The sequence below is a fragment of the Moschus berezovskii genome, chromosome 7 (genome assembly GCF_049115385.1).
Source record: "Moschus berezovskii isolate FMDL1 chromosome 7, NW_MosBer_1.0, whole genome shotgun sequence".
NCBI lineage: Eukaryota > Metazoa > Chordata > Mammalia > Artiodactyla > Moschidae > Moschus > Moschus berezovskii.
The window spans coordinates 39,037,127-39,109,215 of record NC_142466.1 but is presented as its reverse complement, the minus strand read 5'-3'; positions in this window follow the sequence as shown (position 1 = coordinate 39,109,215).

The following is a 72,089-nucleotide window of genomic DNA, read 5'->3' as shown; positions in this document are numbered from 1 at the left end:
TTGAGTGTACTCCAGGAGTTGGTGATGGACAGGGAGGCCTGGCGTGCTGTGATTCATGGGGTCGCGGAGAGTCGGACACGATTAAGTGACTGAACTGAACTGAACTGAACTACATATATTCAGTGCTAAGAGACCCAGAATAGTTATGTATCTATCTTTCCACATATATAATATACATGTATATACATATGCATATATAATAAGTGATATAACCAAATTTCTAATCAAAATATATGTAATACAGTATCATTTATCTTAAAAGGGTACCAAATGTCTGAGGTATAATAATTTTTAAGAGATAATGCTTGGATAAATACCACTATGTTTAGAGATATATTGTACACATAGGGAATTATAGCCATTAGTTTGTATTAACTTTTAATGGAGTTGAAACTCCAATACTTTGGCCACCTCATGCGAAGAGCTGACTCATTGGAAAAGACTCTGATTCTGGGAGGGATTGGGGGCAAGAGGAGAAGGGAACGACAGAGTATGAGATGGCTGGATGGCATCACCGACTCGATGGACATGAGTTTGAGTGAACTCTGGGAGTTGGTGATGGACAGGGAGGCCTGGCATGCTGTGATTCATGGGGTCGCAAAGAGTCGGTCACAACTGAGGGACTGAACTGAACTGAACTAAATCTATTTTAAAAAAAACTGAATCACTATGCTCAATGAGGGTATTAAGTATATATATTTTTGAATTGCTTTCAATGAGTTACATTTACATTTGAATATATTAAGTATTCTTGATTGACTCTTTTTCTCATTATAAAATGACCCTCTTTATGTCTGTTAGTACTTCTCATTTTAAATTCCAGTTTATCTAAAATTTATAAATCTAAACCAACAGTCTTTACTCTTTCTTCCAATCTTTTACTTTCAATGCGCTGGCATCTTTATACTTAAAATTCATTTCTTCTAAAGAACTTGCAGTTTCATCTTGCTTTTTAATCCTGTTAGGTTATCTCTTCTTTTAATTGGAGATTTTATTTTACTTATATATAACATACTTCTTGATAAGTTTGGTTTTGTATTTGCCACTATATTACTTGCTTTCCATTTTTCTCTCCTTTCTTCTGTTTTCTTTCTTTTCTGTCTTCTTTAAAATATTGTATTGTTATGCCATTCTATCTCCTCTGTGGACATATTTCAGTTATATTGCATTTTGTTATTTTTATTAATTTCTTTAGGGAACAATACTGTTTATGGGGTTCTCAATGCAAGAATATTGAAGTGGTTTGCCATTCCCTTCTCTGAAAGGTAATGAACCAACTCATTGGAAGAGACCCTGATGGTGGGAAAGATTGAAGTCAGAAGGAGAAGGGGAAGACAGAGGATGAGATAGTTGGATGGCATCACTGACTCTATGGACATGAGTTTGAGTAAGCTCCAGGAGTTGGTGATGGACAGGGAGGCCTGGCGTGCTACAGTCCATGGGGTTGCAAAGAATTGGACATGACTGAGCAACTGAACTGAACTGGACTTAGGGAACAAAATAGGCAGTCAATTTATCACTCTTTAACTTGAATTAATATTTACTGCTTTAGTTATAAGAATCCTACAATAATCATTTCAAATAGGTTACTTTCTTGATATCAAATATTTTACATACGTACTTGTTATCAATCCTCACAAATTCCCTTAAACTCTCATTTGTAGTGCAAGTCTGGCATATATTGTTCAGTAGCACTTCACAGATTGTGTCTTTCTTTTTTTTGCAGCCTGAATCTCGCAAGTCTATTGGTGCCATTTTCCCAGCAGCAATTGCTCAATTCATGTCTCTGTCATATTTTGAAAATTCTCACAATATTTCAAACTATTTTATTGCCATATTGTTATAGTGATCTGTGATCTTTGGTCTTTAATGTTACTACTGAGAGCGGCTGAAGGCTTGGGTTGCCATTAACAACTTTTAGCTATAAAATATTTCTCTTTTTTTTTTTTACCTTGTCTTTTCTCTTTTTTTAATTTTTATTTTTTATTCTTTTTTTTTTTTTTTAGTTTATTGTATTGGTTTTGCCATACATTGACATGAATCTGCCCCAGGTGTACATGTGTTCTCCATCTTTTTTTTTTTTTTTACTCAAAGAAGAAAATATTTATTTAGAATGTATTACATCTACATTATATAATTATGAATTTATGACACATATATATTTATTTATAGCTATTTATAGATTGGACAACTGAATCCACATTAAGTGAATGTCAACTGTGTGCTAAGACACAAACACACACATATATACACAAACCTAGGACCAATACAAGCAATGCATCAGCCTTCTTTAGAGAGAGAAGAAAATCAGTATTAAAGTGACTATAGATTATGCATGCATACATACAAAGACATCCAAGAGCTAAGTTTCCCTCTGAATTTTGAAGGTGAGGTTCTTAACAATAAAAGATAAAGGAACATTTCACCACATGGAGGTATGTCACACTCACAGAGCAGGAGTTAGCAAGTGTTAACCAAAGAAGATTGAATATAGAAGGTTGACTTGACTTTGTAAGAGTCACTATAGTATAAAACAGCATGAAGTGACAGTTGCAATATACATAGTATAAAAGAAAATCGAGTAATAGGGATGTGTGTGTATCAGAACACATATAGAACTCTCAAAAAATCAGTATGAAAAAGACATCCTAGATTTTAAAATGCAAAAAAGACTTGGATAGATATTTTACAAAATGAAATGTCAAAATAGTCAATAAATATATGAAAAATACACCACCTTAATTATCAAAGAAATATAAAATTAAACAAAAATAAACTACCACATACACACTGAGTGGGCTACAATGAAAGCTCAATAATGCCAAAAGGCTGTCAAGGATATGAAACAATGGAGCATTCCTATCTTACTGGCAGGGATCTAAATTGGGACAACTTTGGAAAACATTTAGTAGTATCTATGACCCTGCAATGCCACTCCTGGATAGCCACTCAATAGAAATGAGGGCTGGATCCATCAAAGACTGAATGTTAATGGAAGTTTTATTCATAACAGCCAAAAATTTAATATGACCCAAATGTCCATCGATAGTACAATGAGTAAAACTGAGGAATGGTCATACGCTGAAATAGTACAGAGCAACAAAAAAGATTCTTTACCACTGAGCCATCAGGGTAGCCCACGTTTTTGCCTAATTTTAAGGGTCCAAGAAACAGAAACATAACACATGCAATCTTTAGTGTCTAACTTCTAATCTTCAATATTTCATCTGTGAGATTCATCTATATGGTAACATGTATCAGTAGCTCGTTCTTTTTTGTGTTCTCCATCTTGAATCCCCCTTCCAATTCCCTCCCCATCCCATCCTTCTGGTTCATCCCAGTGCACCAGCCCTGAGCATCCTGTATCATGCATCGAACCTGGACTGGCGATTCGTTTCACATATGATAATATACATGTTTCAATGCCATTCTCCCAAATCATCCCACCCTCACCCTCTCCCACAGAGTACAAAAGACTGTTCTATACATCTGTGTCTCTTTTGCTGTCTCATATTTCTAAATGAAGGTACGTAGATTATTTTTAAACATAATGCTAATACACACATAATAGACTACAGTGTAATGTAAATATAACTTTTATATTCACTTAGAACCCAAAGGCTTTGTGTGACTCTCTGTATTGAAATATTCACTTTATTTTAATGTGGTCTGGAACCAGACCTTCAATATCTCCAAGGTTTTCATGTACCAGAGACAAATTTATCTCCTGTTTACATCTGAAAATGTATACTTCAACTTTCAGTTCAGTTCAGTCGCTCAGTCATGTCCAACTCTTTGCAACCCCATGAATCACAGCATGCCAGGCCTCCCTGTCCATCACCAACTCCCAGAGTTCACTCAAACTCATGTCCATCGAGTTGGTGATGCCATCCAGCCACCTCACTCTCTGTCGTCCCCTTCTCCTCCTGCCCCCAATCCTTCCCAGCATCAGAGTCTTTTCCAGTAAGTCAACTCTTCGCATGAGGTGGCCAAAGTATTGGAGTTTCAGCTTTAGCATCAGTCCCTCCAATGAACACCCAGGATTGATCTCCTTTAGAATACTATTGAGTAATTTTACTAAAAAAATTAACTTTACAGAAATAATGTGGATATAATAGAAGCAGTTTCCATGAACTGCACCCAGTTTCCCTTTAATGTAAAAGAGTGACATTTGTATGATACACTTGTAATCATTAAAAAAAAACAGTATTGATCATTAAGTAAAGTCAGTGTCTTATTCACATTTTCTTAACATGCACTTAATGTCCTTTCTTGGTTCCAGGATCTCATCCAAAATGGCATATTAAAATTAATCATCATGTATCCTTATGAAACTCCTGGATGGAACAGTTGTCCAGATATTTCTTGTTTTCAATGAACTTGGAAGTCTCAGAATATTGGTCAAGTATTTTGTAGAAAGTCTCTCAATTACAACTGAAGACATTTTTTACACTGCTTTTCATACTTCTTTATACACTGCTGACGTATAGTGCCATTTTCATCACATCATATAAAGAATACACACTAGCAAGGTAAGTGATGACGGCTGATGTTGACCTTAATCACCTGCCCAAGTTAGTGTTTGTCAGGTTTCTCTGCTTTAAAGTTGTTCTTTATCAGCATTTTTCATACTGTACTATCTGAAAGGAGTTCTCTATCTGAAGCCCATACCTAGTGGGAAGTTAGACTTTACCTCCATGGTAGTGAATTATCTGCATAAAGTATTTGGAATCTTCATGCATAGAACATAGGTCTCTTACTCCTGCCCCATTTATTACTTCAGTCATCTAATTGTATCAATATGGACTCATGGTTACTTATTTTATACTTTGGTTAGTGCTGATACTATTTTATTTTTTTGTGGTTCAAAATGTTCCAGCTTTTTGCCATTGAGAGCTCTTTCAGCTGGTTTCCTGTAATCCTATTTATTTAGACCCTCCACCCCTATCATTGTGTGTGTTTTGGGAGTTGTTTTGTTTTGTTCTTTTAGCACTCTTTTACTTTCTGGAGCTGCATGATGATTTAGGAACATCTGGTAGAGTTCCTGCTCAGCACTAGAATCAGCCATTTCTCGAGGAGCTCAGTTTCATTTTATTGGAGGATGATATTTGAAACCAAGATCTAGATGCTAATTATGCTTGTCATTTCTGGAGTATAGTTTCTAGGGAATCTCAGCTGATTGAGCAAAGAAATATATGAGTATATGGTAACCCATAAATATACACATATCTATAAATACTTCCCTATCAAATCATCTCTGTCCATATTAAGCTAGAGGTACTTCATACTAATATCTCCAACTCTAACTCTCTACTGTATGGATCAGCCTAAAGTGTCTACAAATAAATGCTGGAGAGGGTGTGTAGAAACGGGAACCATCCTACACTGTTGGTGGGAATGTAAATTGATTCAGTAATTATGAAAAGCAGCATGGAAAAACTAAAAACAGTTTATGTTTGATCCAGAAATCCCAATCCTTGTCATACAGCCAGAGAAAACTCTTAATTTGAAAGGATACATGCACCCCAGTTTTCGTAGCAAGACTATTTAAAATAGACAAGACATGGAAGCAATATAAATGGTCATCAACAGATGAATGTATAAAGACCTGGCACATATATGCAATGGAATACTTCTGAGTCATATAAAAGAAAGAAAGAATGCCATTTATAGCAACATGGATAAACCTAGAGATTGTCATACCAGGTGAGGTAAGTAAATAAAGACAAATACCATATGATATCATTTATGTTTGCAATGGAAAATTTGATACAAAGAGTCAGACACAACTGAGTGACTGAACTGAACTGAACTTCTTTACAAAACAGAAATAGACACAGAGACATAGAAAAACTTTTGATTACTAAAGGGGAAAAGGGAAGTAGAGGGATAAATTAGGAGTTTGGGATTAGAAGATATAAACTACTATATATAAAATAAAAAGGCACTACTAAATAGCACAGGATTATCTTCAATGTCTTATAATAACCTATAATGGAAAATAATATGAAAAGAAATATATATATATATGTATGTATGTATGTGTGTGTTGCCATTGTTTAGTCGCTAAGTCATATCTGACTCTTTTAATACCCCATGGACTATAGACCTCCAGGTCCTCTGTCCATGGAATTTCCCAGGCAAGAATACTGGAGTGACTTTGCATTTCCTTCCCCAGGGAATCTTCCCAACCCAGGGATTGCACCCGTGTCTCTTGCATTGGCAGGTGAATTTTTTATCACTGATCCATGAGGGAAGACCTCATATGTATATACAACTATGATTTTTTTTTGGTCAAAAAATCACCTGACAAAATTCAACATTCATTTATGATAAAAACTCAGTACAAAGTGAATGTAGAGGCAACATAACCACAACCTAAAAAAAGCCAATTATAACAGGCTCACAGCTAACATCATTCTTCATGTTGAAAAACAGAAGCTTTTCATCTAAGATCAGTAACAAAACAAAGATGCTCACTACTGTCACTTTTGTTCCACGCAGTATTGAAAATTTTAGTCAGAGCAATTAGGCAAGGAAAAGAAATAAAATGCATTTAACTTCCCAAGGAAAAAGAATAACTGTTACTATTTGCAGATGTTATACAAACAAAACCCTAAAGACTCCACAAAATATTACTGTAACTAATAAACTCAATAAAGGTATGGGATACAAATGCAGGAGATGTGGTTTCAATTGGGTCAGAAAGATCCCCTGGAGGAGGGCACAGCAACCCCTCCAATATCCTTTTCTGGAGAATCCCATGGACAGAGGAACCTGGAGCCTACAGTCCATAGGGTTGCAAAGAGTTTGACATGACTGAACCGATTTAGCATGCATCAGCTGCAGAATCAGTGTGTAAAAATAATACACTATTAATGAACTCTTAGAGAAATTAAAAAAAAAAATAAAACTGGAAATACATTTAACCAGAGATGTTATTTAAGAACTGAGCACTGAAAGCTAGCAGATTTTATCTTCCTCACTGATTTTTAACTAATTGCATTATAATGTGCCTTTTAGTTTATTTGTGTGTGTGTGTGTTCATGATTAATTTAGCTTTTCAGTCTGTAGAATTTACTTGTCATAAAGTTTGGGGGAAAAATTGATCATTTATTTGAACACTTTTATGTATCTGCCCAACTTTCAGTTCTCTCCTTTTTTCCATCTTTTTTTGTGTTCTATTTTGGGTAACCTATTCCACTGCCCTCAAGTCACTGATACTTTCTTATTTAATATTCAATTGTCATTAATCACAATTAGGGTATTTTTTTAAACTCAAGAATTATAATTGTAATCTCTAAATGTTTGAATCATTATCCATAATTGGCTTTCCCTTGTGGCTCAACTGGTAAAGAATCTGCTTGCAATGTGGGAGACCTGAGTTCGATCCCTGGTTGGGAAGATTCCCTGGAGAAGGGAAAGGTTACCCACTCAAGTATTCTGGCCTGGAGAATTTCATGGACTGTATAGTCCATGAGGTCGCAAAGAATTGGACACGACCGAGCAACATTCACTTTCACTTTGAAATCTTTATCCATAATTACCATGTTGCTATTTAGCATGTCCAGTCTTTTCTCTAACTTTTCAACATGCAAAATAGTTTTAATAACTGCTTTAGTGTCAATGGCTGGAGAAGGAAATGGCAACCCACTCCAGTATTCTTGCATGGAGAATCCCATGGACAGAGGAGCCTGGTGGGCTACAGTCCATGAGGTAGCAAAGAGTTGGACATGACTGAGCGACTTCAATTTCACTTTAGTGTCAGTAGCCACTGATTCTCGTATGTTCAGTTCTGGATCATTTTCAAATTATGGATTTTGTGTTTTTTTAATGAGTTTTCCTACTTTTATGATGCCTGATAATTTTGTTTGTTTTAGCTGTCAGATATTGTGAGTTTTACTTTGCTGGACTCTGATTATTATTGCATTTGTTTAAATATTTTGGAACTTTGTTCTGGGACTAAGTTGAATAAATTGAAAAAGTGCTGATACTTCAGAGTCTTCCTTAAAAGCATTTTTAGGCTGGACCAATGCTGTGTTTGTCTAGGGCTATTTTTTCCTCTACTGTTTAACTAAACTCTTCTGAATACTTTACCCAATGTTAACAAATTGTGAGGAGGATTTCTACTCTGGCTAGTGGTAAGTCACTGCTTTTGGTAAATTCCAGAAGTTTTGAATTTCCCTCTAATTATCAGTTTGTTTTCCTCCTGTCCTTGAGTAGTTGCCTTGTATGTATGAGCTGATCAAGTATTCAACTGAATACTAAAAAGGGAATCTTCAAAACTATCCAGAGCTCTCTCTGGAACAGTTATCTCCTTTAGCCTTCATAAAAGGCCATTTAACAACTCATGCAGACTGCTGATCTTACCTGTTTGTCCTTCCTGTGCAACAGTTGGAAAACTTTCTGTAGGAAAGATGTGAAAAGTGTTGGATTCATGTCATTTTCTTTTTTAACCTATCCGATGATTATAGTTCTTTGCTGTCTGATATACAACTGGAGACCATTAATGCATATATTATGTCCATTAAAAAAAGTTTTTTCAGGCTGAAAGGCATTCTTACTGTTTAGGTTTTAGGCTCCATTACTCCATCTTGGTTTGATATTCCCCTTATTTCATTATTCCTTTTCCTATCATCTTGGATTAACCTGATCTCTATTTAGAAAGTGCAATTATAGGATAAATTATCTAATTCTCTCTTATATTGACCAAATATGATCTTTGTAATTTTGTAAACTAAGGCAACCCTGCTGTGTCACACATCCAAAGATGGCTGTGTCTGAATATTTCATATGGCTTTCATCTTCAGTGTTAAAAGATGCTGAAGATTTGTTTTGTCATGCTAAAAACTGTTGTTTTGGGGTAGATTATTTAAAAATACTGTACATAAATGTATATGTGTGTGCATATGTGTGTGTACATGTATTCATGTCAAAATATTTGGACATCTGTATTAGTTGTATGTTGTTCTTTGGGAAGATCTTCTTATAATTGGATCAAATATAAATTATTTCAAGAGGTCCAGCAGGAGTCAGCAAACTTATCTTTTCTAAGTTACGTGTGGTAACTATTTTAGGCTTTGAGAATTGTATGATCCTTGCAACTATTCAACTCACCTATTATAGTGAGAAAACAACCACAAATAATACAAGGAATGGTTATGGCTAAGGTCCAGTAAACTTTATAAAAGCAACAGCTGGATCACATTTGCTCTCTGTGTCATAGTTTGATGTTACCTAATCTATAGAATGTCTTGAATATTTATGGTAGACAGAATACCTTTTGTGCCCCCTTTAGATAGTAAATATTTTGGAAGTTTAAATTCATATAGGGACATTATTTCTTAAAATGTACTTCAAAATAATTTCAGGTTCTTTAATGAAAGCAGGAGAAAAGGGTCATATTCAAGCCATATTAATTCCATATCTGAGGCTTTTGGACAATTGCAAGGAAATCATTTCCTTTAAAGTACAAGGGCCACTTGACAATTTTAAATTAGTTTTTTTGTGCAATTTTGTTCACTCAGCCAGTTCCTGAGTGATGCTACTACTAAAAACTTTCCTATCTGCTTGCTTCTTTATTTGTTCTCTTTCAACTGTGTTTCCCTGGCATGTAGAGATCAAGTTTAGGAGATTTCTGACAAGTAATTCCTAACAAGTTGAGTAAACACACTTACAAAATGTATTGAAACAAACATTTTAGAATATCTCGAATATTTTTAATAACTTTTAAGTCTTGCTGGAGCCTGAATGAAAACCTGACATGTATCAATTAGATAGGATATCAGAATTAGCTTTTTAAAAGAACTTACTGAAAATTATATAGTATTTATATGTGTGAATATTCTTATTGGTCAATTTCCTTAGTTCCCCAAGCAGCAGCTATTCCTTTTGACACCATTTTTATTTTTTGGATATGGCCAGTGTGGTACTGTTTGTGGGTAGGAGAATCAGTGATAATAAGAAAAATATTGTAAGGTTTGTTACAGCATTCTTTAGAGACATTTAGACTGACATTTTTTTCCTGAATCCATTTCCAAAGCCTGTGATGCCATTACAGGTGTACATCCTTGTTGCATCCTGCTGGACCTCATTACCATGGGAAAAAAGAAGGAAAGAAATGATTCAAAAATAGCTAAGAAAAGCTGCAAATAGTGATAAATTATTATTGATTTATATGGCAAAAATAATACAAGGAAGTCTAATAGATAATAGATAATTCTTTTTAAAATTAATTCATTTTTTATTGAAGGATACCTGCTTTACAAAATTTTGTTATTTTCTGTCCAATATCAACATGAATCAGTCATAGGTACACCCACCTCCTCTCCCTCCTGAACCTCGCCTATTTCCCTCCCTATCCCATCCTTCTAGATTGTTACAGAGCCTCTAGTTGAGTTCCCTCAGTCATACAGAAAATTCCCATTGGCTATCTATTTTACATAAGGTATTGTAAGTTTCCATGTTATTCTCTCCGTACATCTCACCCTCTCTCTCTTTCTCTCCTCCCATGTCCATAAGTCTGTTCTCAATGTATGTACCTCCAAACCTGAAAATAAACTCATCAGGACCATCTTTCCAGATTCCATATATGTGTATTAGTAGATGATCTTTATATTTTTCTTTCTGACTTACTTCACTCTGTATAAAATGGTCTAGGTTCATCCACCTCATTAGAACTGACTCAAATGCACTCTTTTTAAGGTTGAGTAATATTTAACTTATATGCAGAGTACATCATGAGGAACGCTGGGCTGGAAGAAGCACAAGCTGGAATCAAGATTGCCAGGAGAAATATCAATAACCTCATATACGCAGATGACACTACCCTTATGGCAGAAAGTGAAGAGGAACTCAAAAGCCTCTTGATGAAAGTGAAAGAGGAGAGTGAAAAGGTTGGCTTGAAGCTCAACATTCAGAAAACAAAGATCATGGCATCTGGTCCCATCACTTCATGGGAAATAGATGGAAAAACAGTGGAAACAGTGTCAGACTTTATTTTTTTGGGCTCCAAAATCACTGCAGATGCTGATTGCAGCCATGAAATTAAAAGACGCTTGCTCCTTGGAAGGAAAGTTATGACCAACCTTGATAGTATATTAAAAAGCAGAGACATTACTTTGCCAACCAAGGTCCGTCTAGTAAAGGCTATGGTTTATCCCGTGGTCATGTATGGATGTGAGAGTTGGACTGTGAAGAAAGCTGATCACTGAAGAATTGATGCTTTTGAACTGTGGTGTTGGAGAAGACTCTTGAGAGTCCCTTGGACTGCAAGGAGATCCAAGCAGTCCATTCTAAAGTAGATCAGTCCTCGGTGCTCATTGGAAGGACTGATGCGAAAGCTGAAACTGCAATACTTTGGCCACCTCATGCGACGAGTTGACTCACTGGAAAAGACTCTGATGCTGGGAAAGGTTGGGGGCAGGAGGAGAAGGGGACGACAGAGAATGAGATGGCTGGATGGCATCACCAACTCGATGGACATGAGTTTGAGTGAACTCCAGGAGTTGGTGATGGACAGGGAGGCCTGGCGTGCTGTGATTCATGGGGTCGTGGAGAATCGGACACGACTGAGTGACTGAACTGAACTGAATATTCCATTGTATATATGTACCACAGTTTCTTTATCCACTCATCTGTCGATGAACATCTAGGTTGCTTCCATGTTTTAGCTATTGTAAATAGTCCTGCAATGAACATTGGGGTACATGCGTCTTTTTCAATTTTGGTTCCCTCAGAGTATATGCCTAGTAGTGGCATTGCTGGGTCATATCATGGTTTTATTCCTAGTTTTTTAAGGAATCTCCATACCGTCTTCCATAGTGGCTGTATCAATTTGCATTCCCACTACCAATGCAAGAGGATTCCCTTTTCTCCACACCCTCCCCAGCATTTATTATTGTTAGACTTTTTGATGATGGCCATTCTGACTAGTATAAGGTGATGCCTCATTGTAGTTTTGATTTGCATTTCCCTAATAATGAGTGAAGTTGAGCATCTTTTCATGTGTTTGTTTAGCCATATGTATGTCTTCTTTGAAGAAATGTCTGTTTAGGTCTTTCCCCACATTTGATTGGGTGGCTTGTGGTATTGAGTTTTTCTGGTATTGGGTTGTATGAGCTGCTTGAATATTTTGGAAATTGATTCTTTGTCAGTTGTTTCCTTTGCTTTTATTTTTTCCAATTCTGAGGGCTGTCTTTTCACCTTGTTTTTAGTTTCCTTTGCTGTGCAAAAGTTTTAAGTTTAACTATGTCCCACTTGTTTATTTTTGTCTTTATTTCCACTACTTTAGGAGGTGCATCATAGAGGATCTGGCTTTAATATAGGTCGAGTGTTTTGCCTATGTTTTCCTCTGAGAGTTTCATAACTTGTGGTCTTATAATTAGATCTTTAATCCATTTTGAGTTTATATTTGTGTAGGGTGTTAGGAAGTGTTCTAATTTCATCCTTTTACATGTAGCTGTCCAGATTTCCAAGCACCATTTATTGAAGAGGCTGTCTTTGCCCCATTGTATATCCTTGCCTCCTTTGTGAAAAATAGGGTACCCATAGGTGTGTGGGTTTATCTCTGGGTTCTCTATCTTGTTCCATTGGTCTATATTTCTGTTTTTGTGCCAGTATCATACTATATTGATGACTGTAGCTTTGTAGTATAAGCCTGAAGTCTGGGAGCTTGATTCCCCCAACTCCATTCTTCATTCTCAAGACCGCTTTGGCTATCTGGGGTCTTTTGTGTTTCCATATGAATTGTGAAATTTTTTTCTTCTAGTTTTGTGAAAAATGCCATTTGTAATTTGAATGGGATCACACTGAATCTGTAGATTGCATTTGGTAGTATAGTCATTTTCACAAGATTGATTCTTCCTATTCAGGAACATGGAATATCTCTCCATCTGTTTATGTCATCTTTGATTTCATTCATCAATGTCTTATAATTTTCTGTATACAGTTCTTTTGTCTCCTTGGGTAAGTTTATTCCTAGATATGTTATTCTTGTTGCAATGGTGAATAGAATTGATTCCTTAATTTCTCTTTCAACTACACAGGTATGTAAGTGATTCCTGTATATTGACATTGTATCCTGCTACTTTGCTAAATTCAATGATTAGCTCTAGTAATGGAGAAGGAAATGGCAATCCACTCCAGTATTCTTGCCTAGAGAATTCTGTGGACAGAGGAGGCTGGTGGGCTACTGTCCATGGGGTCATACAGAGTCAGACATGACTGAAGCGACTTAGCATGCATGAATGTATTGGAGAAGGAAATGGCAACCCACTCTAGTATTCTTGCCTGGAGAATCCCAGGGATGGAGGAGCCTGGTGGGCTGCCATCTATGGGATTGCACAGAGTCAGACACGACTGAAGCAACTTAGCAGCAGAGGCAGCAGCTCTAGTGATTTCCTGATAGTTTCTTTTGGGTTTTACATGTATAGTATGTCATCTGCAAACAGTGAGTGTTTTACTTCTTTTCTGATCTGGATTCCTTTCATTTCTTTTTCTTCTCTAATTTCCATAGCTAGGACTTGCAAAACTATGCTGGATAACAGTGATGAGAATGGACACCTTTATCTTCTTCTTGATCTTAGAGGGAATGCTTTCAGTTTTTCACCATTGATGGCCTTTACTATGTTGAGGTAGGTTCCTTCTGTGCCCATTTTTTGAAGTGGTTTATCATAAATGGGTGCTGAATGTTGTCAAAGACTTTTTCTGCATCTGTTGAAATGATCATATGGTTTTTATCTTTCAATTTTTTTTAATTTAGTGTATCACATTGATTGATTTGCATTTATTGAAGAATCCTTGCATCCCTGAAATAAACTCAAGTTTATCATGTTGTATGAGCTTTTTAATGAATTGAACTCTGTTTGCTAAAAATTTGTTGACAATTTTTGCATCTATGTTCATAAGTGATAATGGCCTGTAATTTTCTTTTTTTGTGTTGTCTTTTCCTGGTTTTATATCAGGTTATTGTGGCCTCATATAATGAGTTTGGAAGTGTTACTTCTTCTGAAATTTTTTGGAAGGGTTTCAGAAAAATAGGCTTTAGTTCTTTTCTAAATGTTTGATGGAATTCCCATGTGAATCCTTCTGGCCCTGGGTTTTTGTTTTATGGAAAATTTTTGACCACAGCTTTGATTTTAGTGATTGTAACTGGCTTTTTCATAATTTTTATTTCTTCCTTGTTCAGTCATGGGAGGTTGGAATTTTTCTTTTTTCTTTTTTTGTTTGCAATGTAGAATTTAATACATAGAAATCACATTATACCTGAGACTTGGAGGAATAGTCCAAACAGACATGTAGTAGTATTATGCTGTGTATTGATATTGAACAGAAAAGCTCTGACTAGAATCACTTAGAGAACGTGGACTCAACCTTGAATTTTGCTTTTCTAGACAAATTGTGCTTTTTTAGGAAAAAAGCAAGAAAAAGTGCTATACAAATACAGTGCAGAGCATAGTAAAAGCCCTCTTAGCCAACAATGGTAAGTGATTGGTAGATTGAAAAAGTAAATTAAAGCAAAGAGATTTTTAAAATATTGTTGCATACCTCAATGTTAAAATAACTTGAACTGCGAATGTACAGTTGACCCTCACACAGGGTTTGAACTGTGCAGGTCCACTTATATGCTAGTGTTTTCAACAGTAAGTTCTACTGTACTATTTGATCCTTGGTTGATTGAATTCATGGATTTGATGTGGACAGTGGATACCCAGGAGCTGCATAAACAGAGGATGGAATTGTAGCATGTATATTATCATAAGTGACCAGTCCAGGTTCGACGCATAAATTTTCCTCTGTTCAAAAAAAAAAAAAAAGAAAAATTTGAGCATAATTTATAATTGGTCCTCTGTTTATGCAGCTCCTGGAATTTTTCTAAGAATCTGTTCATTTTCTCTAGGTTGTCCATTTTACTAGCATATACTTGCTCATAATATTGTCTTATGATCCTTTGTACTTCTGTGCTTTTTGTTGTAAGCTCTAATTTTTCATTTCTAATTTTGCTGATTTGTTTTATCTCCCTTTTTTTCCTGGTGGGTCTGGCTAGTGGTTTGTCAATTTTGTTTATCTTCTCAAAGAACCGGCTTTAATTTTATTAATTTTTGTTATCGTTTCTTTCATTTGTTTTTCATTTATATCCACTCTGGTCTTTATGATTACTTTCCTTCTGCTGACTTTGGGGTTTTTTTGTTTTTCTTTTTCCAGTTGGTTTAGATGTAGAGTTAGGTTGGCTATTCGAGGCTTTTCCTATTTCTTGAGGTAGAATTGTATTTCTATAAACTTCTCTCTTAGAAATGCTTTTTCTGAATCCCATAAATTTTAGGTTATTGTGTTTTCATTGTCATTTGTTTCTAGGAATCTTTTGATTTCCCTTATTTCTTCAGTAAAGTTTGCACTATTTAGTAATGTATTGTTTACTCTCCATGTGTTTGTGTTTTTTGCAGTTTTTTTCCTGTAGTTGATATCTAGTCTCATAGCATTTTGATCAGAGAAGATACTTGATATGATTACAATTTTTTAAAATTTATTGAGGCTTGATTTGTGGCCCAAGATGTGGTCTATCCTGGAGAACATTCCCATGTGCACTTGAGAAAAAAGTGTATTCTTCTGCATTTGGATGGAAACTCCTGAAGATATCAATTAGGTTCATTTGGTCTAATGCTTTGTTTAAAGTTTATGCTTCCATTGGTTCTGTTTTGATGATCTGTTCATCGGTATAAGTGGAGTGTTAAAGTCCCCTACTATTATTGTGTTACTATCAATTTCTCCTTTTATGCCTGTTAGTATTTGCCTTATGTATTATTTTTACTATCATTATTCTGAATTCTCTTTCAAGTAGATTGCTTATTTCCTCTTCATTTATTTGGTCTTGTGAGTTTCTACATTGTTCTTTCATTTGTGCTGTATTTCTGTATTTTTTTTTTTAACATTCTCTGTTTGAGGTCTCCTATTCCCAAGCCTTAGGGTTGTATTCCTTCTTCATTTTGATTTTTGTCTTTGGAGGGAAAGTTTTGTTGAGTGGTTTGTGTTGACTTCTTGTTGGGGGTGTCTTGTGCATGTGAGATCAAGCGGATCAACCAGGTAATTATAGAAATAATGGGACACATGCACACACTTTCACACACACACAGTTATAACCAAAGTATTCTAAAGAAAAGAGTAAAGGAGATTGACTTGGTGAACAAGGGAAACCAAACGTGATAATAAACCAATTAAATTAGAGCTAGCTAATGCTCAATCTTGAAAATTGAGCCTGAGTAGAGTGCCAACTGGGGAATATTACAGAGAGTTCAACAATTTAACTTACATGGTGAAAAAAGGAAGAGTGGAAGAAAAAAGAGAAAAAAAAGAGGAGAAGGGAGAGAAAAGGAAAGAGTGGAAAAGAAAGTAAGAAAGAGAAAATAGAAAAGCAAAGATAAATAGACATATGTTAAAAATATTTATATATACTCAGGAATAGCTACAGCTGGTAAAGAACCAAAAGAAAAGCTGACAAATATATCAAAAATAAAATCAAAAGAATCACAAACACACACACAAGGCTGACAGATAAAAATCTTAAAAAGAATTTTTCTTTTTAAAAAGAAAAGAGGAAAACTCCCCAGCACCACAAAAAGCTAATGTAAGGGTAGAAATATCTCGGGGGAACAAACAGTGTGATTTATAAGGAAAAAAATTCTCAAGGCCATAGTTCTTAGTTCTGGAGACTGTCCCCATGGATGGGTTGGATTAGTGTTCTGTGATGTTTTCTTGTTTGGGGGAGCTTTTGCCTATGTTTTGGTTTATGAAGCTGAGTCTCCTCTCTCTGAAAGGCAGTGCTGTGTCCAGTAGTACATTTTGGGGCATCTATGGGTTCAGTATATCTTTGAGCAATCCTTCTGGCTTTGGCATTTTTAGACATGTCTGTTCTGCAGCCACGTCAAAGTGGCCCTCTCTGTATATCTTCACTGCCACCAGTCCCCTACTTGTCCCTGGAATCTTTGCCAGTGCTTCTGTTTCTGGGTCCCACCCTGCATTGCAGGAGGGAGGTTGCTAGGGAGAGGCTTGTGTGGATGTTTCCTCAACTCCCGGATCCTGCCCTCTGCATCACAGACTTGCGTGGGCTTCCCTCAGCCCCATGTTGCAGGCCTTTTGCATTTGTTTTGGTTCACCGTCCCACAGCCTATGTTGCAGGGCTTGTGCGTACTTGTTTCAGCTCTCCCTTCCGGCCCTCTGCATCTCGGGGCTTGTGTGTACTTGCCTCAGCTCCTGGGGCCCGCCCTCTGCATTTCGGGGCTTATGTGCACTTGTCTCCCCTCAGCAGGCCCACCCTCTATGTCACGGGGTTTGTGTGTTCTTCTTTTGGCTCCCTGGGTCTGCCCTCTGGGACACACGTTTTGTGTATGCTGGAGAGGTTTGTATGCTGTGCCTCTCTCAGCACGCTGGCCCATCCTCTATACCATGGGGCTTCTGAGGGCTTCTCTTGGTCCCCTGAGCCTACCATCTGGTTGGGGCCACAGTCTGTGAGCTGTGTATGGGCTGAGAAGTGCAGATTTCTCGGCCATCTAAGTCCCTGCTTTGCCTGGTTTTCCAAGATTCTGCAGTATCCACTTAGGCCCACCTGTGAGGAAGCTTCCCAGTGCACAGAAACTCTTTTTGCATCACAACTCACTCCCTCCCATGGGTCACAAGCTCACATCCAGATGTTCTCCGTTTTTTCCCTTTTTATGTCTCCATCCTCTCTCCTACCTCATTCCAGGAAGTTTAGCCTACTCCTCTGAGGCCTGGGGTCTTCTGTCACCTTGAGGTTCTTTGTAGGAGTTGTTTCATATCTTGATGAGTTTTTTATGTATTTGTGGGGAGGCTGGTGATCTCCCCACCTAACTCCTCCGCCATCTTCTTCCACTCCCAATAATTCTTGACTTTATTTAAAAATTGTTGATACTTGGATTCCTCATCAATTATGACATTGTCTGTCATAATTCTTACTGCCGTATGGTGTACTAGGCACTGGACTAGGCATGAAGAATACAAAGAAAATCATATTCCCTGCACTCTTGACAAGTGAACTAAGATTAAAGTATAGACTACTATGTGCCATGACAGAAGAATACCCAGAATGCTGTGGAATATTAGAAAATGGGTTAAGCAAATCAGATTGAAGGATCAGAAAACGTTTGAGGGGTTTCCTTGTCTGAATTTTGAAAGAAAATAATCTGCTCTGCAATCCAAGAGAAACTTGAGGCATGATAGAAAATATGTCATGTCAAAAGGCCCAAACATAATAGTGAACATTATCCATTAATAAAAGTTATTGAGAATGGTTGTAGCATAGGATGTAAGAGCAGTGCTGATGAGCCTTAGCACTGAGAAGTAAAAGAAAATCTTGAATGGTTTACATAGAGGTTTAAAACTATTCAGTAAAGATATGCAAAACCACAAATGAATTTAAATAAAGTGCTATGAATAATTTTGTTCTTCTAGAATATTTTCTTGGAATTTTTGAAAACTGAACTTGAACAGTGAGGCTCTTATTAGAAGGATATTTCAGCAGTACAAGCAAGATATAACAGGGGCTTGAACTAAAACAGTGTTACTGAGAATAATGAAATGGGAATAGATTTCAAGGACATCTAGGAGGAAAATTAAATAGAACATAGAACACAGAGTTTGTGTTTAAAGGTATTAACAACAGTAACATTAACATTTAGGCATTTTCTGTGTGCTGCATAAGTATTTAATCTTCATAAATGCTATAATAGTATAAAGCAAGTAATATGTTGTTATACTCAGTAAGTTATTATTTCAATTCTGGTATGGTTGACTGTAACATACATACTTTTAAACACTATGCAATTTTCACTTTTTAATTGAGATATAGTTGATGTACAATATTATAAAAGTTAGAGGAGTACAACATAGTGATTCACAATATTTAAAGGTTATACTCTATTTGTAGTTACTATAAAATATCAATTATATTCCCTGGGTTACGCAGTATATTCTTATAGCTTATTTACCATATACATAATAATTTGTATCTCTTAATCCCCTAACTCTATCTTATCCCTCCTCCTTTCCTTCTCTCACTGGAAGCCACAAGTTTGTTCTCTTTATCTTTGAATCTTATTTCTTTTTGTTATGCTTACTAGTTTGTTTTATTTAAAGATTCCATAGGTATATGGAACCATACAATATTCATCTTTCTCTGTCTAATCTATTTCAATAACATAGTGTCCTTCAAGCCCACCCATGTTGTTAGAAATGGCAAAATTTCATTCTTCTTTATGGCTGAGTAAAATTCCATTGAAAAAATATATAATATATACATAGTATATAAATACATGTATACAATAGTCCATCATGTCTATATATTTATAATCACAATATATACACATACCATGTGTGTGTGTGTGTGTGTGTTTATAAATGTACACACATGACATTTTTATCCATTCATCAGTTGATGGACCCTTAGATTATTGGCAATTCCAAGTAATGTTGTTATGAACATTGGGATGCATGTATCTTTGTGAACTAGTGTTTTTGTTTGATTTGGATATATACTGCTGCTGCTGCTGCTAAGTCACTTCAGTCGTGTCCGACTCTGTGTGACCCGATAGATGGCAGCCCATCAGGCTCCGCCATCCCTGGGATTCTCCAGGAAAGAACACTGGAGTGGGATGCCATTTCCTTCTCCAATGTGTGAAAGTGAAAATTGAAAGTGAAGTCACTCAGTTGTGTCTGACTAGTAGCGACCGCATGGACTGTAGCCCACCAGGCTCCTCCGTCCATGGGATTTTCCAGGCAAGAGTACTGGAGTGGCATGCCATTACCTTCTCCGTGGATATATACTAGGGACTGGAATTGCTGAATCATATGGAGATCAATCCTGGGTGTTCATTGGAAGGATTGATACTAAAGCTGAAACTCCAATACTTTGGCCACCTCATGCGCCGAGTGGACTCATTGGAAAAGACTCTGATGCTGGGAAGGATTGGGGGTGGGAGGAGAGGGGATGACAGAGAATGAGATGGCTGGATGGCATCACCGACTCGATGGACTGAGTTTGAGTGAACTCCAGGAATTGGTGATGGACAGGGAGGCCTGGCGTGCTGTGATTCATGGGGTCACAGACAGTCAGACACGACTGAGCGAATGAACTGAACTGAACTGAACTGATGGTAGTTATACTTTTAGATTTTTGGGAAACTGCCGTTCTGTTTTTCACACTGGCTGAACAAAGTTGCATTCCCAACAACAGTGTATGATGGTTCCCTTTGCTTCACAACCTTGACAACATGTTACATTTGTGGTCTTTTTGATGATAGCCATTCTGAGACATGTAATGTGATATCTTATTATGGTTTTAATTTGCATTTTTCTTATGATGAGCAATGTTGAGCATCTTTTCATGTGCCTGTTGGCTATATGTATATCTTCATTGGAAAAGTGTCTTCCCCCATCAGGTTATTAGTTTTTGATGTTGAGTTATATAAGCTTCTGCAAATTTTGGATGAAAGTGAAAGACACTCAGTCCTGTCCAACTCTTTGCGACCCCATGGATTATACAGTCCAGGAATATTCTCCAGGCACGAACACTGGAGTGGGTAGCTTATTCCCTTCTCCAGCCGATCTACCCAACACAGAAAGAGAACCAGGGTCTCCTATATTGCAAGTGGATTCTTTACCAACTGAGCCATTAGAGAAGCACAAGTAGTGAACTAAAATGACTGGAATGGGTGAATTTGACTTAGATGACCATTGTATCTACTACTCTGGGCAAGAATCCCTTAGAAGAAATGGAGTAGCCCTCATAGTCAACAAGAGAGTCTGACGTGGAGTACTTAGATGGAATCTCAAAAATGACAAAATGATCTCTGTTCATTTCCAAGGCAAACAATTCAATATTACAGTAATCCAAGCCTATGCCCCAACCAGTAATGCTATAGAAGCTGAAGTTGAACGGTTCTGTGAAGACCTACAAGATCTTATAGAACTAACACCCAAAAAAGATGTCCTTTTCATTATAGGGGACTGTAATGCAAAAGTAGGAAGCCAAGAGATACCTGGAATAACAGGCAAATTTGGCCTTGAGTACAAAATGAAGCAGGGCAAGGGATAACAAAGTTTTGCCAAGAGAATGCACAGGATATAGCAAACACCCTTTTCCAAAAACACAAGAGCAGATTCTACACATGGACCTCACCCAATGGTTGATACCAAAATCAGATTGATTATATTATTTGCAGCTAGAGATGGAGAAGTTCTATACAGTTAGCAAAAACAAAACCTGGAAGATGACTGTGGCTCAGATCATGAAATCCTTATTGCCAAATTCAGACTTAAATTGAAGAAAGTAGGGAACACCACTACACCATTCAGCTATGACCTAAATCAAAGCACTTATGATTATAGTGGAAGTGACAAATAGATTTAAAGGATTAGATCTCATAGACAGATTGCCTGAAAACCAATGGACGGAAGTTCATGACATTGTGCAGGAGGCAGCAATCAAGACTATCCCCAAGAAAAGAAATGCAAAAAGGCAAAATGATTATCTGATGAGGCCTTACAAATAGTAGAGAAAAGAAGAGAAGCTAAAGGCAAAGGAGAAAAGGAAAGATATCCATTTGAATTCAGCATCCCAAAGAAGATCAAGAAGAGATAAGAAAGCCTTCCTCAGTGACCACTGCAACCAATTGGAGGAAAACAATAGAATGGAAAAGACTAGAGATCTCCTCAAGAAAATTAGAGATACCAATGGAACATTTCATGCAATATGGGCACAATAAAGGACAGAAATGTTTTGGATCTAAGAGAAGAGGAGATACTTAGAAGAGTTGTCAAGAATACACAGGTGTATTATACAAAAAATATCCACATGATCCAGATAACCAGGGTGGTGTGATCACTCACCTACAGCCAAACATCCTAGAATGTGAAGTCAAGTGGTCCTTAGGAAGCATCACTGTGAACAAAGCTAGTGGAGGTGATGGAATCCCAATTGAGCTATTTCAAATCCGAAAAGATGATGCTGTGGAAGTGCTACACTCAGTATGCCAGCAAATTTGGGAAACTCAGCAGTGGCCACAGGACTGGAAAAAGTCAGTTTCATCCCAATCCCAAAGAAAGGAAATGCCAAAGAATGTTCAAACTACCATACAATTGCACTCATCTCACACAGTAGCAAAGTAATGCTCAAAATTCTTCAATCAAGTCTTCAACATTACCTGAACCATGAATACCAGATATTCAAGTTGGATTTAGAAAAGGCAGAGGAACCAGAGATCAAATTGACAACATGCATTGAATCATCAAAAAAGCAAGAAAGTTCCAGGAAAACATATACTTCTGCTTTATTGACTATCCCAAAGCCTTTGACTGTATTAATCACAACAAACTGTGGAAAATTCTTAAAGAGATGAGAATGCCAGACCACCTGACCTGCCTCCTGAGAAATTATATGCAGGTCAAGAAGCAACAGTTACAACTGGACATGAAACAACAGATTGGTGAGAAATTAGGAAAGGAGTACATCAAGGCTGTATATTGTCACCCTGCTTATTTAACTTGTATGCAGAGTACCTCATGTGAAATGTCAGGTTGGATGAAGCACAAGCTGGCATCAAGATTGCCAGGAGAAATATCAATAACCTCAGATACGCAGTTGACACCACCAGTATAGGCAGAAAGCAATGAAGAACTAAAGAGCCTCTTGAAGAAAATGAAAAAGGAGAGTGAAAAAATTTGGCTTAAATTTCAACATTCAGAAAACTAAGACCATGGCACCTGGTCCCATCACTTCACGGCAAATAGCTGGGTAAACAATGGAAACAGTGAAAGATTTTATTTTGGAGGGCTCCAAAACTAATGCAGATGGTGACTGCAGCCTTGAAATTAAAATGCACTTGCTCCTTGGAGGAAAAGTTATGACCAACCTAGATAGCATATCAAAAAGCAGACACATTACTTTGTCGACAAAGGTTCATCTAGTCAAAGGTATGCTTTTTCCAGTAGTCATGTATGGATGTGAGAGTTGGACTATAAAGAAAGCTGAGCACTGAAATATTGATGTTTTGAACTGTGGTGTTGGGGAAGACTCTTGAGAGTCCCTTGAACTGCGAGGAGATCTAACCAGTCAATCCTAAAGGAAATCAGTCCTGAATATTCACTGGAAGGAGTGATGCTAAAGCTGACACTCCAGTACTTTGGCCACCTGATGCAAAGAACTGACTCATTGGAAAAGACGCTGATGCTGGGAAAGATTGAAGATGGAAGGAGAAGGGGATGGCAGAGAATGAGATGGTTGGATGGCATCACCAACTCAATGGACATGAGTTTGAGTAACCTCTGGTAGTTGGTATGGACAGGGAAGCCTGGTGTGCTACAGTCCATGGGGGTCACAAGGAGTCGGACACAACTGAGTGACTGAATTGAACTGATATTTTGGATATTCCCCTTATTGGTTGTATCATTAGCAAATATTTCCCCATTTAGAAGGCTGCCCTTTTTTCTCTTGATGGTTTCCTTTGCTGTACAAAAACTTTCATTTCCTTTGCTTTAGGAGACAGATCCAAAAGAGAACTGCTACAATTTACATCAAATGGTGTTTTGTATAACCCACTCCAGTACTTTTGCCTGGAAAATCCCATGGACAGAGGAGCCTGGTAGGCTGCAGTCCATGGGGTTGCTAGGAGTCGGACATGATTGAGTGACTTCACTTTCACTTTTCACTTTCATGCATTGGAGAAAGAAATGGCAACCCACTCCAGTATTCTTGCCTGGAGAATCCCAGGGACAGGGGAGCCTGGTGGGCTGTTGTCTATGAGGTTGCACAGTGTCGGATACAACTGAAGCGAATTAGCAGTAGCAGCAGCGTTTTGTGTATATTTTCTTCTAGGAGTTTCATGGTTTCCAGGCTTACATTTATGCATTTAATCTACTTGGTGTTTATTTTTGTATAAGATCTGTGAAAATGTTCTACTTTCATTCTTTTACATGCAGCTTTTTAGCTTTACCAGCACCATGTATTGAAGAGACTAACATTTCTCCATTGTGTATTCTAGACTCCTTTTTCTTAGAGTAATTGACCAGATAAGTGTGTGTGTTTATTTTGGGTTCTCTGTTCAGTTGTATTGATTCCTGTAACTGTTTTTTTGCCAGTACCATGCTGTTTTGATTATTGTAGTTTTGTAGTTTAGTATAAAGACAGGGCACATGACTTCTTCAGCTGTTTTCTTCTTTCTCAGGGTGATTTTGAATACTGGTGATCTTTTGTGTTTCCATGCAAATTTTATAAAAATGTTATATTTCTTTGAAAAATGTCAGTTATTTTGATAGCGATTGCATCAAATATGTAGATTGTTGTGGATAATCTGGCCATTGTAACAATATAAATTGTTCTAGTTCATGAACACAATATATCTTTCTAGCTGCTTGTTTCATCTTAAATTTCTTTCCTTAATGCCTAATAGTTTTCTAAGTAGAGGTCTTTTACATCTTTAGGTAGGTTTATTTATAGGTAATTTATTCTTTTTGATGCAATGATAAATGGGACTGCTTTCTTAATTTTTCTTTCTGATACTTCATCATTAGTGTATGTAAATGCAACAAATTTCTATATATTAATTATGCATCCTGCAACTTTACCAAATTCATTGATGAACTCTAGGAGTTCTCTGGTGGCATCTTTAGGATTTTCTGTGTATAGTATCATGTCATTTGCAGACAACAACAGTCTTAATTCTTCCTTTCCAATTTGAGTTTGCTTTATTTATCTTTAATCTCTGATTACTGTGGCTAGGACTTTCAATACTGTGTTTAAGAAAAGTGGTGAGAATAGGTATCTTTGTCTTATTCCTGATCTAAGAATCAATATTTCAACTTTTCACTGTTGAGTATGATGTTAGCTGTGGTTTTGTAATGCACATCTCTGTCATTTTGAGGTATATTTTCTATATGCCCACTTTGTGGAGAGATGTTATAACAAATGTATGCTGAATTTGTCAAAAGATTTTTTATTCACCTACTGAAATGGTCATATGATTTTAATTCTCACTGTAGTTAAATGCAATGTATCAAACTGATAACTTGTAGTGTATCATATTGAAGTTCTATGCAGTTAGCGAAAACAAAACTGGGAGCTGACATGACTCAGATCATGAACTCCTTATTGCAAAAATCAGACTTAAATTGAAGAAAGTAGGGAAAACCACTAGACCATTCAGCTATGACCTAAATCAAAGCCCATATGATTATATAGTGGAAGTGACAAATAGATTTAAGGGATTAGATCTAACAGGGTTCCTGAAGAACTATGGACAGAAGTTCGTGACATTGTACAGGAGGCAGTGATCAAGACCACCCTCAAGAAAAAGAAACTTAAAAATGCAAAATGGTTGTTTGAGGAGGCCTTACAAATAGCTGAGTAAAGAAGAGAAGCTAAAGGCAAAGGAGAAAATGAAAGATATTCCCATTTGAATGCAGAGTTCCAAAGAATATAAAGGAGAGATAAGAAAGCCTTCCAGAGTAATCAGTGCACAAAAATAGAGGAAAACAATAGAATGGGAAAGACTGGAGATTTCTTCAAGAAAATTAGCGATACCAAGGGAACATTTCATGCAATATGGGCACAATAAAGGACAGAAATGTTATGGACCTAAGAGAAGTAGGAGATACTAAGAAGAGGTGTCAAGAATAAACAGACATATTATACAAAAATTATCCACACAATCCAGATAACCAGGATGGTGTGACCACTCACCAAGAGCCAAACATCGGGAATATGAAGTTAAGTGGTCCTTATGAAGCATCACTATGAACGATGCTAGTGGAGGTGATGGAATCCCAACTGAGCTATTTCAAATCGAAAAAGATGATGTTGTGAAAGTGCTGCACTCAATATGCCAACAAATTTGGGAAAACTCAGCAGTGGCCACAGGACTAGAAAAGATCACTTTTCATTTCAATCCCAAATAAAGGCAATGCCAAAGATTGCTCAAAATACCACACATTTGCATTCACCTCACACACTAGCAAAATAATGTGCAAAATTCTCCAAGCTAGGAGTCAACAGTAGATGAATAGTGAACTACCAGATGTTCAAGCTGGATTTTAAAAAGCCAGAGGAACTAGATATCAAATTTCCAACATCCACTGGATCATAGACAAAGCTAGAGGGTTCCAGGGAAACATCTACTTCTTCTTTATTGACTATGCCAAAGCCTTTGACTGTGTGGATCACAACAAACTATGGAAAATTCTTTAAGAGATGGGAATATCAGACCACCTGATATGGCAATTGGTCCCATCATCTCATGGCAAATAGCTGTGGAAACAATGGAAAAAATGAGAGACTATTTTTTTGGGTCCCAAATCACTGCAGATGATGACTGCAGCCATGAGATTAAAAGACACTTGATCCTTGGAAGAAAAGATATGACCAACCTAGACAGTATATTAAAAATCAGGGACATTGCTTTGCCAACAAAAGTCTGTCTACTCAAAGCTATGTTTTTTTTTTCCAGTAGTCATATGTGGATGTGAGAGTTGGACTATAAAGAAAGTTGAGCACTGAAGAATTGATGCTTTTGATCTTTAGTGTTGATTCAAATGCATTCTTTCAATAACTGAGTATTATTTCATTGTGTATATGTACTACAGATTTCTTATTCATTTGTCTGCCGATGGACATATAGGTTGCATCCATATCCTGGCTATTGTAAACAGTGCTGTGATGAACACTGGGGTATACGTGTCTCTTTCAATTCTGGTTTCCTCAATGTGTATGCCCAGCAGTGGGAATGCTGTGTCATATGGCAATTCTATTTCCAGTTTAAGGAATATCCACACTGTTCTCCATAGTGGCTGTACTAGTTTGCCTTCCCACCAACAATGTAAGAGGGTTCCCTTTTCTCCTCACCCTCTCCAGCCTTGTTTGTAGACTTTTTGATAGCAGCCATTCTGACTGGCCTAATATTGTACCTCATTGTGGTTTTGATTTACATTTCTCTGATAATGAGTGATGTTGAGCATTTTTTCATATGTTTGTTAGTCATCTGTATGCTTTCTTTGGAGAAATGGCTGTTTAGTTTTTTGGAACATTTTTTTGATTGGGTCGTTTATTTTTCTGGAATTGAGCTGCAGGAGTTGCTTGTATATTTTTGAGATTAATTCTCTGTCAGTTGCTTCATTTGCTATTATTTTCTCCCATTCTGAAGGCTTTCTTTTCACCTTGCTTATAGTTTCCCTCGTTGTGTAAAAGATTTTAAGTTTAATTAGGTTGCATTTGTTTATTTTTGCTTTTATTTCCATTACTCTGGGAGGTGGATCATAGAGGATCTTGCTGTGATTTATGTCAGAGTGTTTTGTGTATGTTTTCCTCTAGGAGTTTTATAGTTTCTGGTCTTACATTTAGATCTTTAATCCATTTTGAGTTTATGTTTGTGTAGTGTATGGTGTTAGAAAGTGTTCTAGTTTCATTCTTTTACAGCTGGTTGACCAGTTTTCCCTACACCATTTGTTAAAGAGATTGTCCTTTCTCCATTGTGTATTCTTGCCTCCTTTGTCAAAGATAAGGTGTCCACAGGTGCATAGATTTATCTCTGGGCTTTCTATTTTGTTCCATTGTTCTATATTTCTATCTTTGTGCCAGTATCATAGTCTTAATGACTGTAGCTTTGTAGTATAGCCTGAAGTCAGGCAGGTTGATTCCTCCAGTTCCATTCTTCTTCCTCAAGATTTCTTTGGCTAGTCGAGGTTTTTTGTTTTTCCTTAAAAATTGTAAAGTTAATTGTTCTAGTTCTGTGAAAAATACCATTGGTAGCTTGATAGGGATTGCATTGAAAATATAGATTGCTTTAGGTAGTATACTCATTTTCACTATATTGATTATTCTGATCCATGAACATCGTCTATTTCTCCATCTATTTGTATCATCTTTGATTTCTTTTATCAGTGTTTTATAGTTTTCTCTATATAGACCTTTTGTTTCTTTAGGTAGATTTATTCCTAAGTATTTTATTCTTTTAGTTGCAGTGGTGAATGGAATTGTTTCCTTAATTTCTCTTTCTGTTTTCTTATTGTTAGAGGTGGATGAAACTGGAGCCTATTAAACAGAGTGAAGTAAGTCAGAAAGAAAATCACAAATACTGTATTAACGTATATATGTGAAATTTAGAAAGATAGTAATGATGACCCTATATGCCAGATAGCAAAAGAGACACGGATGTAAAGAACAGTCTTTTGGACTCTGTGGGAGAAGGTGAGGGTGGGATGATTTGAGAGGATAGCATTGAAACATGTATTTTATCATATGTGAAATAGATTGCCAATCTAGGTTTGATGCATGAGACAGGGTGCTCAGGGCTGGTGAACTGGGATGACCCTGAGGGACGGGATGGTGAGGAAGGTGGGAGGGGGGCTCAGGACGGGGAATACATGTACACCCATGGCTGATTCATGTCAATGTATGGCAAAAACCACTACTATATTATAAAGTAATTAGCCTCCAATTAAAATAAATAAATTAATTTTTAAAGATAAAGAAAAAGAAATTTTAAAGCTGTGAAAAAAATGTGATCTGTAGTGTTGGAGAAGACTCTTGATAGACCCTTGGACTGGGATGAGATCAAACCAGTCAATTGAAATCAGTCCTGAATATTCATTGGAAGGATTGATACTGAAGCTGAAGCTCAAATTCTTTGGCTACCTGATGTGAAGAACTAACTCATTGGAAAAGACCCTGGGACAGATTGAAGGAAGGAGATGAATGGGATGACAGAGGAAGAAATGGTTGGATGGCATCACCGACCCAATGGACATGAGTCTGAGTAAGCTCCAGAAATTGGTGATGAACAGGGAAGCATGGCATGCTGCAGTCCATGGGGTCACAAAGAATTGGACATAACTGAATGACTGAACTGATTTTCCGCTGGCCGTAGCAAGCAAATCATCTGTATCATTCATTGGGTGGTGAAAGCAGAAGTCGATTTTCAGAGATTTGAGGTAGGAAGGAGGCTATAGTATTTACATAAGCTGGGTCAGCAGAGACTGATAATGATATGAGAAAATAGAGAGAGAGGCTTCTGAGTAGAAATGAATTGGCAAGTTTCTTGGAGGAACAGTGATAAGAATAAGATAATAGACTTAGGGAAGAATACTCAAAATTCACAAGTCCAAGTTCAGAGATATAATATTTCAAACCTCATATAAACTAACAAAGTTTGAACACTCCCTCACACCATATGCAAATGTCAATTCAAACTGGCTTAATGACTTCAATGTAAGACATGACACCGTAAAACCCATACATGACAACATAAGAGAAGACTCTTTGATACAAATCACTGCAAAGTTTTCTTAGGTTAGTCTCCCAAGGCAAATGAAATAAAAACAAAAATAAACAAATAGGACCTAAGCAAAAGTAAGTTTTTCACAGCAGAGGAAACCATAAAACAAGATGAAAAAACAATCTATAGATTGAGAGAAAATACTTGCAAATGTTGTGACCGACAAGGACTTAACTACCAAAGCATAGAAATGGCTCATACAATTAAATAACACGGAAAGAGCAACCAAATTTAAAAAAAGAAGAAGAAGAACTAAATATACATTTGTCCAACGAAAATAGACAAATGGCCAGCATGCACAGGAAAAGATGACTAATATCACTATTCATTAGAAATTGCAAATCATAAGTACAATGAAATATTACCTCACACTGGGCAGAATGGCCATGATCGAAAGGTCTAGAAACAATACATTGCTGGAGGGGGTGTGGAGAAAAAAGAACCCTCCTACACTACTGGTGGGAATGTAAATTGGTGCAGACTCTATGGAGAACAGTGTGGAGGATCATTAAGAAGCTAAACATAGTTTCCGTGTTATCCAACAATCCCACTCCTGGGCATATATCCAGAAAAGAAAATATCTTTAATTCAAGAAAGTGCATGCAGCCCAGTGTTCATAGCAACACTATTTGCAATAGCCAAGGCATGGAAGCAACCTGAATGTCCATCAACAGAAAAATGGATAAAGAAGATGTTGTACACATATAGATAGAATATTACTGAGCCATAAATAAGGAATGAAATAATACCATTTACAGTATTAAGTAAGTCAGAGAAGGACAGGTTACATGATATCACTTAAAATGTAGAATTTTAAAAATAATACAAATGAACTTATGTGCAAAAGAGAAGGAGACTCCCAAATAGGAATCAAACTCATGGTTACTAAAGGTGAGGATATAAATTAGGCATATGATATTAACAGATACACACTACTGAAAGGTTGTTGCGGAATGACATAGACACTGGGATCTTGGCCTCCGGAGGAGAAGAATTCAATCCGGGGCCAGAGACAAGGCTTGATCGCTCAGAGCTTTTGTGTAGTGAAGTTTTATTAAAGTATAAAGGACATAGAGAAAGCTTCTGACATAGACATCAGAAGGAGACAGAAAGAGTACCCCCTGCTAGTCTTCAGCTGGATGTTATATAGTCACTAGCAGTGAAAGAAAGGAATGTCTTAAGGCTCAGAATGGCACCAGGCCCCTCACCCATAAGATGCATTTTGGGATAATCTTGACACCAGATGATTCATCCTGGGCCATAAAATGATTAACTTGAATCTTGTAGAAGGGCAGATTACAAATAGTTTCATTTTACATAGATTAGGAGAACACTATCTGAGTATAACATACTGGTTTTTCAAGTAGGTTCTGAGCCATTTGGCAGAACAGACTTGAAGACAGAGTCTGGGGTAAATGCATAGTACATTAACATAGCTTAAGACCAACATTTCCATAAGAAAAATGCATTGGTTAACTCAAGATTTGAGAATAGTTAACTTCAGGTGAAACCAGGTATCATTATGGCAGCACAGTATTTTAAGAGAAACTTCCTTTTAAATTTGTTCAGTTCAGTCACTCAGTCCTGTCCGACTCTCTGCGACCGCATGAATCACAGCACGCCAGGCCTCCCTGTCCATCACCAATTCCTGGAGTTCACTCAAACTCATGTCCATCGAGTCGGTGATGCCATCCAGCCACCTCATTCTCTGTCGTCCCCTTCTCCTCCCGCCCCCAATCCTTCCCAGCATCAGAGTCTTCTCAAGTGAGTCCACTTGGCGCATGAGGTGGCCAAAGTATTGGAGTTTCAGCTTTAGCATCAGTCCTTCCAATAAACACCCAGGACTGATCTCCTTTAGAATGAACTGGTTGGATCTCCTTGCAGTCCAAGGGACTCTCAAGAGTCTTCTCCAGCCCCACAGTTAAAAAGCATCAATTCTTCGGCAATCAGCTTTCTTCACAGTACAAATCTCATATCCATACATGACCACGGGAAAAACCATAGCCTTCACTAGATGGACCTTGGTTGGCAAAGCAATGTCTCTGCTTTTTAATATGCTATCTAGGTTGGTCATAACTTTCCTTCCAAGGAGTAAGCGTCTTTTAATTTCATGGCTGCAGTCAGCATCCGCAGTGCTTTTTGGAGCCCCCAAAAATAGTCTGACGATGTTTCCACTGTTTTCCCATCTATTTTCCATGAAGTGATGGGACCAGATGCCATGATCTTCGTTTTCTGAATGTTGAGCTTCAAGCCAACCTTTTCACTCTCCTCTTTCACTTTCATCAAGAGGCTTCTTAGTTCCTCTTCACTTTCTGCCATAAGGGTGGTGTCATCTGCATATCTGAGGTTATTGATATTTCTCCCGGCAATCTTGATTCCAGCTTGTGCTTCTTCCAGCCCAGCGTTCCTCATGATGTACTCTGCATATATTAAGTTTGTATAAAGAAAAAAAAATATCGCTAGTTTGTTTCCTCCTGCCACTTAAGAGAGATAAAAATGTCTGACACTTGCAGGCTATTTCCTCCGCTTGGAGACCCCTGGCCTTCCTGCCTGTTACCCTCTCCGTACTATGTATAAAATTAAAAAAACAGGATGTACTGTATAGCATAGGGAACTATATTCACTATTTTATAACAACCAATAATGCAAAAGAGCACACACACACACACATATATTTTTCCAAATCACTTTTACTGTATACCTGAAACTTATAAATATTGTAAATCAACAATACTTTATTAAAAAATACTTCAAGTGTGTTAAGGATACAGGATTTAGTTTTCTGAAATAGAGGACAATATTATGCATGATTCCCCAACAAAATATTTCAAGTAATGGGTTATGTAGGGTAGGTATTTGTAATGAATTGTTCTTTTGAATGTCCTTTAAGTGGGACATATGAGTCTCATGAATCAAGCATGGTAGAATTTAGTTACATCTGAATTACTTTGAATTTTCTACAATTTTATTTCAAAATTTAAAAAGAATTTCTTAAAGGGAAGGGATGCTTCTATTTCTGTGTCTAGCTTGTTTATGAGCATTTATTGAGGAGAGTAATTTTTAAAACATAAAAATTGATATATAACCATGAAGTAAAACTTCAGTTCAGTCGCTCAGTCGTGTCCGACTCTCCGCGACCCCATGAATCACAGCACGCCAGGCCTCCCTGTCCATCACCAACTCCCGGAGTACACTCAAACTCATGTCCACAGAGTCGGTGATGCCATCCAGCCATCTCATTCTCCGTCGTCCCCTTCTCCTCGCGCCCCCAACCTTTCCCAGCATCAGAAGCTTTTCAGTGAGTCAACTCGTCGCATGAGGTGGCCAAAGTATTGCAGTTTCAGCTTTAGCATCAGTCCCTCCAATGAACATCCAGGATTGATCTCCTCTAGAATGGACTGGTTGGATCTCCTTGCAGTATAAGGGATTCTCGAGAGTCTTCTCCAACACTACAGTTCAAAAGCATCGATTCTTCGGTGATCAGCTTTCTTCACAGTCCAACTCTCACATCCATACATGACCACGGGAAAAACCATTGCCTTGACTAGACGGACCTTGGTTGGCAAAGTAATGTCTCTGCTTTTTAATATACTATCAAGGTTGGTCATAACTTTCCTTCCAAGGAGCAAGTGTCTTTTAATTTCATGGCTGCAATCAGCATCTGCAGTGATTTTGGAGCCCAAAAAAACAAAGTCTGACACTGTTTCCACTGTTTTTCCATCTATTTCCCATGAAGTGATGGGACCAGATGCCATGATCTTCATTTTCTGAATGTTGAGCTTCAAGCCAACATTTTCACTCTCCTCTTTCACTTTCATCAAGAGGCTTTTGAGTTCCTCTTCACTTTCTGCCATAAGGGTAGTGTCATCTGCATATCTGAGGTTATTGATATTGCTCCCAGCAATCTTGACTCCAGCTTGTGCTTCTTCCAGCCCAGCGTTCCTCATGATGTACTCTGCATATAAGTTAAATAAGCAAGGTGACAATATACAACCTTGACGTACACCTTTTCCTATTTGGAACCAGTCTGTTGTTCCATGTCCAGTTCTGACTGTTGCTTCCTGACCTGCATACAGGTTTCTCAAGAGGCAGGTCAGGTGGTCTGGGATTCCCCTCTCTTTCAGAATGTTCCACAGTTTATTGTGATCCACACAGTCAAAGGCTTTGGCATAGTCAATGAAGCAGAAATAGATGTTTTTCTGGAAGTCTCTTGCTTTCTCCATGATCCAGCGGATGTTGGCAATTTGATCTCTGGTGCCTCTGCCTTTTCTAAAACCTGCTTGAACATCTGGGAGTTCACGGTTTACATACTGCTGAAGCCTGGCTTGGAGAATTTTGAGCATGACTTTACTAGCGAGTGAGATGAGTGCAATTGTGCGGTAGTTTGAGCATTCTTTGGCATTGCCTTTCTTTGGGATTGGAATGAAGACTGACCTTTTCCAGTCCTGTGGCCACTGCTGAGTTTTCCAAATCTGCTGGCATATTGAGTGCAGCACTTTCACAGCATCATCTTTCAAGACTTGAAATAGCTCAACTGGAATTCCATCACCTCCACTAGCTTTGTTCGTAGTGATGCTTTCTAAGGCCCACTTGACTTCACATTCCAAGATCTCTGGCTCTAGGTCAGTGATCACATTATCGTGACTATCTTGGTCGTGAAGATCTTTTTTGTACAGTTCTTCTGTGTATTCCTGCCACCTCTTCTTAATATCTTCTGCTTCTGTTAGGTCCATACCATTTCTGTCCTTTATCGAGCCCATCTTTGCATGAAGTGTTCCCTTGGAATCTCTAATTTTCTTGAAGAGGTCTCTTGTTTTTCCTATTCTGTTGTTTTCCTCTATTTCTTTGTATTGATCACTGAGGAAGGCTTTCTTATCTCTCCTTGCTATTCTTTGGAACTCTGCATTCAGATGCTTATATCTTTCCTTTAAGATTTAAATATCTATAGGGCTAGAAAATACCAGCATTTTCTTTCATTCATCTTTTTTCCCTCTGTGTTTAAATGTAGCTAGCAATGTGTTTTATGCACTTGTGTATAGCTAACTGAATTTCATAATTATACACATGTCCCCAGTGTAGCTTTTTCCTAAGCAAGAAGGAAACACTATTCATTTTCCTTTCCATGTTTTTATATCACAGGCAGTAGGGGAAGAAAGACCAATAAATCACTGGAACCATTATGTATATCTTCTCTCTCTCTATATATATATATATATATATATATATTCAGCCAGCTGTCAGAGTCTGTGTAGCTGAGAACCACAAATGAGCTGAACTACCGCAAAAAAGCAAGAGAGTTTCAGAAAAACATCTATTTCCGCTTTATTGACTATGCCAAAACTTTTGACTGTGTGAATCACAATAAACTGTGGAAAATTCTGAAGGAGATGGGAATACAGACCACCTGACCTGCCTCTTGAGAAACCTATATGCAGGTCAGAAAGTAACAGTTAGAGCTGGACATGGAACAACAGACTGGTTCTGAATAGGAAAAGGAGTATATTGTAACCCAGCTTATTTAACTTATATACAGAGTACATCATGAGAAATGCTGGGCTAGAGGAAGCACAAGCCAGAGTCAAGATTTCCAGGAGAAATATCAGTAACCTCAGATGTGCAGATGACACCACCCTTATGGCAGAAAGTGAAGAACTAAAGAGTCTTTTGATGAAAGTGAAAGAGGAGAGTGAAAAAGTTGGCTTAAAGCTTAACATTCAGAAAACTAAGATCACGGCATCCGGTTCATCACTTCATGGCAAATAGATGGGGAAACAGTGGAAACAGTTTCAGACTTTATTTTGGGGGGCTCCAAAATGACTGCAGATGCTGATTGCAGCCATGAAATTAAAAGACGCTTACTCCTTGGAAGGAAAGTTATGACCAACCTAGACAGCATATTAAAAAACAGAGACATTACTTTGTCAACAAAGTCCGTCTAGTCAAGGCTATGTTATTTCCATTAATCATGTATGGGTGTGAGAGTTGGACTATGAAGAAGGCTGAGCACTGAAGAATTGATGCTTTTGAACTGTGGTGTTGGAGAAGACTCTTGAGAGTCCCTTGGACTGCAAGGAGATCCAACCAGTCCATCCTAAAGGAGATAGTCCTGGGTCTTCATTGGAAGGACTGATGTTGAAGCTGAAACTCCAATACTTTGACCACCTGATGCGAAGAGCTGACTCATTTGAAAAGACCCTAATGCTGGGAAAGATTGAGAGCAGGAGTAGAAGGGGACAACAAAAGATGAGATGGTTGGATGGCATCACCGACTCAATGGACATGGGTTTGGGTAGGCTCTGGAGTTGTTGATGGACAGGGAGGCTTGGTGTGCTGCAGTTTATGGGGTCACAAAGAGTCAGACACAGCTGAGCAACTGAACTGAACTGACTTATGGTTTGGTACAGTGTTCCCTTTTCCATCTCAGTTAATTATACCTTTAGAGACGACTCAGGTTTGTTTAATAAAAAATGAGAAAGAAAATCCTGTTTCTTCCAGTAATTTTGACAACCTTGTATTTCTTATGATTCTCCTTGTTTTTTGATAAAAAAATGTTTTCTTGTTTTGAAGAAATTTTAGATTTTTTTTTTTTTTCATTTATAACTACTGCATTTTCTGTGTCAGAAAAGAAAAGTCTTTCAAACTAGGGAAATGGCAGTCAAGACTCTGCCAAGTTTATCAATGTCATTTTGGTCCCAGGAGATATGTTTTTCTCTCGTTTCACAAATGTCAAATATGTACCACAGAATAAGTTTATACAAGTTAAATCATAGGAAGTATGTGGGGTCGGAACAAGGGACATAGACTCTCCCATTATTATTGTTGGGCTAGTGCTTTAGTCCTTATGTGCTTCTGTATAACTATCTATAAAATGTATATTATAATTGTGCCAGTCTCACATTTCTACCAAAGGGGTGATTCAGCTATCTCTTCTGAAATTAGTTGAGGTTCCCACAGTAAATATCTTATCTAATAATGTATATGGGATATATATATAATAATGCATAAATAAGTAACTATATAAGTATATATGGGATATATTATTTCAAAGCATAATTTATAATTTCACAGAGATAGCAGTTTCTATCATGGATTATATGTGCTTGGCACAGTGCTGTGAACAATGTAGAAAATAAAGAAAAATGTAGGAAGCATGTACATTGACAACTTTTAGATATATTTACAATTATTAACTTTCCTGTGATCAGAAATCCTTTAAAAAATTAGAATATAGCAGTCAGGACAGAGTGAGCTATATGGTGTTAGTCCCATGAATCCCCCAAATCTTTATGAATTAATAATATAAACTTTTATTATTCCTTCATTTAATGTCACATACTCTCTTCTGTTGAATTGGCCTAATTTTGAATACCTGGGTGTGTAATCTGTTAAGAACAGTGGAAAGAAACATGAAAATCACTTTCATTTACTAAAGGCAGGAACAAATACATTTTGTCTTTCTCATCTTGATAATTAAAGACAGGAACCTACTGAGATGCAAGGTGCTTCAGGAATGCAGCTTTGCTGTATACCTAGGAAAATAAACTCATTTGGTAAACTTGTGGCATTATCTTAAATTCCTCTTAGAAGTATAATTCTCTATAATAACGTTTCACTAAGAGAGATTATCTAAAAAGAACTGGTAAACACACACACACAACCACACACACACAGATATATCGATTGGTATTTTAATAATTTGAGGTCCATTAACCACTTAACACCTAAAATATTTCTTAATTGCAAATATAACTGGAAAAAAATCTTTAAAATTTTAGTTTACTGACTCATGACTTTATACCTACATTAGTGATTTTAGTTTAATTTGACTACCAAAGAATATATTTTCTTTGTGTTATCAGTATTTATCTCTAGATAATTTTTTTCCCCACAAAGATTGGAAGCTTAGAAACTACATTTCCGAGACACGTGTCCATCAGAGTTCTCTAAAGAGATTTATGTTCTGTCCCTGAGAAGCATTAGTTTGAGATTTAGAAGGTGAATTGGAATCTTTTTAGCTCCTTCATCAGCAGTGATGGCAGATAATGAGTTTCTCGGGGTTACAATTTACAGTGTTCTTGTCCCTTTGCCATTCACTTTAGAGTGAGACCCAATAAGAAAGTATGGAGAAGTTTCCTAAATGTTCCTGATATAGAAGCATCAAACAGTTTTTTGAAGAACTGTAATTGGGATTGTCAGGATAATAACTATCTCTTTACACACACACACACGTACACGTACACGTTCATATTGTAATTCCCAGAACCTGTTAGTATGCTATTTTACATGATAAAAGGGACTGTGAAGTTGTGATAAAGATTAAGAAAATTAAGATGAGAGAGAAAACTGGAATATCCATGGGGGGCTCCATCTAACCACACATATCCTTAAAAACTGTGAACCTTTCTGGTCTGTAGTCCAAGTGAGATGTAAGTATGTGGAGGAGGCGGATTCAGAGATATAGTGCTGATGGCTTTGAAGACAGAAAAAGGGAGCTAGGAGCCAAGATATGTAGGCAGCTTCTGGAAGCTAGAAAAGACAGATTCTCTCCTAGAGTCTCAAGAGAGGAGTGCAGTCTTGCTGACATTATAGCCTGATGCCATCTGTGTTGTGATTCTCAATTTCAGGACCATAAAACAACAAACTTGTATTTTTAAGCTACAGAATTTGTAGTAATTATAGCCACAACAGGAAACTAAAAAAGGTAATTTCCTACATCCTAGATAGAAAATAGATATTATCAATTTTTTATAAATGAAAGAATTGCATAGTACTGTTTGAATGTTCACTTTATATATAAAATTGAGTCTGTATTCATATTTTAGTGGATATTCTACTGTTTAATAATTTTTTACATTTTATAATTTGTCAATGTGTGAAAGTATGTGAATGGGAGCAGGGGGAGGTCTTCATAAAAGAAGAATCTAAGCAAAGATTAAGTGTCTTTCTTTTCCTTGGCCTGTTTTACTTGAGTCAAGAAGGTTCCATCATTCCTGGTGAGCTTACTATCATCTTTTATGTGTGTGCATCCTCATTTCTCCAAATATTCAAAGCTAGATCCTTCATACACTACTTACTTTAGCTGAATGCAAGGAAACTTCTGCCATTTTAGCAACAGAATTAACATTAATAAGTTGTATCATCAAATAAATCACCTTTCCCATTAACAATTAATTAAACTGCCAGCAGGCCTATTAGCATTTACTCATAGCTGACTTGTTCTTGCATATCCTTTTATTCCAAGTCACTTGTAAGGAGAAGATGTTTTTGTTGGTTAATGCCGAGTGTAATTAGCTTCCATTGAAATATTGATTTTACATTAAGGAAGATAAATGCTGAAGTATTGGCAACTGAATGTTTTTATAAAGACTGACATTTTATAGATAGAAAAGACATTGTGCTGTCACTTTTGTGCAATTTCAATATGTACATTATTTTCTATACACAGCATATACTTAGAGTGGTATTCCCAAACTTTTAATATCTTGCTCGAAGAAGTCAGGTCAAAATCTCTACATCTGGATTAAACACACATGTAACCCTACCTATTTATACATATCACGTACAATTTTCCCCCTAAGGAAATCTACACCTGGGAAACCTACAGAACATTTTTTGGCATAGCACCAACTTCCCAAACTTCAATTGTTGAATTTTATCTGGTAATTACAAGTATATTTTAGTCTTGATTTTAATAATGGTTTTGATGATGGTGAAAAAAGGCAAGAGGAGATTGAAGTAATGACTTTGATAACATTCATTCTGTCCTTTGGGGCTTCCCTGGTGGCTCAGGCAGTAAAGAATCCGCCTGCAATGTGGGAGACATGGGTTCAATCACTGGATTGGGACGATCCCATGGAGGAGGGCATGGCAACCCACTCCAGTATTCTAGCCTGGAGGATCCCCATGGACAGAGGAGCCAGGAAGGCTACAGTCCATGGGGTCACAAAGAGTTGGACCAGACTGAGCAATTGAGCACACCACAGCACATTCTGCCTTTTCCTTGTAGGGTGTGTGTGTGTATGTCTGTGTAAATATGTGCATATATTTTCCTCTGTAGAGAAATTGTTATGAATGAAAATTGTGTTTTATTGATATTAGATTATTATTTTATGGAGATATTTGGTGAATAACAGAAAATAGTTACTACAAAAGACAATAATCAATATAGGTATTGTGGGCTTGTAGTCATTGTTTCTTAGAAAATGTGATGTGGAAAATGGAAATTTGCATGCCCAGAATCATATATTATGCAACTTTGAAAATAATATTATATAAAGTGCTGTAATAAGCATTTTTCTGAGTCAAATTTTCCTGGGTATTTGGACATGATGCAAGATGCTTACTTAAATAACATCCCCAGAGTCATCTTTGATCTTTTGCTCCATAAATCTACCTGCTTGTGAAACATCTCTTCTTGACTGAATAATAGGCATTTTAATTGTATTTACAGTCACCTTATTATTTCCACATTCCAAAAACCTCATTTACTTTTGTTTCCTATCACAGTGAAAAGCACCATAAAAATATGGCATCAATTTTAACACACTGTCTACCTCATCTTTGTCCATCCCTACTGTGATCTTTGGAAGGTCTGCTAATTTTGTGCTAGGTGTGGACAGGGTAAACTTCACTCAATTCTATCCAAAAGGTTAGATTCTGCCTTCCCAAATTCAATGAAAAGTGGTTCTATAAGAGGTCTGGCTAACCTCCTCAGGATTATTCCTGGAAGCAAGGTGAGGATTCCAAGACTTACAGAATGCTGACCCATTCCAAATTTTGGAATTCTCCACAAGTTGCTTGTCTGATTCTCAAAAGCAATCCCTTTTCAGAATACAACACATCTCTTTCATTCAGTTCAAGCTTTTGGGAAAACTCTGATCTTTCAGATTTTTGGTAGCTTGATTTACAAGTATTTTCTCCCATTCTCTGGATTGCCTTCTCATTTTGTACATAGAAGAGCTATACAAACAAGGTCTTAGTGAACCATGATGGTGTGGTCATTCACCTAGAGCCAGACATCCGGGAGTGTGGAGTCAAGTGTAGCATTACTACAAACAAAGCTAGTGGAGGTGATGGAATGCCAGCTGAGCTATTTCAAATCCTACTAGATGATGCTGTGAAAGTGCTGCACTCAATATGAAAGCAAATTTGGAAAACTCAGCAGTGGCTATAAGACCAGAAAAGGTCAATTTTCATTCCAGTCCCAAAGAAGGGCAATGCCAAAGAATGTTCAGACTATCATACAGTTGCACTTATTTCAAATGCTAGCACAGTGATTGGAGAAGGAAACGGCAACCCACTCCAGTGTTCTTGCCTGGAGAATCCCAGGGACGGGGGGAGCCTGGTGGGCCTCCGTCTATGGGGTCACACAGAGTCGGACACGACTGAAGTGACTTAGCAGTAGCAGCAGCAGCACAGTGATACTCAAACTAATTCAAGCTAAACTTCAATAGTACATGAACCAAGTACTTCCAGATGTACAAGCTGAATTTAGAAAAGGCAGAGGAACCAGAGATCAAATTGCCAACATCCGTTGGATCATAGAAAAAGCAAGGGAATTTCATAGAAACATTTTCTTCATTGACTATGCCAAAGACTTTGACTGAATGTATCACAACAAACTGGAAAATTCTTAAAGAGATGGGTATACCAGACCACTTTACCTGCCTTCTGAGAAACCTGTATGCAGGTCAAGAAGCAACAGTTAGAACTGGACATGGAAAAATAGACTGGTTCCAAATTGGAAAAGGAGTATGTCAAGTCTGTATATTGTCACCCTGCTTGTTTAACCTCTATGCAGAGTACATCATGCAAAATACTGGGCTGGATGAGTTACAAACTGGAATCAAGACTGCTGGGAGAAATATCAATAACCTTAGATATGAAGATGATACCACTCTAATGTCGCAAAGTGAAAAGGAACTAAACAGCCTCCTGACAAGAGTGAAAGAAGAGGGAAAAAATTGGCCTAAAACTCAACATTAAAAACAGTTAAGATCATAGCATCCAGACCCATCACTTCATGGCAAATAGATGGAGAAAAAAGTGGAAACAGTGACAGAATCTTTTCTTGTGGACAGCGACTGCAGTCATGAAATTTAAAGATGCTTGCTCTTTGGAAGTAAAGCTATGACACACCTAGACAGCATATTATAGACAGCATATTAGCATCACTTTGCTGAGAAAAGTCTGTCTCGTCAAAGCTATGGATTTTCCAGTAGTCATGTATGGATGTGAGAGTTGGATCATAAAGAAGGCTGATCGGTGAGGAATTGATGCTTTTGCCTGTGGTGCTGGAGAAGACTCTTGAGCATCCCTTGTACAGTAAGGTTATCAAACCAGTTGATCCTAAAGGAAATCAACCCTGAATATTCATGGGAAGGACTGATACTGAAATTCCAATACTGTGGCCACCTGATATGAAGAGCTGACTCAATGGAAAAGACCCTGATGCTGGGCAAGATTGAGAGCAGGAGGAAAAGTGGGTGACAGAGAATGAGATGGTCAGATGGCGTAACTGAGTCAATATAAATGAGTTTGAGCAAACTCCAGGAGACAGTGAAGGACAGGGAAGCCTGGCATGCTGCAGTTCATGGGGTCCCAAAGAGCCAGACATGACTTAGTGATCGAACAACAACATGGTTTCCTCTTCTGTGCAGAAACTTAGGTTTAATTAGGTCCCATTGTGACAGGAGGAGATGGGGCAACATAGGATGAGATGGTTGGATGGTATCACCAACTCAAAGGACATGAATTTTAGCAAACTATGGGTGATAGTGAAGGACCAGCAACCTGACATGCTGCAATTTATTGGGTTGCAAAGAGTTGGAGATAACTTAGTGACTGAACTACAACAAAGTCCCATTTGTGGTTGTTGTTTTTTCATTTTCATAACTCTAAGTGTTGGATCAATGCAATTGAATTGAATCTGTAGATTGCCTCCAGCAGTATAATCATTTTAACAATATCGGTTCTTCCAATTCAAGAGCATGGTATCTTTTACCGTATGTTTCTGTCATCCTCAGTTTCTTTCATCAGTGTCTTACTGTTTTGGGGGTACATGTCTTTTGTCTACTTGTCTGCTCAGTCACTTCAGTAGTGTCAGCACTTAGCTACCCTATGGACTCTAGTCCACCAAATTCTTCAGTCCCTGGGATTTTCAGGCAAGATTACTGGAGTGGGTTATCCTGCTCTCCATAGGGTATCATCCAGACCAGGGTTTGAACCTGAATCTCCTGCATTAAGGCAGGTTCTTTACTGCTGAGCCATCAGGAAAGCTCTTTATTTCCTTAAGTAGGTTTATTACTTGACATTTTATCCTTTTGCCATGATGGTAAATGGGATTGCTTTCCTAATTTCTTGATATTTCTGTGTATTAATTTTGTATCCTGCAACTTTGTTGAACTCATTCATAAGTTCTAGTAATCTGGTAGCATCTTATATGTATGCTATTTTTTTTTCAGATGACAAAGACATTTTCTTGTATTCATAGTAACATTGTTTAGCCATAAATTTTATGTATATGTATGTAAAAATACACATGTATATATTAAAATACGTAAAAACTATGTATATATACATATATATTTGATATTATATGTAACATATACATGAATTATTTGTTTTCAGTTACTCTTTCTATTTGGGTCATCCTACTAGTTCGGTTTAATTGACTTTCTGATGGCTTAATGGGTAAAGAATCTGCTTATAATGCAGGAGACAGGAGATGAGGCTTCCATCCTTGGGTCAGGAAGATCACCTGGAGAAGGAAATGGTAACCAACTCTAATATTCTTGCCTGAAAAATCTCATGGACAGAGGAGCATGGTTAGCTACAGTCCAAAGGTTCACAAAGAGTTGGACACAACTGAGCAACTAAGCAAGTATGCACACAGTAGTTTGATTTGGGGCTTTCCCTGGTGGCTCAGTGGTAAAGACTCTGCCTGCCAAGCAAGAGACCTGGGTTCATTCCCAGGAAGGTCCTCTGGAGAAGGAAATGGGAACCTATTCCAGTATTCTTGCCTGGGAAATCCCATGCATAGAGGAGCCTGGCAGGCTATAGCCCATGGGGTCACAAAGAATCAGAAATGACTTAGCAACTGAGCACACATGCACTAGTTTGATTTAGTGCTCAGCTTTACTTGATCTGTATTTTTCCGGAAAGTGTTAGTTGCTCAGTTGTGTCTGATTCTTTGCAACCCCATGGACTGTAGCCCAAAAAGTTGCTCTGTCCATTAATTTCTCCAAGCAAGAATACTGCAGTGAGTTGCCATTCCCTTCTCCAGGGAATCTTCCCAACCCAGGAATTGAATGCAGGGTCTACTGCATTGCAAGCAGTTTCTTTACCATCTGAGCCAAATAGCCTTGTGTAAGTTTTTTTAGGTGTGGGGGCAATCTTTGCTTCCTGCGTCAAGTACCTCATGATAATTTAGCACATTATTTTGAAACTGCTGATGATGCAAGGTGAAAACATTCCTTAGAAATATTATTGTTGTCTTTGGTGAAGACAGTTTTTTTTTTTTTTTGACATAAACTGAATCCCAAATTAATACATATTAATTAGCAGGGCTTTATATTAACAAAATGTTTGTATGTATCATTCTCTTCATAAGCATATTCTTTTTTAATTTTTTTATTTTCTCTTCTGCCTTTCTCCATTAATTCATCTATTTCCTAAATTTTTAGTATTAAGGAGAGTATCTTAGAGAATAAAATCTGAAACTATCATACATTTTTTTCAAATTAATGACATCATTGCTGATCCCAAGTAATCATCCGTATGGAAACACAGTCAATATCAATGAGCGGAAGTAGGCTGACTAAAAGATAGTGAGATCAGAGCTAAGGAATCTGTGTTCTAATATGTGCAAATCTAGTCAAGATGGTGAAATTAAATTTCCTATTTACAGGAATACCATGGTATCCATAGATAAGCTTCTTAGTCAAAAGTTTCATTTCCCTCTACCATTTATTACCTCTCACCTTTTTCATGCCCAAAGCAGAGCTTTACAAACCTTTTCAAACTGTAATCTCTCAGAACAGCCAGAAGTTTCAGTCTACTAGAATCATTTCTTGTGCATTTCGTCTAGTTACAATTATAAATAACTCATTTTTTTTCAATGTGAATTAGCTGTTTCTTTCCTCATTAAGTGGAGTACCTCTACTGCTCCCTGCATCTAGATTGATCATGGTGAATTTCTTTGACCACTGCAACATGGTTAGAAAGAATATTGTGTCACTTCCAAGTTAAGGCCTAAAGAGGCTTTGCAGATTCTTCCCTGACCTTCTTGGAACCTAGCTGCAACTAGGTGTCCCAGCCAATAGCACCACACAACATCCATACTTGTTAAGGCATGTGATCAGCCATTACCAGTGAAACAAATGGTAGGAGTGAGACTTACTGACTCCTTGGAAAGCAGTGAAGAGACATCTTAGTTGAGAACTGACCAACTCTTAAAACTACAGATCTGAGAGGAAATGAACAGATTAATTTGGGGGTCATTTTTAAGTATATGTATTAAACCTATATATTTGGGGTAAATTTTTAAATGCATATAAATAGAGAGAAGAGATCTGATTCTATGCCTTTTACAAATTCAGAGTGAGACAGACTGGATGTTATTTTTTTAAATGTGTTATATAAATATAAAATAATATACATAGGATAATTATTTCCTTCAGTTCAGTTCAGTCACTTAGTTGTGTCCGACTCTTTGCGACCCCAAGAACCACAGCACTCCAGGCCTCCCTGTCCATCACCAACTCCCGGAGGTCACTCAAACTCATGTCCATCGAGTCGGTGATGCCATCCAGCCATCTCATTCTCTGTCATTCCCATCTCCTCCTACCCCCAATCCCTCCTAGCATTAGACTCTTTTCCAGTGAGTCAACTCGACGCATGAGGTGGCCAAAGTATTGGAGTTTCAGCTTTAGCATAAGTCCTTCCAATGAACACCCAGGATTGATCTCCTTAGATTGGAATGGTTGGATTTCCTTGCAGTCCAAGGGACTCTCAAGAGTCTTCTCCAGCACTACAGTTCAAAAGCATCAATTCTTCGGCGCTCAGTTATCTTCACAGTCCAACTCTCACATTCATACATGACCACTGGAAAAACCATAGCCTTGACTAGACGGACCTTGGTTGGCAAAGTGATGTCTCTCCTTTTTAATATGCTATCTAGGCTGGTCATAACTTTCCTTCCAAAGAGTAAGAGTCTTTAAATTTCATGGCTGCAATCAGCATCCACAGTGATTTTGGAGCCCCCCAAAATAAAGTCTGACACTGTTTCCACTGTTTCCCCATCAATTTCCCATGAAGTGATGGGACCAGATGCCATGATCTTCGTTTTCTGAATGTTGAGCTTTAAGCCAACCTTTTCACTCTCCTCTTTCACTTTCATCAAGAGGCCTTTAGTTCCTCTTCACTTTCTGCCATAAGGGTGGTGTCATCTGCATATCTGAGGTTATTGATATTTCTCCCGGCAATCTTGATTCCAGCTCGTGCTTCTTCCAGCCCAGCGTTCCTCATGATGCACTCTACATATAAGTTAAATAAGCAGGGTGACAATATACAGCCTTGACGTACTCCTTTTCCTATTTGGAACCAGTCTGTTGTTCCATGTCCAGTTCTAACTGTTGCTTCCTGACCTGCATACAGGTTTCTCAAGAGGCAGGTCAGGTGGTCTGGTATTCCCATATCTTTCAGAATGTTCCACAGTTTACTGTGATCCACACAGTCAAAGGCTTTGGCATAGTCAAAAAAGCAGAAATAGATGTTTTTTTGGAACTCTCTTGCTTTCTCCATGATCCAGCAGATATTGGCATTTTGATCTCTGGTGCCTCTGCATTAAAAACGACAGAATGATTTCTGTTCGTTTCCAAGGCAAACCATTCAATATTACAGTAATCCAAGTCTATGCCCAAACCAGTAATGCTGAAGAAGCCGACGTTGAACAGTTCTATGAAGACCTACAAGACCTTTTAGAACTAACACCCAAAAAAGATGTCCTTTTCATTATAGGGGACTGGAATGCAAATGTAGGAATTCAAGAAACACCTGGAGTAACAGGCAAATTTGGCCTTGGAGCATGAAATGAAGCAGGGCAAGGCTAATAGAGTTTTGCCAAGAGAACGCACTGGTCATAGCAAACACCCTCTTCCAACAACACAAGAGAAGACTCTACACATGGACATCACCAGATGGTCAACACTGAAATCAGACTGATTATATTCTTTGCAGCCAAAGATGGAGAAGCTCTATACAGTCAGCAAAAACAAGACGAGGAGCTGACTGTGGCTCAGATCATGAACTCCTTATTGCCAAATTCAGACTTAAATTGAAGGAAGTAGGGAAAACCATTAGACCATTCAGATATGACCTAAATCAAATCCCTTATGATTATACAGTGGAAGTAAGAAATAGATTGAAGGGTCTAGATCTGATAGAGTGCCTGATGAACTCTGGACGGAGGTTCATGACATTGTACAGGAGACAGGAACCAAGACCATCCCCATGGAAAAGAAATGTAAAAAAGCAAAACGGCTGTCTGAGGAGGCCTTACAAATAGCTGTGAAAAGAAAAGAAGCGAAAAGCAAAGGAGAAAAGGAAAGATATAAGCATCTGAATGCAAAGTTCCAAAGAATAGCAAGGAGAGATAAGAAAGCCTTCCTCAGCGATCAATGCAAAGAAATAGAGGAAAACAACAGAATAGGAAAAACAAGAGATCTCTTCAAGAAAATTAGAGATATCAAGGGAACATTTCATGAAAAGATGCGCTCAATAAAGGACAGAAATGGTATGGACCTAACAGAAGCAGAAGCTATTAAGAAGAGGTGGCAAGAATACACAGAAGAACTGTACAAAAAAGATCTTCACGACGAAGATAATCACAATGGTGTGATCACTCACCTGGAACCAGACATCTTGGAATGTGAAGTCAAGTGGGCCTTAGAGAGCATCACTACGAACAAAGCTAGTGGAGGTGATGGAATTCCAATTGAGCTATTTCAAATCCTGAAAGATTATGCTGTGAAATTGTGCACTCAATATGCCAGCAAATTTGGAGAACTCAGCAGTGACCACAGGACTGGAAAAGGTCAGTTTTCATTCCAATCCCAAAGAAAGGGAATGCCAAAAAATGCTCAAACTACTGCACAGTTGCACTCATCTCACACGCTAGTAAAGTCATGCTCAAAATTATTTCCTTAGTATGTAAGAAAAACAGCATGCAATTATATAATTTGTATTTAATAGTTGCTGAATTTACATTTGTAATAACATTGTTAAATATAGAGTTCAGCATTATTGCTATGTAAATAAAATGTGACTTGTCAACACGTGCGGGTATTATGTTGCCTATAGTACATTTTAACTTTTTTTTTTCATGCAGAATGCTGAGTGGGCTCACATATGATAATTCTTGAAGACTCAATATTTTTTCTTATATTGATTAGCATTTAATTTTATTTTGACATGTTAACGTGTAGAATTTTATAATTTCATTAGTTATTTCATTAATTTTTGATTGAATATTCCAATTTTTAAATTAAGTTTATTTTTAGAGCAGTTTTAGTTCCCTGCGAAATTGAGCAGAAGGCTCACATATACCCCCTGTCCCTAAACTGCACCCATTTGTGTATCCGTCACCAGAGTGGTACTTTTGTTTCAGTTGATGAACCAACATTGACATATCATTGTCACCCAAAACCTGTAGTTCATATTAGGTTTCATTCTTGGTGGTGTATTTTCTGTGGATTTTGACAAATGTGTTAACCTGTATCCACCATTATAGTTTTAGACAGAGTCTTTTCACTGTCATAAAGAGCCTTTATGTTCTATTAATTTCTCCCTGGACATTGTCCACAGTCATTTTATTTGCTCCAATAGTTTAGCTTTGCTAAAATGCCATCTAGTTAAAATCATATAGTATGTAGCCTTTTCAGATTGCTATTTTCACTTAGCAATAATCATTTAAGTTTCCTCCCCATCTTTTTATAGCTTGATAGCAGATTTCTTTTCAGCACAGTATAATATTCAATTATATTGATCTACCACAATTTATCAACCCTACTAAATATCATTTTGTTTGCTTTCAAGTTTTGCAATTATGAATACAGCTGTAGTAAACATGTGTGTAGTTTTCTTGTGGAAGTAAGTTTTCATCTCCTTTGGAAAAATACTAAGGACTGTGATTGCTGGATCATATAGTAAAAACATGATTACCTTGTAAGAAACTTCCAAACTGTCCTCTGAAGTGGCCATGCCATTTTGCATCCCCACCAGCAATAAATCAGACTTCTGTTACTGCACATTCATGATAGATTTGGTAGTGTCATTCTTCTGGATTTTGGCCTTTCTAATAGATGTGTAGTAGTATCTCATTATTTAATTTGCATTCCCCTAGTTACAGTGATGTGCAAAATCTTTTCATGTGCCCATTTGCCATATGTTTATCTTCTTTGGTAAAATCTCTATAAAGGTATTTGGCCCACTCTTTAATTGGATTGTTTTATTAGTTTTAACTTTGAAACATTCTGTGTATTGTTTAGATAAAAGTCCTTCATATGTCTTTTTAAAATAAATTTCACCAGTTTGTGAATTTTCTTCTCAGTCTCTTGACATCATAGGTTGCAAATCAGAAGTTTCTAGTTGAATGAAGTATACAGCTTAGCAGTTATTTCTTAATGTATCATGCTTTGGGCATTGTATCTAGAAGGTCATTACCAAACCCCAAGTTACCTAGATTTTCTCCTATGTTATCTCCTAGGAATTTTTTATATTTTTCATTGAGATCTGAGACTTAGTTTGGATTGTTTTGATAAATTCTAGATTTTTTCTTTTCTTTTTTTTGGTAAATGGATGTCCAGTTGTTGCCAGTGATGTTTGTTGAAAATACTACTTTTCTCCATTAAACTGTTATTACCCTTTGTCAAAGACCAGTTATCTATATGAGGGTCTATTTCTGGTTCCTCTGCTCTCTTCTATTGATCTGTCTATTTCTTCCCCCAACATCACATTGTATTGAATACTATAGCTTTCTAATGAATCTTGAAGTCAGGTAGTATTCTTCTGCTTCAAATTTGTGTTGCCCTTCTCGTCTTTTGCCTCTCTCTGTAAACTTTAGAATTAATTTGTTGATATCAACAAATTTAACTTGTTGAGAGATTTTGATTGAGATTGCATTAAATCTGTAAATCAATTTAAATCTGTAAATCAACAGATACTTCTTTAATCAGAGTGCTGTAGTACTTCTCATACATATCTTGTACACATCTTCTTAGAACTTCGTTTAATTTTTAGACATTGTGTTTTTTATTTCAATTCTGTCTGTCCACTGATAGTCCCCACATGCAAGAGCAGGAAAGGCTCTAAAAGATTAATGTGTTCGTATGTTCATGCTGTACAGACTAGAAAATTGAGGTCCAGAAAAGTTAAGGTGCCTCATCAAAGCTTGACTTGAGATCAGGAGCAGAGAACATCTGTCTCTCTCTCTCTCTCTCTCTGTGTATATGTGTGTGTGGTATTAAAACTACCAATGAAATGACACAATGTTACATCTACATAATTTTTATGAGATGTTTTCTGAGAAAATTTACATTATTGTATATATCAAATAGCATATTCATAATACATATTTTATCAGAAAAATATTTATATATAGTTATGTATATACTACTTCATCGGTAGTATAAGTATTTTATAATAACAAAATAATTCTAAATCCTCCCTCCCTTGTGTCCCATGTATTATTGCTATCATTTATTTCATTATACATAACTATATTTTTTTTTTCCAGGCTTTTACATTTTGTTAGGATGGCATGGAGACTTCCAAACTCCTTACATGCCAGACTGGAAACCATAAGATTTTTCACTGTCACTCTACTGAGTTAGTTGATCTAACAAGTTGAGGGGGGGGGACCTAAGGGTTTTCTGTATAGAATAATATATCATCTGCAAAGAGTGACAGTTTTACTTCTTCCTTGAAATTTGGATGGCTTTTGTTTCTTTTTCTTGCCTACTTGCTCTGGCTAGAATTTCTAGGACTATACTGAATAAAGTGGCAGAGTGGGTATCCTTGTCTTGTTTCTGATATTTTAGGAAAAGTTTTCACCTTGGAGTACTGTTTTAGCTGTGACTTTATCATATGTAACCTCTATTATGGTAAGTTACATTCACTCTATACTGATTTTGTTTTTTTTTTTAACATAAATGAATGCTGAAATTTGTCAGTTGCTTTTTCTACATTTATTGAGATAATCATATAATTATTGTCCCTCATTTTATAAATGTGGTATATCAGGTTGATCAAGTGGTGAGTGTAAACCTATCTACCAATCTCTGGAGCAAATCCCACCAAATCAAATTTAAGGAGATTGAAATCATGTCAGGTATCTTTTCTGACCACAAAGCTATGAGATTATATTTCAAACCTTGTGACAGTGTGTGATGTTGTTGGAGAAAACATGATTTAATTTTCTATTTTGTAATATTAAGAGTGGATTTATAATCCACAGAGACTGAGTCCAATATAAAAAAACTGCAAAGAGCCCTTGATATTAGATTTCTAAATAATAAATTTTTAGGAATCAGCATAGGGTTGACAGAAAAAATAGTAACTCTCATTATTCATGTTAAAGGTGACACCAGGATTATAACATTGTATTTTGAATAGAGAATTTTGTATTTATGCACTTAAGCTTCATAATTTGTATGCAGTAAATAGCACTGATACAGTCATTGGCATCTTCCCTAAAGAACCTCAGATAATTCCGTTGATTTTTCATAGTATATGATTCTTTCAATTATATCATTGAACTTGGTTTGTTAAAATCTTATTGAGAACTTCTGGCTATATGTTCATCTGGCATATTGACCTATAATTATCTTTTCTTGTGGCACTTTTGTCTGGTATTGGTATCAGGGTGACATTCTATTCTATTTTTTGGAAGAATTTAACAAAGATTGGTGTTAATTCTTTAAGTGTTTGATGGAATTCAACAGTGAAGCCATTTAGTGCCGGGAGCCAGCGGGGGAAATTCTACCCGTGGCAAAGGTCAACTGGGGAAGAGGCCTGACGGGCAAAGGCTAATCAGGGCTCGAGGAACCCCCTGGACTTACCTGAGCATCTACCCCAAAGAAAACCGGAATCTGACTGCTTTACTATCTTACGCCTCTTACCAAGTCCTCGAATACTTACAGGGGCTTCCCCCCAACCACCTTTCTCTGAAAACATTAATTCAGAGCTGTAGTTTAAAAGTTCTCCTCGGCTTAATAGGAGTGTTCCAATCCAAGCCCCTCTGATAGCTTTCTAACTTACATGACAAGTTTGTCCGGGCTCTTACAACTATGAGTGTGACTGTTTATAGCCTCCCAGCCATGCAAGGACAGAAAGCCTAATATTCTAAAATACAGGAATCTGTTGAAAAAGTTAAAATCATTAGAATAGTACTAGAAAAGATTTCATTGTTGAATCAATGCTTGCTGCAGTTTCCTCTATCTATTGTATCCTTGGAAATATATTAATCCTTTGATTTAACCACATCAGATCTTAAGTTAATAAATTCCTTTCTTGCAGCTCACTACACCGGTGCCTTATAGGAATGTAACTTTGTTATGTGTCTACCACCTAACTTTAGGAAAGTCACCTTAAAAGAAAAGTCTTTTACTTGCTAACTAACCTATTGTCAGGAGAGAGGGCCATAAAACTGTTAGCAGGCCCCCTGGCCAGAAGAGGATGTAAACCACCTAAAACTTTTATCAGGAGATACACAAAAATAAGCCCTGATCCTGATAAGGGTCAAGACTGCTGACCCCACATGATTTTGGTGTGAATCTATACCTCCCTTTCTCTGTTTCTTATGCGCATAACTTAGGGTATAAAAGCAGCACTGGAAAATAAAGTTTTGGGCCTTGCTCACTGAAGCTTGGTCTCCCCGTGTCGTTCTTTCTTTTTCCATCCTTTTCTCTATTCTCCTTTTTCTGGTTGAGATTCTTGGAGCGCTGGGCCCTCTGAGTTTACTTATCTGCCTGGGCTTCTAAGACTCACTCGAGGGGGTGCCCTGGTGGGGTGCCTCCAGTGATTCGAGAGGGCGCCTGCGGCCTACGTAAACAGAGCAAGCCCCGTGCTGGGGTTTTATTGGTTTCCAGCGTAAACCAAGGAATCATCAGCCTCTGTCTCTCTCTCTTTCTCTCTCTCTCTCTCTGACGCCGACGCCGTTCATCCCGAGGATACCCTGGGTCATATCGGGGCTGGTCCCCGATAATTTAGTCCTGGATTTTTATTTTGGGGGATATTTTTGGTTGTTGATCCAATGTCTTCACTAGTAATCTGTTCAGATTTTCTGCTTCTTTATGATTTAGTCTTGGAAGTTTGTATGTTTCTGAAAATTGATTCAATTCTTGATTTTCCAATTTTTAGCTGTAAAATTGTTCATAATAGTGTCATGATCTTTTGTATTCCTGTGGTACCAGTTATAACCTTCCTCTTACATTTCATTTTTTTTAATTTAGTATTTTATTTTATATGTTTTAAAGATTATACTGTTTATAATTATTACAAAATATTGGCTGTACTGCCCATGTTATATAATATATCCTTGTAGCCTATTTTACATCCAGTAGTTTGTACTTCCCACTTCCCTGCTGTTGTATTGCTCTCCCTCACCCCAGTTACCACTAGTTTGTTCCCTATCTGTGAGTCTTCTTTTTTTAACATACACTGACTGAGTCACTAAGTTGTGTCCAACTCTAGTGACCCCATGGGCTAAAGCCTACCAGGCTCTTCTGTCCTTGAGATTCTCCAGGCAAGAATACTGGGGTGGCTTGCCCTTTCCTTCTCTAGGGGACCCTCCTGACCCAGCGATCAAACTTGTGTCTCCTGCATTTCACGCAGATTCTTTGCAGACTGAGTTATGAAGGAAGACCAATTTATTGTATTTTTTATATTCTACATATAAATGATACACAGTGTTTCTCTCTTTGACTTATTCCACTTAGCATAATGCTCACCAGTTCATCCATGTTGCTTCAAATGGCAAAATTTCCTTCTTTTTATTCTTTTTAATTAATGTATTTATTTTAATTGGAGGCTAATTGCTTTACAATATTGTGGTAGTTTTTAACATACACTGACATGAATCAGCCATGGCTGTACATGTATTCCCCATCCTGAGTCCCCATCCCATCCCTCTGGGTTGTCCCAGCGCACCGGCTTTCAGTGCCTGCTTCATGCATCAAACTTAGACTGGGCATCAATTTCACATAAGGTAATATACATTTTCAATGCTATTCTCTCAAATCATCCCACCCCCGCCTTCTCCCAGAGTCCAAAAGTCTGTTCTTTATATCTGTGTCTCTTTTGCTGTCTCGCATATAGGGTCATCGCTACCATCTTTCTAAATTCCACATATATGCATTAATATACTGTTTTGGTGTTTTCCTTTCTGACTTACTTCATTGTATACAATAGGCTCCAGTTTCATCCACCTCATTAGAACTGATTCAAATGTGTTGTTCTTTAATAGCTGAGTAGTGTTCTACATTGTGTATATGTACCACAGCTTTCTTATCCATTCATCTGTCAATTGGCATCTAAGTCGCTTCCATGTCCTAGCTATTGTAAACAGTGCTGCGATGAACATTGGGGTACATGTGTCTCTTTCAATTCTGGTTTCCTCAGTGTGTATGCCTAGCAGTGGGATTGCTGGGTCATATGGCAGTCCTATTTTGAGGTTTTTAAGCAATCTCCACATTGTTCTCCATAGTGGCTGTACTAGTTCGCATTCCCAACAACAATGTAAGAGGATTCCCTTTTCTCCACACCCTCTCCAGCATTTATTGTTTGTAGACTTTTTGATAGCAGCCATTCTGACTGGCCTAAGATAGTAATTCATTGTGGTTTTGTGTGTGTGTGTGTGTGAGGTTTTTATTTTTATTTTTTTAATTTTTTAAATTTATTTTTTAATTTATTTATTTTAATTGGAGGCTAATTACATTATTGTATTGGTTTTGCCATACATTGACATAAATCTGCTCCGGGTGTACATATGTTCCCCATCTTGAACCCCCCTCCCTCCTCCCTCCCCTTCCCATCCCTCTGGTTCATCCCAGTACACCATCCCCGAGCATCCTGTATCATGCATCAAACTTGGACTAGCAATTCGTTTCACATATGATAATATACATGTTTCAATGCCATTCTCCCAAATCATCCCACCCTCGCCCTCTCCCACAGAGTCCAAAAGACTGTTCTATACATCTGTGTCTCTTTTGCTGTCTCGTATACAGGGTTATCCTTATCATCTTTCTAAATTCCATATATATGCGTTAGTATACTGTATTGGTGTTTTTCTTTCTGGCTTACTTCACTCTGTATAATAGGCTCCAGGTTCATCCACCTCATTGGAACTGGTTCAAATGTATTCTTTTTAATTGCTGAAAAATACTCCATTGTGTATATACTACAGCTTTCTTATCCATTCGTCTGCAGATGGACATCTAGGTTGCTTCCATGTCCTGGCTATTATAAAGTGCTGTGATGAACGTTGGAGTACATATGTCTCTTTCAATTCTGATTTCCTTGGTGTGTATGCCCAGGAGTGCGATTGCTGGATCATATGGCAATTCTATTTCCAGTTTTTTAAGGACTCTCCACACTGTTCTCCAGAGTGGCTGTACTAGTTTTCATTCCCACCAAGTGTAAGAGGGTTCCCTTTTCTCCACACCCTCTCCTGCATTTATTGCTTGTAGACATTTGGATAGCAGCCATTCTGACTGGCGTGAAATGGTACCTCATTGTGGTTTTGATTTGCATTTCTCTGATAATGAGTGATGTTGAGCACCTTTTCATGTGTTTGTTAAAAAATGCCTGTTTAATTCTTTGGACGAATTTTTTTTTTTTTTTTCCTGGAATTGAGCTACAGGAGCTGCTTGTATATCTTTGAGATTAATTCTTTGACAGTTGCTTTGTTTGCTACTATTTTCTCCCATTCTGAATGTTGTCTTTTCACCTTGCTTATAGTTTCCTTTGTTGTACAAAAGTCTTTAAGTTCAAGTAGGTCCCATTTGTTTATTTTTGCTTTTATTTCCATTACCCTGGGAGGTGGGTCAGAGGATCCTGCTGTGATTTATGTCAGAGAGTGTTTTGCCCATGTTTTCCTCTAGGAGTTTTAATGTTTCCGGTCTCACATTTAGATCTTTAATCCATTTTGAGTTTATTTTCGTGTATAGTGTTAGAAAGTGTTCTAGTTTCATTCTTTTACAAGTGGTTGACCAGTTTTCCCCTCACCACTTATTAAAGAGACTGTCTTTGCTCCATTGTATATTCTTGCTTCCTTTGTCAAAGATAAGGTGTCTGTACATGCGTGGATTTATCTCTGGGCTTTCTAATTTGTTCCATTCTTCTCTATTTCTCTCTTTGTCTGTAGATTTGTAGTATAGTCTGAAGCCAGGTAGGTTGATTTCTCCATTCTTCTTTCTCAAGATTGCTTTGGTTATTCGAGGTTCTTTGTGTTTCTATACAAATTGTGAAATTATTTGTTCTAGTTTTGTGAAAGATACTATTGGTAGCTTTATAGGGATTGCATTGAATCTATAGATTGCTTTGGGTAGTATGTTCATTTTCACTCTATTGATTTTTCCAATCCATGAACATGGTATATTTTTCCATCTATTTGTGTCTTTGGTTTCTTTCATCAGTTTTTTGTTTTTTTTTTTAAATAATTTTCTATATACAGGACTTTGATTCTTTAGGTAGATTTATTCCTAAGTATTTTATTCATTTCATCACAATAGTGAATGGAATAGTTTCCTTTATTTCTCTTTCTGTTTTCTCATTGTTAGTGTATAGGAATGCAAGGGATTTCTGTGTATTAACTCTATATCCTGCAACTTTACTATATTCATTGATTAGCTCTAATAATTTTCTGGTGGTGTCTTTAGGGTTTTCTATGAAGAGGATCATGTCACCTGCAAACAATGAGTTTTGCTTTTTCTTTTCCAAACTGGATTCCTTTTATTTCTTTATCTTCTCTGATTGCTGTGGCTAAAACTTCCAATACTTTGTTGAATAGTAGAGGTGAGAGTGGGCACCCTTGCCTTGTTCCTGACTTTAGGGGAGATGCTTTCAACTTTTCACCATTAAGAATAATGCTAGATGTGGATTTATCATATATGGCTTTTATTATGTTGAGGTATGTTTCTTCAATCTCTGCTTTCTGGGGGATTTTCTCATAAATGGATGTTGAATTTTGTCAAAGGCTTTCTCTGCATCTATTGAGATAATCATATGGTTTTTATCTTTCAGTTTGTTAATGTGCTGTATCACATTGATTGATGTGAATATTGAACAACACTTGCATCCCTGGGATAAAGCCCACTTGGTCATGATGTGTGATTTTTTTTTTAATATGTTGTTGGATTCTCTTTGCTAGAATTTTGTTGAGGATTTTTGCATCTGTGTTCACAGTGATATTGGCCTGTAGTTTTCTTTTTTGGGGGCATCTTTGTCTGGTTTTGGTATTAGGGTGATGGTGGCCTCATAAAATGAGTTTGGCAATTTACCTTTCTCTGAAATTTTCTGGAAGAGTTTGAGCAAGATAGGTGTCAGCTCTTCTCTAAATTTTTGGTGGAATTCATCTGTGAACCCATCAGGTCTTCGGCTTTTGTGTTCGAAGATTTTTGATTACACTTTTGATTTCCATTTTCCAGATGGTCTGTTAAGATTTTCCATTTATTTCTGGTTCAGTTTTGAAAGGTTATACTTTTCTAAGAATTCATCAATTTCTTCCAAGTTGTTCATTTTATTGTCATATAGTTGCTGATATTAGTCTCTTAGGATCCTTTATATTTCTGTGTTCACTGTTGTGATTTCTCCATTTTGATTTCTAATATTGTTGATTTGACTATTCTCCCCCACCCCCCCTTTTTTTTATTGATAAGTCTGGCTGATGGTTTATTTTATTTATGTTCTCAAATATCCAGCTTTTAGTTTTGTTATTTTTCCTATAGTCTTTTTTCTTTTACATTTATTTCTTCCTTAATTTTTATGATTTTTTTCCTTCTACTAAGTCTGGGCTTCTTCATTTCTTCTTTTTCTAGTTGATTTATGTATAAAGTTAGGTTATTTATTTGATTTTTCTCTTGTTTCTTGAGGTAAGCTTGTATTGTTATGAACCTTCCCCTTAGCACTGCTTTTACTGAATCCCATAGGTTTTGGGTTGTCGTGTTTTCATTTTCATTTATTTCCATGCATTTTTTGATTTCTTTTCTGATTTCTTCTGTGGTTTGTTGGTTATTCAGAAGCGTGTTGTTTAGCCTCCATATGTTTGTGTTTTTATTTTTTTTTCCTGTAGTTGACATTTAATTTTACCACATTGTGATCAGAAAAGATGCTTGAAATGATTTAAATTATTTTTTTTTTTTAATTTACCAAAACTAGATTTATGGCCCATGATTTGATCTATCCTGGAGAATGTTCCATGTGCACTTGAGAAAAAGGTGAAATTCATTGGGGGTGAAATGTCCTATAGATATAAATTAGGTCTAACTGGTCATTTGTTTCACTTTAAGTTTGTGTTTCCTTGCTAATTTTTGGTTTGGTTCATCTAGTCATAGGTGTGAGTGTGTATTAAAGTCTCCCACTATTATTGTGTCTCTGTTAATTTCCCCTATCATACTTGTTAGCATTTGCCTTATATATTTCAGTACTCCTATACTGGGTGCATATGATTTATAATTGTTATATCCTCTTCTTGGATTGATCCTTTGATCATTATGTAGTGTCCTTCTTTGTCTCTTTCCAAGGCCTTTATTTCAAAATCTATTTTATCTGATATGAGTATTGCTACTGCTGCTTTTTCTGATCTCCATTTCCATGAAATATCTTTTTCCAGCCCTTCACTTTCAGTCTGTATGTGTCCCTTGGTTTGAGGTGGGTCTCTGGTAGACAGCATATACAGGGGTCTTGTTTTTATAACCATTCAGCCAGTCTTTGTCTTTGGTTGGGATATTCAACCCATTTACATTTAAGGTAATTATTGGTAAGTATGATCCCATTGCCAATTACTTTGTTGTTTGGGGCTTGAGTTTATAAACCTTTTCTGTTTCCTGTCTAGAGAAGATCCTTTAGCATTTGTTGAAGAGCTGGTTTAGTGGTGCTGAGTTTTCTCAGCGTTTGGTAGTCTGTAAAGCTTTTGATTTCTCCTTCATATTTGAATTGAGATCTTTGCTGGGTATAGTTGTCTGAGTTGTAGGTTTTTCTTTTTCATCATTTTAATTATGTCCTACCATTTCCTTCTGACCTGAAGACTTTCTATTGAAAGATCAGCTGTTATTGTTATGGGGATCCCCATGTGTGTTATTTGTTGCTTTTCCTTTGCTGCTTTTAGTATTTGCTCTTTGTGTTTGAGCTTCGTTAATTTGATTAATATATATCTTATGGTGTTTCACCTTGGCTTCATCTTGTTTGGGATTCTCTGGGTTTCTTGGACTTCGGTGGCTATTTCCTTCCCCATTTTAGTGCAGTTTTCAACTACTATCTCCTCAAATATTTTCTCATGCCCTTTCTTTTTGCCTTCTTCTTCTGAGACTTCAATGATTTGAGTGTTGGGGTGTTTAACGTTGTCCCAGAGGTCTCTGAGGTTGTCCTCATTTCTTTTCATGCTTTTTTCTTTTTTTCTCTATGTTTCAGTTATTTCCACCAATTTATCTTCCACCTCACTTATCCTATCTTCTGTCTCAGTAATTATATGGTTGGTTCCCTCCAGAGTGCTTTTGATCTCAGTTATTACATTATTCATTATTGATTGATTCTTTTGTTATTTTTTCTAGGTCCTAGTTAAACATTTCTTTCATCTTCTCAATCCTTCCCTCTAGTCTATGTATCTGTTGGATCATCTTCACTATCATTATTCTGAATTCTTTTTCAGGTAGACTCTATCTCTTCCTCTTGTGTTTGGTTTGGTGGGCATTTATCATGTTCTTTTACCTGCTGAATATTTCTCTGCCTTTTCATTTTGTTTAGATTGCTGTGTTTGAGGTGGCCTTTCTATATGCTGGAAGTTTATGATTCCTCTTAATTGAGCTTGTTCCCTGTAGGTGGGGTTGGACTAGTGGATTGTCAAGGTTTCCTGGTTAAGGGAGCTTGCATCTGTGTTCTGGTGGGTGGAGCTGTATCTCTTCAATCTGGAGTGCAATGAAGTGGCCAGTAGTGAGTTTTGGGGTGTCTATGGGTTTGGCATGGCTTTAGGCAGCCTGTATTTTAATGCTCATGGCTGTGTTCCTGCATTGCTAGATAATTAGTATGGTATGTCTTGCTCTGTAACTTGTTGCTCTTGGGTGGAACTTGGTTTCAGTGTAGGAATGGAGGCTTTTGGATGAGCTCTTGTTGATTAATGTTCCCTGGAGTCAGGAGTTCTCTGTTGTTCTCAGGTTTGGGATTTTTGCCTTTGGCTTTCAGTCTTATTTTTAAGACTGCCTCAGGACTTCTCCATCCATGCAGCACAGATGATAAAACAGCCAGGTTAAAGGTGAAACAATTCTCTAATGAGGGACACCCAGAGATATTCACAGAGTTACATAGAGAAGAGAAGAGAGAGGAGGGAGACAGAGGTGACCAGGAGGAGAAGAGGGGGAGTCAAAGGGGGAGAGAGCAATCTGGCCAGTAGTCAATTCCCTAAGTGTTCTCCACAGCCTGGAACACCCAGAGAGATTCACAGAGTTAAGTAGAGAAGAGAAGGGGGAGGGAAGAGATAGAGGTGACCTGGGGGAGAAAAGGGAGAGTAAAAAGGGGAGAGAGCAATCTATCCAGTAATTACACCCCTAAGTGAAAACGGGTACTGAAGATTAGATTCTTAAAGGTACAAAAGCGATAACAAATACCACAAAGCAAAGATTAAAAATGTAGAATAGAGGTTAGACTCTCAAAAATACAATATTAAAAACACAAAACAAAATCAATCACAAAAACTATATAAATATATTTATGAAATTTGCTTTAAAAATAAGGTCTTTTTATTTTTGCAAGGTAATAGGTTATAAAAATGAAAATTAAAGGAGTAGTAAAGAACTCAACATTCAGAAAACAAAGATCATGGCATCTGGTCCCATCACTTCATGGGAAATAGATGGGGAAACAATGGAAACAGTGTCAGACTTTATTTTTGGGGGCTCCAAAATCACTGCGGATGCTGATTGCAGCCATGAAATTAAAAGACGCTTACTCCTTGGAAGGAAAGTTATGACCAACTTAGATAGTATATTAAAAAGCAGAGACATTAGTTTGCCAACCAAGGTCCGTCTAGTCAAGGCTATGGTTTTTCCAGTGGTCATGTATGAATGTGAGAGTTGGACTTTGAAGAAAGCTGATCGCCGAAGAATTGATGCTTTTGAACTGTGGTGCTGGAGAAGACTCTTGAGAGTCCCTTGGACTGCGAGGAGATCCATCCAGTCCATTCTAAAGGAGATCAGTCCTGTGTGTTCATTGGAAGGACTGACGCTGATGCTGAAACTCCAATAGTTTGGCCACCTCATGCCAAGAGTTGACTCACTGGAAAAGACTCTGATGCTGGGAGGGATTGCGGGCAGGAGGAAAGGGGATGACAGAGGATGAGATGGCTGGATGGCATCACCAACTTGATGGACATGAGTTTGAGTGAACTCCAGGAGTTGGTGATGGACTGGGAGGCCTGCCATGCTGTGATTCATCAGGTCGCAAAGAGTCGGACACGACTGAGTGACTGAACTGAAAGAACTTAAAAATAAAAGAATAAAAAAACAAAATTAAAGAGTGATAACAGCAAAAATATATCCAGGAATTTCTCTGGAGCAGTTGTGGGCAATGTGGGGTCAGTTCAGTTCCAGATAGTTCCTTGTTCCAGCTTGTACTTCCTCTCAAGTTATAAGCCCCTTCCAACATTTAGCCCTTCCCAATTGAAAGCAACTCAGGCAACCAGGTGCTTGGTAAGTGCACTGTCTTAGGCCGGCTGTGTGTCTTAATCATCTTCCTGGGTCCCTGCCGCTTTGTTTCCCAGGTGCTTTATGAGAGCACCTTCTCAGGTGTGCCGTGTGCATCCTCTGGGAAGCTGATCTCAGACTGCGACCCTCCTTGCAGATGTCAACCATCCAGGATCCTAGGAAGACATGGTTAGCAACTGGGAACCTGCTCACAGTTTGGAGGAGGATGCTGGTCTCTGAGGCCAAGATTGTCCCTTGCCTTCTGGCTCTGGCTGTCTCCCTCTCTGCCTCTGGCAGAGGGGAGGAGCTGGAACTCAGACAGCTAGCTCTACTTTGGTATTCAATCAATCCTTTGTTCTTTGAGCTGGCCAGGCTGTGTCTTAGGTTAGAGCCTTTCGTGGCAAAGTTCTCTCTCTCTCTTTTTTTTTTTTTTCTTTCTGGCTATCCCACTGTTTGTGTTGCTATCTCACGTTAGCTCCTTCAGATTGTCCTCAGGGAATTCAGGCATTGGCAGGTGGGTTCTTTACCACTAGCGCCCCCTGGGAAGCCCCACCATTGTGTATATGTACTACATCTTCTTTACCCATTCACCTTTTATTGGACACTTACGTTGCTTCCATATTTGGCAGTTATAAATTATGCTGCTGTGAACATTGGGATACATGCATCTTTTCAAATTAATGTTTGATTGTTTTTAAACAATGTATATCAAGAAGTGGAATTGCTGGGTCGTAATATTTTTTATATATTTTTTTTTTTTTTTTTTGAGAAGATTCCAAAATGTTTCTGCAGTGGCTTCACCAATTTATATTCCGACCAGCAGTGTACCAGGGTTCCCTCTTTTCCATATCCTTGCCAACAGTATTTGTTTTTTGTTGATTTCCATTCTGATAAGTGTGAGAGGATATCTCATCATGGTATTGATTTGTATTGCCATGATGAGTAGTGATATTCAGCATCCATTTCATGTATCTGTTGGCCATTTTGCATTTCCTTTTTGAAAAAATGTCTTTTAAGTTATTCTGCCCATTTTTAATTGGGCCTTTCTTTTGATATTGAATTGTTAAGAGTTATTTATTTTGAATATTAATCCTTTACGAGCCATATCATTTGCAAATAAGTTTTCCCATTCCATAGGCTGTCTTTTCATTCTGTCAATGGTTTCCTTTGCTTGCAAAAGATTTTAAGCTTGATGAAGTCCCACTTGTTTATTTTTACTTATATTTCCTTTGTTTTAGGAGATGGTCCAAAAAAAAAAAATCACTGCAATTTAGTCAGAGTCTTGCTTATGATTTCCCGTAGGAATTTTATAACATGCTATCTTATGTTTTGGTCTTTCTTCCATTTTATTTTTGTATATGATGTTAGAGTATGCTTTATTTCATTATTTTACATGTAGCTGTCCAATTCTTTTATTGAGCACTCTCTTTTGCTGGCAAGTCTTGATAAAGGTTTGTCAATTTATTTACTTTTTCAAAGAACAAGCTCTTAGTTTCACCATTCATCTTTTTAGTCTCTATTTCATTTATGGTCTGATCTTTGTATTTTCTATCTTCTAACAACTTTGACTTTCATTTATTTTCATTTTTTTTTTTTTCTGAGGTGTAAATTTAGGTTGTTTCTTGAGGTATTGCTATGATCTTCTCTCTTGGAGCTGCTTTTGCTAAGTCCTATAAATTTTGATATGTAATATATCTGTTTTCACTTAAAATATTTTAAAATTTCTCTTCTAATTTTTTCTTTGAATCATTTTGGTTATTCAGAAGCATGTCATCTAACATCTACATATTTGTAAATAGTCAAGTTTTTTCCCTTAGAAACTGATTTCCAGTTTCATATCTACTACTGTAGCCAGAAGACATGTTTGATACGATTTAGTCCCCTTAAGTATACTATATTAAGAATTGTTTTAAGGCCTAACATATTATATATACTGGAAAATATCCCATGTGCAGTTGGGGAGATTATGGATTCTGCTGACTTTAGGTAAAATGTTTTGAATACAACTGTTAATCCATCTGGTGTAATGTGTTATTTAAAGTCAATGTTACCTTATTAAATTTCTGTCCAGATGATCTATTCACTGATGTAAGTGGGTTATTAAAGTCCACTATAATGGTTTTCTTGTCTATTTCTCCCTTTAAGTATCTTACTATCTGCTTTATATGTTTAACTGATCCTCTGTTGGCACATAAATATTTACAAATGTTATATCCTCTCATTGGATTTTCCTTTTTATTATTATGTACTGACCTTTGTTTTAAAATGCATTTTGTCTTACATAAATGTCGCTACTCCAGCTATACTCCCAGTTTCCATTTGCATGTACTGTCTGTTTCCATCCCTTCATTTTCAGTCTTTTCATGTCCTTATATTTGAAGTTAGTGTCTTGCAGGCAATATATAGATGGGTCTTGTTTATGTATCCATTTAAGGCATTTTGTGTCTAAGATCAGGGCATTTATTTACATGTAACATTCAGAAAACAAAGATCATGACATCTGGTCCCATCACTTCATGGGAAATAGATGGAAAAACAGTGGAAACAGTGTCAGCCTTTATTTTTGGGGGCTCCAAAATCACTGTGGATGCTGATTGCAGCCATGAAATTAAAAGACAGTTACTCCTTGGAAGGAAAGTTATGACCAACCTAGATAGTATATTAAAAAGCAGAGACATTACTTTGCCAACAAAGGTTCGTCTAGTCAAAGCTATGGTTTTTCCAGTGGTCATGTATGGATGTGAGAGTTGGACTGTGAAGAAAGCTGATCGCTGAAGAATTGATGCTTTTGAACTGTGGTGCTGGAGAAGACTCTTGAGAGTCCCTTGGACTGCAAGGAGATCCATCCAGTCCATTCTAAAGGAGATCAGTCCTGGGTGTTCATTGGAAGGACTGATGCTAAAGCTGAAACTCCAATATTTTGAGCACCTCATACGGAGTTGACTCACTGGAAAAGACTCTGACACTGGGAAAGGTTGGGGGCAGGGGGAAAAGGGGACGACAGAGAATGAGATGGCTGGATGGCATCACCAACTTGATGGACATGAGTTTGCGTGAACTCCGGGAGTTGGTGATGAACAGGGAGGCCTGGCGTGCTGTGATTCATGGTGTCGCAAAGAGTTGGACACGACTGAGCAACTGAACTGAACTGAAGGAAATTATTGATATATACTTCTGGCCATTTTGTTAATTGTCTTCTGGTTGCTTGGAGTTCTGTGTTTAAGTCTTCCTCCCTAACTCTCTTTTGTAGTCATTTCATAACTTTTTTTAGTGGCACACATAGATTCCTTTCTTTTTATCTTTATCCTTCTTAAAGTCTCAATAATCATTTGACCAGACACCATTAATTGCTTGGATTTTTTTTTCCCCCTAGGACTTTAACTATATTGTACCAGTCTATTCAGACCTGTGAAGTGTCTATTGAAAAATCTCTATAATTTATAGGTGTTCTCTTATATGTAATAAACAGTTTTTCTCTTGCTGCTTTTAGGGTTCTCTTCTGGTTTTTCCTTTTTGTCACCCAATCTGTGGGTTGACTTTTTATTTTGTTCATGGTTTCCTTTGCTGGGTGAAACATTCTGAGTTTAAATAGATCCCATTTATTTTTTTTTTCCATTTCTCTGGGAGACAAATTGAAAAATATATTGCTGCAATTCATGTCAGAGTGCGTTCAGCCTATATTTTCCTATAAGAGTTTTATAGTGTCTTCTCTCACATTTAGTTCTTTAATCTATTTTGAAGTTATTTTTGTATATGGTATTAAGAAATGTTATAATTTCTTTTGTTTTTTACATGTAGTTGTTCAGTTTTCCCAGCAACATTTATTGAAAAGACTCTCTATCCACCATTGCAGTCTTGCCTCCATTTTTGTATATTAATTGATGATAAACAAATAGGTTTCTCTTTGGGCTTTCTATCATGTTTCACTGACCTGTATTTCTATTATTTGTCAGTACCATACTGTTTTGATGACTGAAACTTTGTAGTATAATCTGAAGTATGGGACCCTGATTCCTTCAGCTCCATTTTTTTTTCTCGGTATTGCTTCAATTACTCAGGGTCTTTGGTTCTTCCATACAAACTATGAAATTTTTTGTTAGTTCTGTGAAAAGTGCCATTGGTTATTTGATCAGAATTGCATTGAATGTGTAGATTGTCTTGGTAGTATAATCATTTTTACAATATTGATTATTTCAATTCAGGAACACAGTATATATTTTTCCATCTGTTTGTGTCACTTCAATTCTTTCTTCACCATCTTAGTTTTTGGAGTAAAGGTATTTTGCCACCGTAGAAAAGTTTATTCCTAGGTATTTCTTTCTTCTTGACAGAATGGTAAATGTAATTGCTTCTTGAATTTCTCTTTCTTATCTTTCATTGTTAGTGTATAGAAATGCAATAGATTTCTGTGTAAGAATTTGTAGTATTGTGTCATAAGCAAACAGTGACAGTTTAATTTCTTTTCCAATTTAGATTCCTTGTATTTCTTTTTATTCTGATCGCTAAACCTAGAAATTACAGAAATATGTTGGGAAAAAGTGGCAGGTATGGGCATCCTTGTCATCTCTGATCTTAGAGGAAATGATTTCAGGTTTTCACCATTTAGTAGGATGTTAGCTGTAGGTTTCTTGTATATGGACTTTATTATGTTGAGAAATGTCTTTTCTCTGCTGACTTTGTGGAGAGTTTATATCATAAATGGGTGCTGAGATTTGTGGAAACTTTTTCTGCATCTGTTGAGATGATCATATGGTTTTTACTCTTCAATTTGTTAATGTGGTCTATCACAACAATTGATTTGCATATACAGAAAAATCATTGCTTCCATGGAATAAATCCCACTTGACCATGGTGTATGATCCTTTTAATGTATTACTGGATTCAGATTGCTAGTATTTCATTAAGGATGTTTGTGTCTATGTTCATAAGTGATATGGACCTGTAATTTTCTCTTTCTTTACTTTTTTGTGGTATCTTTGTCTGGTTTAGATAAGAAGGTGATTTTGGCCTCATAGAGTGAGTCTGGGATTTTCCTTCCTCTTCAGTTTTTGAAACAATTTCAGGACAGATGTTCACTTCAGTTCAGTTCAGTCGCTCAGTCGTGTCCGACTCTCCTCGACCCCATGAATCACAGCACGCCAGGCCTCCCTGTCCATCACCAACTCGCGGAGTTCACTCAAACTCATGTCCACAGAGTCGGTGATGCCATCCAGCCATCTCATTCTCTGTTGCCCCTTCTCCTCCTACCCGCAACCTTTCCCAGCATCAGAGTCTTTTCCCATAAGAGGAACTAAAAAGCCTCTTGATGAAAGTGAAAGTGGAGAGTGAAAAGGTTGGCTTCAAGCTCAACATTCAGAAAACAAAGATTATGGCATCTGGTCCCATCACTTCATGGAAAATAGATGGAAAAACAGTGGAAACAGTGTCAGACTTTATTTTTTGGGGCTCCAAAATCACTGCAGATGCTGATTGCAGCCATGAAATTAAAAGATGCTTACTCTTTGGAAGGAAAGTTATGACCAGCCTTGATAGTATATTAAAAAGCAGAGTCATTACTTTGCCAACAAAGGTCCATCTAGTCAAGGCTATGGTTTTTCCTGTGGTCATGTATCGATGTGAGAGTTGGACTGTGAAGAAAGCTGAGCACCAAAGAATTGATGCTTTTGAACTGTGGTGCTGGAGAAGACTCTTGAGAGTCCCTTGGACTGCAAGGAGATCCAACCAGTCCATTCTAAAGGAGATCAGTCCTGGGTGTTCATTGGAAGGACTGATGCTAAAGCTAAAGCTGAAACTCCATTACTTTGGACAGATGTTAACTTCCTCAAATGTCTGATGGAATTTGCCTTCGAAGGCACCAGATCCGGAAATTTTGTTAGGAGTTTTTTCCTTATAGTTTCAATTTCAATGCTTTTTATTTGTCTGTTTATATCTTCTATTTCTTCCTGGCTGAGTCTTGGGAGATTATACCCTTCTTAGAATTTGTCCATTTCTTTCAGGTTGTCCACTTAATTGATTGGCATATGATTGCTTGTAGTAGTCTTTTATGATCCTTTGTTATTTCTGTAGTGTCAGTTGTAACTTCTCCTTTTTCACTTGTACTTTTATTGAGTCCACTCTCTTTTTTTCTTAATGAGTTTGAATAAAAGTTTATCAATATTACTTATATTTTCAAAGAACTAGCTTTTGGTTTCATTGACCTTTGCTATTGTTTTACCTTTATTTTAGTTTCTACTCTAATCTTTATGATTGCTTTCCTTCTACTAACTTTGGGTTTTGCTTATTCTCCTTTCTCTATTTGCTTTAGGTGTAAGGTTAGGCAATTTATTTGAGTTTTTTTCCCCCTGAGGTAATTTTGTATTGTTATAAACTTGCCTCTTAGAACTGCTTTTACCGAATAGGTTTTGGATACTGGTGCTTTCATTGTCATTTGTTTCTGGCTTTTTTTCTTTGATTTCTTCAGTGATCCACTATTTAGGCTCCATGTGTCTTGAGTTTTTAGCTTTTTTTTTTTTTTTTCCTTATAGCTTATTTCTAATATTATAGTATTGTGGTCAGAAAACATGCTTAATAAGATTTCAGTTCTCTTAAATTATCCAAGGCTCATTTTGTGGCCCAGCACACGGTCAATCCTAGAGAATGTTATATGTGCACTTGAGAAGAATATATATTCTGCTGCTTTTAGATGGAGTGCTCTATAACTATCAATTAGACTGTCTTGTCTAAGGTTTCATTTAATGCCTGTATTTCCTTATTGATTTTCTGTCTGGATGATCTACTGATGAAAGTGGGGTGTTAAAGTTCCCCACTATTACTGTGTTACTATTGATTTCTCCCTTTACTGTTATTAGTATTTGCTTTAAGTATTGAGATGCTTCTATGTTTAGGACATACATATTTGCAATTGTTATATCTTCTTCTTAGATTATCCCTTGATTATTAATTATGTAGTGTCTTCTTTACCTCTTATAATAGTGTTTATTTTAAAGCCTATTTTATCTGATATGAGTATTGATCCTCCAAGTTTCTTTTGACTTCCATTTGCATGGAATATGTTTTTCCATTCTCTGTCACTCCTTTTTTATGTGTCATGAATTTACTTTAGATCTTTGATTTGTGGTTATAATGAGACTTAGATAAAGCAGTCCATTTTATGTTAATAGTACTTAACTTCTTTTGTATATAAAAGCTCCATACTTTTACTCATCCCCTTATGTAATTTTATATAATTACCTTTTTATGGTGTATTTTCATTAACAGATAATATTTGCTATAGATTTAATACTCTTGTCCTTTATCATGTATAGTTAACTAGATAACCACCAGCCTAATATACTTACATTTTTCTAATATTATTTTCCTCTTTATTAGAATGTTGTGTACCTTCATATGTTTTCATGTTTCAGATTAGCTTCTTTTCATTTCAACTTGATGAACTCCTCTCTGTTTCTCTGAGTGAAGTCTAGTAGCAGGGAACTCCCTCTGGTTTTGTTTTGGAAAGTTCTCTTTCTCCTTAGTATCTGAAGGATGACTTTGTGAGATATAATTTCTTGGTTGGCAAGTTTTGTCTTTTAATACTTTTAATATGTTATTCTAGGTCCCTCAGCAAGTTCTCCCTCTCCTGTGCATCTAAAGACCTCTCTATCCCACTCTGATTATATGTCAGATTCTTCCCTTAGGCAGCCTGGACCCCTACAAATACTCTCTCAACATGGATATCTATGTAGTTTTGCACTTTCTAGTTTTCCTTTTCCCTGATTGTGGCAAGTGAGGGTAGGGAAGTTTCAGTAAGTACCTTATATACCAATCTCTGTGGTATGACTTGCAGAAGAGCTTTTATTCAGTTAAGATGTTCAATAGGTGTTAATTAAAAAAAAAAACACAGAGAATAGAGAAAGGACACCCTGAATGCTGATGTAACCCACCAATAAAACAATAGCATCTTAATTTTAATAACATACAGAAACTGTAAATTTCTACTCTTCCCACTTTGTGTTTTTGTAGTGTTTGCTTCTTTTTATATTATTTAACCATTAATGAAATATTATCTTTCTTAAAAGGATCAAAAGTGTTTTATGAACTACCATTAGTGTGTTTTACCATTACTGGAGTACTTTATACTTTCAGATGGTTTGCATAACTCTTTACTATGTTTTCTTGGCAATTTAAGAAATCAGTTTAACGTTGACTTCTCAATCTACTATCCTGCTGACATCATTCTACTACTGTCTAGTTGTCCTTCCTATATTACTTATAGTGTGGTATTGAAGTCTCCAAATACTTTTATAGAATTGTTTCTCTCTACAACCCTGGAAGGTTTTGTTTTACATATTTTTTGGTGGATTTCCTGAATGGATTGTCTTTTGATGCAGTTCTCGATGATTCCTTTTGTTTGTCTCTATTCAGCAAGGCAAAAATTGCTACCCTTAAAAAACAGCAACCCATTTTCCTTTTGAAATTTACATTATTGGTTCAGTTATTGCCCTTTCCAAGTATTAAGATATCATTGTCTATATATAGATAATTTCTACCTTGCCTTTGACACTATAGTATGATGGTTAAGAGTATCAGTTCGAATTGGTTCTGGTACTTGCTTGCCCTATGTCATTTAGTAATAAATTTCCTCATGTTAGTAGTTTACTTTTGTTATAACAGGACCTCAATGTCCAGCATACTAAGTTATTTATAGGATCAAACAATATTAAGTACACGAAATGTGTATTGTAGTGACTAAGCTTTAGTAATACAAAATTATTTGAGAACTATCTGTATTACTGTAATAAACAAAACCATGGTATCCAATATCTGATTTTGTAACTTATAATTAACATATTATTAAAATGCATAATAAACATTATCATTACAAATTCAGTTCAGTTCAGTTGCTCAGTTGTGTCCGACTCTTTGTGACCACAAAATCACAGTACGCCAGGCCTCCCTGTCCATCACCAACTCCTGGAGTTTACCAAAACTCATGTCCATCAAGTCAGTGATGCCGTCCAGCTATCTCATTCTCTGTCATCCCCTTCTACTCCTGCCCCAAAACCCTCCCAGCATCAGGGTCTTTTCCAGTGAGTCAACTCTTTGCATGAGGTGGCCAAAGTATTGCAGTTTCAGCCTCAGCCTCAGTCCTTCCAATGAACACCCAGGACTGATCTCCTTTAGAATGGACTGGTTGGATCTCCTTGCAGTCCAAGGGACTCCCAGGAGTCTTCTCCAACACCACAGTTCAAAAGCATCAATTCTTCGGCAATCAGCTTTCTTCACAGTCCAACTCTCACATCCATACATGACCACTGGAAAAACCACAGCCTTGACTAGATGGACCTTTGTTGGCAAAGTAATGTCTCCGCTTTTTAGTATGCTGTCTATGCCGGCCCCGGCGGCGCAGACGCGACGCGAGAGACGCTGGCCCCGGCACAACGAACCACGCAAAGAGGTGCGGCCGTGAGGAGCTACCCCACGCCTGAGGCCAGGGCCGGCGGCCGAGAGGAGCTACCCCACGTCCAACAGGCGGTGGCTGCGCGGGCGCAGGAGGGCCGAGAGGAGCTACTCCGCGTTCAAGGTCAGGAGGGGCGGCCTTGAGGAGATACCCCTCACCCAAGGTAAGGTACAGCGGCTGCACTTTGCTGGAGCGGCTGTGAAGAGATTTTCCACGACCAAGGTAAGAGAAACCCAAATAAGACGGTAGGTATTGCTAGGGGGCACCAGAGGGCGGACAGACTGATATCATAATCACAGGAAACTAGCCAATCTGATCACATGGACCACAGCCGAATGTGGTCCACTGGAGAAGGGAATGGCAAACCACTTCAGTATACTTGCCTTGAGAACCCCATGAACAGTAACAAAGAGCAAAATGATAGGATACTGAATGAGGAATTCCCCAGGTTGGTAGGTGCCCAATATGCTACTGGAGCTCAGTGGAGAAATAACTATAGAAGGAATAAAGGGATGGACCAAAAGCAAAACCAATACCCAGTTGTGGATGTGACCAGTGATAGAAGCAAGGTCCGGTGCTGTAAAGAGCAGTATTACATAGGAACCTGGAATGTTAGGTCCATGAATCAAGGCAAATTGGAAGTGGTCAAACAGGAGATGGCAAGAGTGAACGTTGACATTCTAGGAATCAGTGAATTAAAATGGACTGGAATGGGTGAATTTAACTCAGATGACCATTATATCTACTACTGTGGGCAGGAATCCCTTAGAAGAAATGGAGTAGCCATCATGGTCAACAAAAGAGTCCGAAATGCAGTACTTGGATGCAATCTTAAAAATGACAGGATGATTTCTGTTCGTTTCCAAGGCAAACCATTCAATATTACGGTAATCCAGGCCTATGCCCCAACGAGTAATGCTGAAGAAGCCGAAGTTAATTGGTTCTATGAAGACCTACAAGACCTTTTAGAACTAACACCCCAAAAAGATGTCCTTTTCATTATAGGGGACTGGAATGCAAAAGTAGGAAGTCAAGAAACACCTGGAGTAACAGCCAAATTTGGCCTTGGAGCACGGAATGAAGCAGGGCAAAGGCTAATAGAGTTTTGTCAAGAGAATGCACTGGTCATAGCAAACATCCTCTTCCCACAGCACAAGAGAAGACTCTACACATGGACATCACCAGATGGTCAACACCGAAATCAGATTGATTATATTCTTTGCAACCAAAGATGGAGAAGCTGTATACAGTTAGCGAAAACAAGACCAGGAGCTGACTGTGGTTCAGATCATGAACTCCTTATTGCGAAGTTCAGACTGAAATTGAAGAAAGTAGGGAAAACCACTAGACCATTCAGATATGACCTCA